Here is a 72,089-nt window from a genome sequence, read left to right as displayed (position 1 = left end):
CTACCCTAACGATAAGTCGCGACCTGCAACCCAAACGCCCCCTAACATGTTTCCGTACCCCAATCTCGACCATAGGCCTCACCGGGAGCCTAACACTAACCCTAGATCCAACCCTTACCCTGAACGCTAAGCCTCACGTGCAGCCTGAACCCAGACGCCTAGGCTAAGGATAAGCCACGCCATGCAACTCACACGCCCCCTTACACATATCCGTACCCCAATCTCGACCCTAGGACTCAACAGGAGCCTAACACTAACCCTAGCTCCAACCCTGACCCTGAAACCTAAGCATAACTGGAATACTGGACCCTGAGGACTACCGAACTAGAAGCCGCGCCCTGCAATGCACACCCCCCTTAACACGTATCCGTACCAGAATCTCGACCCGAAGCCTCACCGGTAGCCTAAATCTAACGGTAGCTCCATCCCTGACCCTGAACACTAAGCCCCACCCGCTGCCTGAACCCTGAGGCCTACCATAACGATAACCCGAGCCCCGCAACACACAAGCACCCTAACACGTATCCGTACCCCAATCTTGACCCTAGGCCTCACCGGGAGCCTAACCATAACCCTATTTCCAATCGTTTTCCAGAACCCTAAGCCTCACCCGCAGCCTGTACCCTGAGGCCTACCCTAACGATAAGACGCGCACTGCAACGCACACTCCCCCAACACGTATCCGTACCCCAATCTCGAACCTATGCCTCAGAGGGAGCCTAACCCTAACCCGAGCTCCAACACTGACCCAAAAACCTAAGCCTCATCCGCAGCCTAAACCCTGAGGCCTACTCTAACGATAAGCCACGCCGTGCAACTCACACGCCCCCTTACACGTATCCGTACCCCAATCTCGACACTAGGCCTCACCGGGAGCCTAACACTAACTCTAGCTCCAACACTGACCCTGAACCCTAAGCCAAACTGGAAGACTGAACCCTGAGGCCTACCCTAACTATAAGCCGCGCCCTGCAATGCACACGCCCCCTAACACGTATCCGTACCCCAATCAGGACCCTAAGCCTCACCGGGTGCCTAACCATAACCCTAGCTCCAACCCTGACCCTGAAACCTAAGCCTCAACCGCAGCCTGAACCCTGATGCCTACCATAACGATAAGCCACGCCCTGCAACGCACACGCCCCCTAACAGGTGTCCGTACCCCAATCTCGACTGTAAGCCTCACCGGAAGCCTAACCCTAACCCTAGGTCCAACCCTGACCCTGAACACTAAGTCTCACCCGCAGCCTGAACCCTGTGGCCTACCCTAACGATAAGCCGCGACCTGCAACCAAAACACCCACGAACGCATATCCGTACCCCAATCGCGACCGTAGGCCTCACTGGGAGCCTAACACTAACCCTACGTCCAAACCTTACCCTGAACCCTAAGCCTCACCCGCAGCCTGAACGTGATGCCTAACCTATTGATAAGCCACGCCCTGCAACGCACACGCACCGTAACACGTATCCGTACCCCAATCTCCCCCATAGGCCTCACCGGGAGCCTAACCCTAACCCTAGCTCAAACCCTGACCCTGAACCCTAATCATCACCCGCACCTGCAGCCTGAACGTGAGGCCTACCCTAACGATAAGCTGTGCCCTGCAAACCCACACGGCCCCTAACACGTATTCGTACCCCAATATCCACCGAAGGCCTCACCGGGAACCTAAACCTAACCCTAGCTCCAACCTGACACTGAATCCTAAGCCTCGCCCGCAGCCTGAACGTGAGGCATACCCTAACGATAAGCTGCGACCTGCAACGCACACGCATCCAAACACGTATCCGAACCACAATCTCCACCATAGGCCTCACTGGGAGCCTAAAGCTAACCCTACCTCCAACCCTGACCCTGAACACTAAACCTCACCCACAGCCTGATCCCTGAGGCCTACCCTAACGATAAGCCGCGCCCTGCAAAGCACACGCCCCCTAACATGTATCCGTACCCCAATCTTGACCCTAGGCCTAACCGGAAGTCTAACCCTAACCCTAGCTCCATCCCTGACCCTGAACCCTAAGCCTCACCCGCAGCCTGAACCCTGAGCCCTACCCTAACGATAAGCCGCGCCCTAAAACGCACACTCTGCCTAACAAGTATCTGTACTCCAATCTCGAACCTAGGCCTCACCGGGAGCCTACACCTAACCTTATCTCCAAACCTGACCCTGAACCCTAAGCCTGAACCACAGTCTGTACCCGGAGGCCTACCCTAACGATTATCCGCGCCCTGCAACGCACACGCCCCCTAACATGTATCTGTACCCCAATCTCGACTGTAAGGCTCTGCGGGAGCCTAACCCTAACCCTAGCTCCAACCCTGACCCTGAAACCTAAGACTCACCCACAGCCTGAACCCTGAGGCCTACCCTTATGATCAGCCGCGCTCTGCAATGCACACTCGCCCTAAAAAGTATCCGTACCCCAATCTCGACCCGAAGCCTCAACGGGAGCCTAAACCTATCCCTAGCTCCAACCCTGACCTTGAATCCTAAGCCTCACACGCAGCCTGAACTCTGAGGCCTACCCTAAGGATAAGTCACGACCAACAACGCAAACGCCCCCGAACTCGTATCTGTATCCCATTCTCGAACCTAGGCCTCACCGGGAGCCTAAACCTAACCCTAGCTCCAAGCCTGACCCTGAACGCTAAGCCTCACCCGCAGCCTGAACCCTGAGGCCTACCCTAACGATAAGCCGCGCCCTGCAAAGAAAACGCCCGGTAACACATGTATGTACCACAATCTCGACCCTAGGCCTCATCGGGTGCCTAACCCTAAGTCCAACCGTTACCCTGAAGCCTAAGCCTCACCCACAGCCTGAACCCTGAGGCCTACCCGAACGGTAAGCCGCGCCCTGCAACAACAACCCTCCCTAACACATATCCGATCCCCAATCTCGACCCTAGGCCTCACCAGGAGCCTAACCCTAACCGTAACTCCAACCCTTATCCTAAACCTTAAGCCTCAGCCGCAGCCACAACCCTGAGCCCTACCCTAACGATAAGCCACGCCCCAAAACGCACACTCCCCCTAACACGTATCCGTACCAGACTCTCGAACATAGGCCTCACCGGGAGAATATACCTAACCTTACCTCCAAACCTGACCCTGAAAGCTAAGCCTCAACCGCAGCCTGAACCCAGAGGCCTACCCTAACGATAAGACGCGCACTGCAACGCACACTCCCCGTAACACTTATCCGTACCCCAATCTCGAACCTATGCCTCAGAGGGAGCCTAACCCTAACCCGAGCTCCAACACTGACCCAAAAACCTAAGCCTCATCCGCAGCCTAAACCCTGAGGCCTACTCTAACGATAAGCCACGCCGTGCAACTCACACGCCCCCTTACACGTATCCGTACCCCAATCTCGACACTAGGCCTCACCGGGAGCCTAACACTAACTCTAGCTCCAACACTGACCCTGAACCCTAAGCCAAACTGGAAGACTGAACCCTGAGGCCTACCCTAACTATAAGCCGCGCCCTGCAATGCACACGCCCCCTAACACGTATCCGTACCCCAATCAGGACCCTAAGCCTCACCGGGTGCCTAACCATAACCCTAGCTCCAACCCTGACCCTGAAACCTAAGCCTCAACCGCAGCCTGAACCCTGATGCCTACCATAACGATAAGCCACGCCCTGCAACGCACACGCCCCCTAACAGGTGTCCGTACCCCAATCTCGACTGTAAGCCTCACCGGAAGCCTAACCCTAACCCTAGGTCCAACCCTGACCCTGAACACTAAGTCTCACCCGCAGCCTGAACCCTGTGGCCTACCCTAACGATAAGCCGCGACCTGCAACCAAAACACCCACGAACGCATATCCGTACCCCAATCGCGACCGTAGGCCTCACTGGGAGCCTAACACTAACCCTACGTCCAAACCTTACCCTGAACCCTAAGCCTCACCCGCAGCCTGAACGTGATGCCTAACCTATTGATAAGCCACGCCCTGCAACGCACACGCACCGTAACACGTATCCGTACCCCAATCTCCCCCATAGGCCTCACCGGGAGCCTAACCCTAACCCTAGCTCAAACCCTGACCCTGAACCCTAATCATCACCCGCACCTGCAGCCTGAACGTGAGGCCTACCCTAACGATAAGCTGTGCCCTGCAAACCCACACGGCCCCTAACACGTATTCGTACCCCAATATCCACCGAAGGCCTCACCGGGAACCTAAACCTAACCCTAGCTCCAACCTGACACTGAATCCTAAGCCTCGCCCGCAGCCTGAACGTGAGGCATACCCTAACGATAAGCTGCGACCTGCAACGCACACGCATCCAAACACGTATCCGAACCACAATCTCCACCATAGGCCTCACTGGGAGCCTAAAGCTAACCCTACCTCCAACCCTGACCCTGAACACTAAACCTCACCCACAGCCTGATCCCTGAGGCCTACCCTAACGATAAGCCGCGCCCTGCAAAGCACACGCCCCCTAACATGTATCCGTACCCCAATCTTGACCCTAGGCCTAACCGGAAGTCTAACCCTAACCCTAGCTCCATCCCTGACCCTGAACCCTAAGCCTCACCCGCAGCCTGAACCCTGAGCCCTACCCTAACGATAAGCCGCGCCCTAAAACGCACACTCTGCCTAACAAGTATCTGTACTCCAATCTCGAACCTAGGCCTCACCGGGAGCCTACACCTAACCTTATCTCCAAACCTGACCCTGAACCCTAAGCCTGAACCACAGTCTGTACCCGGAGGCCTACCCTAACGATTATCCGCGCCCTGCAACGCACACGCCCCCTAACATGTATCTGTACCCCAATCTCGACTGTAAGGCTCTGCGGGAGCCTAACCCTAACCCTAGCTCCAACCCTGACCCTGAAACCTAAGACTCACCCACAGCCTGAACCCTGAGGCCTACCCTTATGATCAGCCGCGCTCTGCAATGCACACTCGCCCTAAAAAGTATCCGTACCCCAATCTCGACCCGAAGCCTCAACGGGAGCCTAAACCTATCCCTAGCTCCAACCCTGACCTTGAATCCTAAGCCTCACACGCAGCCTGAACTCTGAGGCCTACCCTAAGGATAAGTCACGACCAACAACGCAAACGCCCCCGAACTCGTATCTGTATCCCATTCTCGAACCTAGGCCTCACCGGGAGCCTAAACCTAACCCTAGCTCCAAGCCTGACCCTGAACGCTAAGCCTCACCCGCAGCCTGAACCCTGAGGCCTACCCTAACGATAAGCCGCGCCCTGCAAAGAAAACGCCCGGTAACACATGTATGTACCACAATCTCGACCCTAGGCCTCATCGGGTGCCTAACCCTAAGTCCAACCGTTACCCTGAAGCCTAAGCCTCACCCACAGCCTGAACCCTGAGGCCTACCCGAACGGTAAGCCGCGCCCTGCAACAACAACCCTCCCTAACACATATCCGATCCCCAATCTCGACCCTAGGCCTCACCAGGAGCCTAACCCTAACCGTAACTCCAACCCTTATCCTAAACCTTAAGCCTCAGCCGCAGCCACAACCCTGAGCCCTACCCTAACGATAAGCCACGCCCCAAAACGCACACTCCCCCTAACACGTATCCGTACCAGACTCTCGAACATAGGCCTCACCGGGAGAATATACCTAACCTTACCTCCAAACCTGACCCTGAAAGCTAAGCCTCAACCGCAGCCTGAACCCAGAGGCCTACACTAACGATCAGCCGCGCCCTGCAACGCACACGCACCGTAACACTTATCCGTACCCCAATCTCCACTATAGGCCCCCTCGGGAGCCTAACCCTAACCCTAGCTCAAACCCTGACCCTGAACCCTAATCATCACCCGCACCCGCAGCCTGAACGTGAGGCCTACCCTAACGATAAGCTGTGCCCTGCGACCCACACGGCCCCTAACACGTATTCGTACCCCAATATCCACCGAAGGCCTCACCGGGAACCTAAACCTAACCCTAGCTCCAACCCTGACACTGAATCCTAAGCCTCGCCCGCAGCCTGAACGTGAGGCCTACCCTAACGATAAGCTGCGACCTGCAACGCACACGCATCCAAACACGTATCCAAACCACAATCTCCACCATAGGCCTCACCGGGAGCCTAAAGCTAACCCTACCTCCAACCCTGACCCTGAACACTAAACATCACCCGCAGCCTGATCCCTGAGGCCTACCCTAACGATAAGCCGCGCCCTGCAAAGCACTCGCCCCCTAACATGTATCCGTACCCCAATCTTGACCCTAGGCCTAACCGGAAGTCTAACCCTAACCCTAGCTCCATCCCTGACCCTGAACCCTAAGACTCACCCGCAGCCTGAACCCTGAGGACTACCCTACCGATAAACCGCGCCCTGCAACAACAATGCCCCCTAACACATATCCGTACCCCAATCTGGACCCTAGGCCTCACCTGGAGCCAAACCCTAACCATAACTCCAACCTTTATGCTGAACACTAAGCCTCACCCGCAGCAAAAACCCTGAGCCCTACCCTAACGATAAGCAGCGCGCTGCAACGCACACTCCCTCTAACATATATACGTACCCCAATCTCGACCCTAGGCCTCACCGTGAGCCGAACGCTAACACTAGTTCCAACCCTGACCCTGAGCGCTAAGCCTCACAGGAAGACTGAACCCTGAGGCCTACACTAACGATAAGCCGCGCCCTGCAACGCACACGCCCCCTAACATGTATCCGTACCCCAATCTCTACCCGAAGCCTCACCGGGAACCTAAACCTAACCCTAGCTCCAACTCTGACCCTGAATCCTAAGCCTCACCCACAGCCTGAACCCTGAGGCCTACCCTAACGATAACAAACGCCCTGCAACGAACACGCCCCCTAACAAGTATCCATACACAAATTTCGGCTCTAAGCCTCAACAGAAGTCTTATCCTAACCCTAGCTCCATCTCTCACCCTGAACATTAATCCTCACCCGCAGCCTGATCCCTGAGGACTAACCTAATGATAAGCGGCGCCCAGCAATGCACACGCCCCCGAACAAGTATCCGTACCCCAATCTCGACCCTAAGCCTAACCGGGAGCCTAACCCTAACCCTATCTCCATCCCTGACCCAGAACCCTAAGCCTCACCCGCAGCCTGAACACTGAGGCCTACCCGAACGGTTATCCGTGCCCTGCAACGCACACGCCCCATAACACGTATCCGTACCCTAATCTCGACCCAAAGCCTCACCCGGAGGCTAACCCTAACCCTAGCTCCAACCCTGACCCTGAACAATAAACCTCACCTGCAGCCTGAACCCTGAGGCCTACCCTAATGATAAAACGCGCCCTGCAACAACAACGCCCCCTAACACATATCTGTACCCCAATCTCGACCCTAGGCCTGACAGGGAGCCTAACACTAACCCTAGTTCCAACCCTGGCCCTGAACCCTAAGCCTAACCGAAAGCCTGAACCCTGAGGCCTACCCTAACTATAAGCCGCGCCCTGCAATGCACACGCCCCCTAACACGTATCCGAACCCTATTCTCGAACCTAGGCCTCACCGGGAGCCTAACCCTAACCCGAGCTCCAACCCTGACCCTGAACCCTAAGCCTCATCCGCAGCCTGAAACCTGAGGCCTACCCTAACGATTATCCGCGCCCTGCAACGCACATGCCCCCTAACACGTATCTCTACCCCAATCTCGACCGTAAGCCTCAGTGGGAGCCGAGCCCTAACCGAAACTCCAACTCTTATCCTGAACACTAAGCCTCACCCACAGCAACAACCCTGAGCCCTACCCTAACGATAAGCCGCGCCCTGCAACGCTCAAACCCCTAATACGTATCCGTACACCAATCGCGAACCTAGGTCTCAGAGGGAGCCTAAACCTAACCCTAGCTCCAACCATGACCCTGAACCCTAAGCCTCACCCGCAGCCTGCACGCTGAGCCCAACCATAACAATAAGCCGCGCCCTGCAACGCACACGCCGCCAAACACGTATCTGTACCCCAATCTCAACCCTAGGCCTAACCGGGAGCCGAACGCTAACGCTGGTTCCAACCGTGTCACTGAACCCTAAGCCTCACCCACAGGCTGAACCCTGAGGCCTACCCTAACTATAAGCCGCGCCCTGCAACGCACATGAACACTAACACGTATCCGTACCCCAATATCGACCGAAAGCCTCACCCGGAGCCTAACCATAATCCTAGCTCCAATCCTGACACGAACCCTAAGCCTCACCCACAGCCTGAACCCTGAGGCCTACCCTAAGGATAAGTCGCGCCCTGCAATGCAAACGCCCCCTAACACGTATCCGTACGCCATTCTCGAACCTAGGCCTCACCGGGAGCCTAACCCTAACCCTAACTCCAACACTTGTCCTGAACCCTAAGCCTCACCCGCAGCCACAACCCTGAGCTCTACCCTAACCATACTCCGCGACTTGCAACACACACTCCCGTTAACACGTATCCGTACACCAATCTCGAACCAGGCCTCAGAGGGAGCCGAACCCTAACCCTAGCTCCAAACTTGACACTGAACCCTAAGCCTCACCCGCAGCCTGAACCCTGAGGCCTACCCTAACGATAAGCCGCGCCCTGCAACGCACACGCCCCCTAACACGTATCAGTACCCCAGTCTCGACCCGAAGCCTCACCGGGAGCCTAAACCTAACCATAGCTCGAACATTGACCCTGAACAGTAAGCCTAACCTGCAGCCTGAACCCTAAGGCCTACCCTAACGATAACCCACGCCCTGCAACGAACACGCCCCCTAACACGTATCCGTACCCCAATCTCGGCCCTAAGCCTCACCGGGAGTCTAACCCTAACACGAGCTCCAACCCTGACCCTGAAATCTAAGCCTCATCCGCAGCCTGAACCCTGAGGTCTACTCTAACGATAAGCCGCGCCGTGCAACTCACACGCCCCCTTACACGTAGCCGTACCTCAATCTCGACCCTAGGCCTCACCGAGAGCCTAACGCTAACCCTAGCTCCAACCCTGACACTGAATCCTAAGCCTCACACGCTGCCTGAACCCTGAGGCCTACCCTATGGATAAGTCGCGCCCTGCAACGCAAACTCCCGCTAACACGTATCCGTACCCCATTCTCGAACCTAGGCCTAACCGGGAGCCTAACCCTAACCCTAGCTCCAACCCTGACCCTGAACCCTAAGCCTCACCCACAGCCTGAACACTGAGGCCTACCCTAAGGAGAAGTCCCGCCCTGCAATGCAAAGCTCCATAACACGTATCCGTACCCCAATCTCGACCCGAAGCCTCACCGGGAGCCTAACCCTAACCCTAGCTCCAACCATGACGCTGAAACTTAAGCCTCACCCGCAGCCTGAACCCTGAGTCCTACGCTAATGATTAGCCACGCCCTGCAAAGAAAATGCCCAGTAACACATATCCGTACCCCAATCTTGACCCTAGGCCTCACTGGGAGCCTAACCCTAACCCTATGTCCAATCGTTTCCCTGAACCCTAAGCCTCACCCACAGCCTGAACCCTGAGGCCTACACTAACGATCAGCCATGCCCTGCAATGCACACTCCCCCTAACACGTATCCATACCCCAATCTCGGCCATAGGCCTCAGTGAGAGCCTAACCCTAACCGTAGCTCCATCCCTGACCCTGAACCCTAAGCCTCACCGGCAGCCTGAACCCTGGGGCCTACCCTAACGATAAGTCGCGACCTGCAACCCAAACGCCCCCTAACATGTTTCCGTACCCCAATCTCGACCATAGGCCTCACCGGGAGCCTAACACTAACCCTAGATCCAACCCTTACCCTGAACGCTAAGCCTCACGTGCAGCCTGAACCCAGACGCCTAGGCTAAGGATAAGCCACGCCATGCAACTCACACGCCCCCTTACACATATCCGTACCCCAATCTCGACCCTAGGACTCAACAGGAGCCTAACACTAACCCTAGCTCCAACCCTGACCCTGAAACCTAAGCATAACTGGAATACTGGACCCTGAGGACTACCGAACTAGAAGCCGCGCGCTGCAATGCACACCCCCCTTAACACGTATCCGTACCAGAATCTCGACCCGAAGCCTCACCGGTAGCCTAAATCTAACGGTAGCTCCATCCCTGACCCTGAACACTAAGCCCCACCCGCTGCCTGAACCCTGAGGCCTACCATAACGATAACCCGAGCCCCGCAACACACAAGCACCCTAACACGTATCCGTACCCCAATCTTGACCCTAGGCCTCACCGGGAGCCTAACCATAACCCTATTTCCAATCGTTTTCCAGAACCCTAAGCCTCACCCGCAGCCTGTACCCTGAGGCCTACCCTAACGATAAGACGCGCACTGCAACGCACACTCCCCCAACACGTATCCGTACCCCAATCTCGAACCTATGCCTCAGACGGAGCCTAAACCTAACCCGAGCTCCAAAACTGACCCTGAAACCTAAGCCTCATCCGCAGCCTAAACCCTGAGGCCTACTCTAACGATAAGCCACGCCGTGCAACTCACACGCCCCCTTACACGTATCCGTACCCCAATCTCGACACTAGGCCTCACCGGGAGCCTAACACTAACTCTAGCTCCAACCCTGACCCTGAACACTAAGCCAAACCGGAAGACTGAACCCTGAGGCCTACCCTAACTATAAGCCGCGCCCTGCAACGCACACGCCCCCTAACACGTATCCGTACCCCAATCTCGACCCTAAGCCTCACCGGGTGCCTAACCATAACCCTAGCTCCAACCCTGACCCTGAAACCTAAGCCTCAACCGCAGCCTGAACCCTGATGCCTACCATAACGATCAGCCACGCCCTGCAACGCACACGCCCCCTAACAGGTGTCCGTACCCCAATCTCGACTGTAAGCCTCACCGGAAGCCTAACCCTAACCCTAGGTCCAACCCTGACCCTGAACACTAAGTCTCACCCGCAGCCTGAACCCTGTGGCCTACCCTAACGATAAGCCGCGACCTGCAACCAAAACACCCACGAACGCATATCCGTACCCCAATCGCGACCGTAGGCCTCACTGGGAGCCTAACACTAATCCTACGTCCAAACCTTACCCTGAACCCTAAGCCTCACCCGCAGCCTGAACGTGATGCCTAACCTATTGATAAGCCACGCCCTGCAACGCACACGCACCGTAACACGTATCCATACCCCAATCTCCACCATAGGCCTCACCGGAAGCCTAACCCTAACCCTAGCTCAAACCCTGACCCTGAACCCTAATCATCACCCGCACCTGCAGCCTGAACGTGAGGCCTACCCTAACGATAAGCTGTGCCCTGCAAACCCACACGGCCCCTAACACGTATTCGTACCCCAATATCCACCGAAGGCCTCACCGGGAACCTAAACCTAACCCTAGCTCCAACCTGACACTCAATCCTAAGCCTTGCCCGCAGCCTGAACGTGAGGCATACCCTAACGATAAGCTGCGACCTGCAACGCACACGCATCCAAACACGTATCCGTACCACAATCTCCACCATAGGCCTCACTGGGAGCCTAAAGCTAACCCTACCTCCAACCCTGACCCTGAACACTAAACCTCACCCACAGCCTGATCCCTGAGGCCTACCCTAACGATAAGCCGCGCCCTGCAAAGCACACGCCCCCTAACATGTATCCGTACCCCAATCTTGACCCTAGGCCTAACCGGAAGTCTAACCCTAACCCTAGCTCCATCCCTGACCCTGAACCCTAAGCCTCACCCGCAGCCTGAACCCTGAGCCCTACCCTAACGATAAGCCGCGCCCTAAAACGCACACTCTGCCTAACAAGTATCTGTACTCCAATCTCGAACCTAGGCCTCACCGGGAGCCTACACCTAACCTTATCTCCAAACCTGTCCCTGAACACTAAGCCTGAACCACAGTCTGTACCCGGAGGCCTACCCTAACGATTATCCGCGCCCTGCAACGCACACGCCCCCTAACATGTATCTGTACTCCAATCTCGACTGTAAGGCTCTGCGGGAGCCTAACCCTAACCCTAGCTCCAACCCTGACCCTGAAACCTAAGACTCACCCACAGCCTGAACCCTGAGGCCTACCCTTATGATCAGCCGCGCTCTGCAATGCACACTCGCCCTAAAAAGTATCCGTACCCCAATCTCGACCCGAAGCCTCAACGGGAGCCTAAACCTATCCCTAGCTCCAACCCTGACCTTGAATCCTAAGCCTCACACGCAGCCTGAACTCTGAGGCCTACCCTAAGGATAAGTCACGACCAACAACGCAAACGCCCCCGAACTCGTATCTGTATCCCATTCTCGAACCTAGGCCTCACCGGGAGCCTAAACCTAACCCTAGCTCCAAGCCTGACCCTGAAACCTAAGCCTCAACCGCAGCCTGAACCCTGAGGCCTACCCTAACGATAAGCCGCGCCCTGCAAAGAAAACGCCCGGTAACACATGTATGTACCACAATCTCGACCCTAGGCCTCATCGGGTGCCTAACCCTAAGTCCAACCGTTACCCTGAAGCCTAAGCCTCACCCACAGCCTGAACCCTGAGGCCTACCCGAACGGTAAGCCGCGCCCTGCAACAACAACCCTCCCTAACACATATCCGATCCCCAATCTCGACCCTAGGCCTCACCAGGAGCCTAACCCTAACCGTAACTCCAACCCTTATCCTAAACCTTAAGCCTCAGCCGCAGCCACAACCCTGAGCCCTACCCTAACGATAAGCCACGCCCCAAAACGCACACTCCCCCTAACACGTATCTGTACCAGACTCTCGAACATAGGCCTCACCGGGAGAATATACCTAACCTTACCTCCAAACCTGACCCTGAAAGCTAAGCCTCAACCACAGCCTGAACCCAGAGGCCTACACTAACAATCAGCCGCGCCCTGCAACGCACACGCATCCAAACACGTATCCAAACCACAATCTCCACCATAGGCCTCACCGGGAGCCTAAAGCTAACCCTACCTCCAACCCTGACCCTGAACACTAAACATCACCCGCAGCCTGATCCCTGAGGCCTACCCTAACGATAAGCCGCGCCCTGCAAAGCACTCGCCCCCTAACATGTATCCGTACCCCAATCTTGACCCTAGGCCTAACCGGAAGTCTAACCCTAACCCTAGCTCCATCCCTGACCCTGAACCCTAAGACTCACCCGCAGCCTGAACCCTGAGGACTACCCTACCAATAAACCGCGCCCTGCAACAACAATGCCCCCTAACACATATCCGTACCCCAATCTGGACCCTAGGCCTCACCGGGAGCCAAACCCTAACCATAACTCCAACCTTTATGCTGAACACTAAGCCTCACCCGCAGCAAAAACCCTGAGCCCTACCCTAACGATAAGCAGCGCGCTGCAACGCACACTCCCTCTAACATATATACGTACCCCAATCTCGACCCTAGGCCTCACCGTGAGCCGAACGCTAACACTAGTTCCAACCCTGACCCTGAGCGCTAAGCCTCACAGGAAGACTGAACCCTGAGGCCTACACTAACGATAAGCCGCGCCCTGCAACGCACACGCCCCCTAACATGTATCCGTACCCCAATCTCTACCCGAAGCCTCACCGGGAACCTAAACCTAACCCTAGCTCCAACTCTGACCCTGAATCCTAAGCCTCACCCACAGCCTGAACCCTGAGGCCTACCCTAACGATAACAAACGCCCTGCAACGAACACGCCCCCTAACAAGTATCCATACACAAATTTCGGCTCTAAGCCTCAACAGAAGTCTAATCCTAACCCTAGCTCCATCTCTCACCCTGAACATTAATCCTCACCCGCAGCCTGATCCCTGAGGACTAACCTAATGATAAGCGGCGCCCAGCAATGCACACGCCCCCGAACAAGTATCCGTACCCCAATCTCGACCCTAAGCCTAACCGGGAGCCTAACCCTAACCCTATCTCCATCCCTGACCCAGAACCCTAAGCCTCACCCGCAGCCTGAACACTGAGGCCTACCCGAACGGTTATCCATGCCCTGCAACGCACACGCCCCATAACACGTATCCGTACCCTAATCTCGACCCAAAGCCTCACCCGGAGGCTAACCCTAACCCTAGCTCCAACCCTGACCCTGAACAATAAACCTCACCTGCAGCCTGAACCCTGAGGCCTACCCTAATGATAAAACGCGCCCTGCAACAACAACGCCCCCTAACACATATCTGTACCCCAATCTCGACCCTAGGCCTGACAGGGAGCCTAACACTAACCCTAGTTCCAACCCTGGCCCTGAACCCTAAGCCTAACCGGAAGCCTGAACCCTGAGGCCTACCCTAACGATAAGCCGCGCCCTGCAACGCTCAAACCCCTAATACGTATCCGTACACCAATCGCGAACCTAGGTCTCAGAGGGAGCCTAAACCTAACCCTAGCTCCAACCCTGACCCTGAACCCTAAGCCTCACCCGCAGCCTGCACCCTGAGCCCTACCCTAACGATTATCCGCGCCCTGCAACGCACACGCCGCCAAACACGTATCTGTACCCCAATCTCAACCCTAGGCCTAACCGGGAGCCGAACGCTAACGCTGGTTCCAACCGTGTCACTGAACCCTAAGCCTCACCCACAGGCTGAACCCTGAGGCCTACCCTAACTATAAGCCGCGCCCTGCAACGCACATGAACACTAACACGTATCCGTACCCCAATATCGACCGAAAGCCTCACCCGGAGCCTAATCATAATCCTAGCTCCAATCCTGACACGAACCCTAAGCCTCACCCACAGCCTGAACCCTGAGGCCTACCCTAAGGATAAGTCGCGCCCTGCAATGCAAACGCCCCCTAACACGTATCCGTACGCCATTCTCGAACCTAGGCCTCACCGGGAGCCTAACCCTAACCCTAACTCCAACACTTGTCCTGAACCCTAAGCCTCACCCGCAGCCACAACCCTGAGCTCTACCCTAACCATACTCCGCGACTTGCAACACACACTCCCGTTAACATGTATCCGTACACCAATCTCGAACCAGGCCTCAGAGGGAGCCGAACCCTAACCCTAGCTCCAAACCTGACACTGAACCCTAAGCCTCACCCGCAGCCTGAACCCTGAGGCCTACCCTAACGATAAGCCGCGCCCTGCATCGCACACGCCCCCTAACACGTATGAGTACCCCAGTCTCGACCCGAAGCCTCACCGGGAGCCTAAACCTAACCATAGCTCGAACATTGACCCTGAACAGTAAGCCTAACCTGCAGCCTGAACCCTAAGGCCTACCCTAACGATAACCCACGCCCTGCAACGAACACGCCCCCTAACACGTATCCGTACCCCAATCTCGGCCCTAAGCCTCACCGGGAGTCTAACCCTAACACGAGCTCCAACCCTGACCCTGAAATCTAAGCCTCATCCGCAGCCTGAACCCTGAGGTCTACTCTAACGATAAGCCACGCCGTGCAACTCACACGCCCCCTTACACGTAGCCGTACCTCAATCTCGACCCTAGGCCTCACCGAGAGCCTAACGCTAACCCTAGCTCCAACCCTGACACTGAACCCTAAGCCTCACACGCTGCCTGAACCCTGAGGCCTACCCTATGGATAAGTCGCGCCCTGCAACGCAAACTCCCGCTAACACGTATCCGTACCCCATTCTCGAACCTAGGCCTAACCGGGAGCCTAACCCTAACCCTAGCTCCAACCCTGACCCTGAACCCTAAGCCTCACCCACAGCCTGAACACTGAGGCCTACCCTAAGGAGAAGTCCCGCCCTGCAACGCAAAGCTCCATAACACGTATCCGTACCCCAATCTCGACCCGAAGCCTCACCGGGAGCCTAACCCTAACCCTAGCTCCAACCATGACGCTGAAACTTAAGCCTCACCCGCAGCCTGAACCCTGAGTCCTACGCTAATGATTAGCCACGCCCTGCAAAGAAAATGCCCAGTAACACATATCCGTACCCCAATCTTGACCCTAGGCCTCACTGGGAGCCTAACCCTAACACTATGTCCAATTGTTTCCCTGAACCCTAAGCCTCACCCACAGCCTGAACCCTGAGGCCTACACTAACGATCAGCCATGCCCTGCAATGCACACTCCCCCTAACATGTATCCATACCCCAATCTCGGCCATAGGCCTCAGTGAGAGCCTAACCCTAACCGTAGCTCCAACCCTGACCCTGAACCCTAAGCCTCACCGGCAGCCTGAACCCTGGGGCCTACCCTAACGATAAGTCGCGACCTGCAACCCAAACGCCCCCTAACATGTTTCCGTACCCCAATCTCGACCATAGGCCTCACCGGGAGCCTAACACTAACCCTAGATCCAACCCTGACCGTGAACGCTAAGCCTCACGTGCAGCCTGAACCCAGACGCCTAGGCTAAGGATAAGCCACACCATGCAACTCACACGCCCCCTTACACATATCCGTACCCCAATCTCGACCCTAGGACTCAACAGGAGCCTAACACTAACCCTAGCTCCAACCCTGACCCTGAAACCTAAGCATAACTGGAATACTGGACCCTGAGGACTACCGAACTAGAAGCCGCGCTCTGCAATGCACACGCCCCTTAACACGTATCCGTACCAGAATCTCGACCCGAAGCCTCACCGGTAGCCTAAATCTAACGGTAGCTCCATCCCTGACCCTGAACACTAAGCCCCACCCGCTGCCTGAACCCTGAGGCCTACCATAACGATAACCCGAGCCCCGCAACACACAAGCACCCTAACACGTATCCGTACCCCAATCTTGACCCTAGGCCTCACCGGGAGCCTAACCATAACCCTATTTCCAATCGTTTTCCAGAACCCTAAGCCTCACCCGCAGCCTGTACCCTGAGGCCTACCCTAACGATAAGACGCGCACTGCAACGCACACTCCCCCAACACGTATCCGTACCCCAATCTCGAACCTATGCCTCAGAGGGAGCCTAAACCTAACCCGAGCTCCAAAACTGACCCTGAAACCTAAGCCTCATCCGCAGCCTAAACCCTGAGGCCTACTCTAACGATAAGCCACGCCGTGCAACTCACACGCCCCCTTACACGTATCCGTACCCCAATCTCGACACTAGGCCTCACCGGGAGCCTAACACTAACTCTAGCTCCAACCCTGACCCTGAACACTAAGCCAAACCGGAAGACTGAACCCTGAGGCCTACCCTAACTATAAGCCGCGCCCTGCAACGCACACGCCCCCTAACACGTATCCGTACCCCAATCTCGACCCTAAGCCTCACCGGGTGCCTAACAATAACCCTAGCTCCAACCCTGACCCTGAAACCTAAGCCTCAACCGCAGCCTGAACCCTGATGCCTACCATAACGATAAGCCACGCCCTGCAACGCACACGCCCCCTAACAGGTGTCCGTACCCCAATCTCGACTGTAAGCCTCACCGGAAGCCTAACCCTAACCCTAGGTCCAACCCTGACCCTGAACACTAAGTCTCACCCGCAGCCTGAACCCTGTGGCCTACCCTAACGATAAGCCGCGACCTGCAACCAAAACACCCACGAACGCATATCCGTACCCCAATCGCGACCGTAGGCCTCACTGGGAGCCTAACACTAAACCTACATCCAAACCTTACCCTGAACCCTAAGCCTCACCCGCAGCCTGAACGTGATGCCTAACCTATTGATAAGCCACGCCCTGCAACGCACACGCACCGTAACACGTATCCATACCCCAATCTCCACCATAGGCCTCACCGGAAGCCTAACCCTAACCCTAGCTCAAACCCTGACCCTGAACCCTAATCATCACCCGCACCTGCAGCCTGAACGTGAGGCCTACCCTAACGATAAGCTGTGCCCTGCAAACCCACACGGCCCCTAACACGTATTCGTACCCCAATATCCACCGAAGGCCTCACCGGGAACCTAAACCTAACCCTAGCTCCAACCTGACACTGAATCCTAAGCCTTAGCCGCAGCCTGAACGTGAGGCATACCCTAACGATAAGCTGCGACCTGCAACGCACACGCATCCAAACACGTATCCGAACCACAATCTCCACCATAGGCCTCACTGGGAGCCTAAAGCTAACCCTACCTCTAACCCTGACCCTGAACACTAAACCTCACCCACAGCCTGATCCCTGAGGCCTACCCTAACGATAAGCCGCGCCCTGCAAAGCACACGCCCCCTAACATGTATCCGTACCCCAATCTTGACCCTAGGCCTAACCGGAAGTCTAACCCTAACCCTAGCTCCATCCCTGACCCTGAACCCTAAGCCTCACCCGCAGCCTGAACCCTGAGCCCTACCCTAACGATAAGCCGCGCCCTAAAACGCACACTCTGCCTAACAAGTATCTGTACTCCAATCTCGAACCTAGGCCTCACCGGGAGCCTACACCTAACCTTATCTCCAAACCTGACCCTGAACCCTAAGCCTGAACCACAGTCTGTACCCGGAGGCCTACCCTAACGATTATCCGCGCCCTGCAACGCACACGCCCCCTAACATGTATCTGTACCCCAATCTGGACTGTAAGGCTCTGCGGGAGCCTAACCCTAACCCTAGCTCCAACCCTGACCCTGAAACCTAAGACTCACCCACAGCCTGAACCCTGAGGCCTACCCTTATGATCAGCCGCTCTCTGCAATGCACACTCGCCCTAAAAAGTATCCGTACCCCAATCTCGACCCGAAGCCTCAACGGGAGCCTAAACCTATCCCTAGCTCCAACCCTGACCTTGAATCCTAAGCCTCACACGCAGCCTGAACTCTGAGGCCTACCCTAAGGATAAGTCACGACCAACAACGCAAACGCCCCCGAACTCGTATCTGTATCCCATTCTCGAACCTAGGCCTCACCGGGAGCCTAAACCTAACCCTAGCTCCAAGCCTGACCCTGAACGCTAAGCCTCACCCGCAGCCTGAACCCTGAGGCCTACCCTAACGATAAGCCGCGCCCTGCAAAGAAAACGCCCGGTAACACATGTATGTACCACAATCTCGACCCTAGGCCTCGTCGGGTGCCTAACCCTAAGTCCAACCGTTACCCTGAAGCCTAAGCCTCACCCACAGCCTGAACCCTGAGGCCTACCCGAACGGTAAGCCGCGCCCTGCAACAACAACCCTCCCTAACACATATCCGATCCCCAATCTCGACCCTAGGCCTCACCAGGAGCCTAACCCTAACCGTAACTCCAACCCTTATCCTAAACCTTAAGCCTCAGCCGCAGCCACAACCCTGAGCCCTACCCTAACGATAAGCCACGCCCCAAAACGCACACTCCCCCTAACACGTATCCGTACCAGACTCTCGAACATAGGCCTCACCGGGAGAATATACCTAACCTTACCTCCAAACCTGACCCTGAAAGCTAAGCCTCAACCGCAGCCTGAACCCAGAGGCCTACACTAACGATCAGCCGCGCCCTGCAACGCACACGCACCGTAACACTTATCCGTACCCCAATCTCCACTATAGGCCCCCTCGGGAGCCTAACCCTAACCCTAGCTCAAACCCTGACCCTGAACCCTAATCATCACCCGCACCCGCAGCCTGAACGTGAGGCCTACCCTAACGATAAGCTGCGCCCTGCGACCCACACGGCCCCTAACACGTATTCGTACCCCAATATCCACCGAAGGCCTCACCGGGAACCTAAACCTAACCCTAGCTCCAACCCTGACACTGAATCCTAAGCCTCGCCCGCAGCCTGAACGTGAGGCCTACCCTAACGATAAGCTGCGACCTGCAACGCACACGCATCCAAACACGTATCCAAACCACAATCTCCACCATAGGCCTCACCGGGAGCCTAAAGCTAACCCTACCTCCAACCCTGACCCTGAACACTAAACATCACCCGCAGCCTGATCCCTGAGGCCTACCCTAACGATAAGCCGCGCCCTGCAAAGCACACGCCCCCTAACATGTATCCGTACCCCAATCTTGACCCTAGGCCTAACCGGAAGTCTAACCCTAACCCTAGCTCCATCCCTGACCCTGAACCCTAAGACTCACCCGCAGCCTGAACCCTGAGGACTACCCTACCGATAAACCGCGCCCTGCAACAACAATGCCCCCTAACACATATCCGTACCCCAATCTGGACCCTAGGCCTCACCGGGAGCCAAACCCTAACCATAACTCCAACCTTTATGCTGAACACTAAGCCTCACCCGCAGCAAAAACCCTGAGTCCTACCCTAACGATAAGCAGCGCGCTGCAACGCACACTCCCTCTAACATATATACGTACCCCAATCTCGACCCTAGGCCTCACCGTGAGCCGAACGCTAACACTAGTTCCAACCCTGACCCTGAGCGCTAAGCCTCACAGGAAGACTGAACCCTGAGGCCTACACTAACGATAAGCCGCGCCCTGCAACGCACACGCCCCCTAACATGTATCCGTACCCCAATCTCTACCCGAAGCCTCACCGGGAACCTAAACCTAACCCTAGCTCCAACTCTGACCCTGAATCCTAAGCCTCACCCACAGCCTGAACCCTGAGGCCTACCCTAACGATAACAAACGCCCTGCAACGAACACGCCCCCTAACAAGTATCCATACACAAATTTCGGCTCTAAGCCTCAACAGAAGTCTAATCCTAACCCTAGCTCCATCTCTCACCCTGAACATTAATCCTCACCCGCAGCCTGATCCCTGAGGACTAACCTAATGATAAGCGGCGCCCAGCAATGCACACGCCCCCGAACAAGTATCCGTACCCCAATCTCGACCCTAAGCCTAACCGGGAGCCTAACCCTAACCCTATCTCCATCCCTGACCCAGAACCCTAAGCCTCACCCGCAGCCTGAACACTGAGGCCTACCCGAACGGTTATCCGTGCCCTGCAACGCACACGCCCCCTAACACGTATCCGTACCCTAATCTCGACCCAAAGCCTCACCCGGAGGCTAACCCTAACCCTAGCTCCAACCCTGACCCTGAACAATAAACCTCACCTGCAGCCTGAACCCTGAGGCCTACCCTAATGATAAAACGCGCCCTGCAACAACAACGCCCCCTAACACATATCTGTACCCCAATCTCGACCCTAGGCCTGACAGGGAGCCTAACCCTAACCCTATCTCCATCCCTGGCCCTGAACCCTAAGCCTAACCGGAAGCCTGAACCCTGAGGCCTACCCTAACTATAAGCCGCGCCCTGCAATGCACATGCACCCTAACACGTATCTGAACCCTATTCTCAAACCTAGGCCTCACCGGGAGCCTAACCCTAACCCGAGCTCCAACCCTGACCCTGAACCTTAAGCCTCATCCGCAGCCTGAAACCTGAGGCCTACCCTAACGATTATCCGCGCCCTGCAATGCACATGCCCCCTAAAACGTATCTCTACCCCAATCTCGACCGTAAGCCTCAGTGGGAGCCGAGCGCTAACCATAACTCCAACTCTTATCCTGAACACTAAGCCTCACCCACAGCAACAACCCTGAGCCCTACCCTAACGATAAGCCGCGCCCTGCAACGCTCAAACCCCTAATACGTATCCGTACACCAATCGCGAACCTAGGTCTCAGAGGGAGCCTAAACCTAACCCTAGCTCCAACCATGACCCTGAACCCTAAGCCTCACCCGCAGCCTGCACCCTGAGCCCGACCATAACAATAAGCCGCGCCCTGCAACGCACACGCCGCCAAACACGTTTCTGTACCCCAATCTCAACCCTAGGCCTAACCGGGAGACGAACGCTAACGCTGGTTCCAACCGTGTCACTGAACCCTAAGCCTCACCCACAGGCTGAACCCTGAGGCCTACCCTAACTATAAGCCGCGCCCTGCAACGCACATGAACACTAACACGTATCCGTACCCCAATATCGACCGAAAGCCTCACCCGGAGCCTAACCATAATCCTAGCTCCAATCCTGACACGAACCCTAAGCCTCACCCACAGCCTGAACCCTGAGGCCTACCCTAAGGATAAGTCGCGCCCTGCAATGTAAGCGCCCCCTAACACGTATCCGTACGCCATTCTCGAACCTAGGCCTCACCGGGAGCCTAACCCTAACCCTAACTCCAACACTTGTCCTGAACCCTAAGCCTCACCCGCAGCCACAACCCTGAGCTCTACCCTAACCATACTCCGCGACTTGCAACACACACTCCCGTTAACACGTATCCGTACACCAATCTCGAACCAGGCCTCAGAGGGAGCCGAACCCTAACCCTAGCTCCAAACCTGACACTGAACACTAAGCCTCACCCGCAGCCTGAACCCTGAGGCCTACCCTAACGATAAGCCGTGCCCTGCAACGCACACGCCCCCTAACACGTATCAGTACCCCAGTCTCGACCCGAAGCCTCACCGGGAGCCTAAACCTAACCATAGCTCGAACATTGACCCTGAACAGTAAGCCTAACCTGCAGCCTGAACCCTAAGGCCTACCCTAACGATAACCCACGCCCTGCAACGAACACGCCCCCTAACACGTATCCGTACCCCAATCTCGGCCCTAAGCCTCACCGGGAGTCTAACCCTAACACGAGCTCCAACCCTGACCCTGAAATCTAAGCCTCATACGCAGCCTGAACCCTGAGGTCTACTCTAACGATAAGCCGCGCCGTGCAACTCACACGCCCCCTTACACGTAGCCGTACCTCAATCTCGACCCTAGGCCTCACCGAGAGCCTAACGCTAACCCTAGCTCCAACCCTGACACTGAACTCTAAGCCTCACACGCTGCCTGAACCCTGAGGCCTACCCTATGGATAAGTCGCGCCCTGCAACACAAACTCCTGCTAACACGTATCCGTACCCCATTCTCGAACCTAGGCCTAACCGGGAGCCTAACCCTAACCCTAGCTCCAACCCTGACCCTGAACCCTAAGCCTCACCCACAGCCTGAACACTGAGGCCTACCCAAAGGAGAAGTCCCGCCCTGCAACGCAAAGCTCCATAACACGTATCCGTACCCCAATCTCGACCCGAAGCCTCACCGGGAGCCTAACCCTAACCCTAGCTCCAACCATGACGCTGAAACTTAAGCCTCACCCGCAGCCTGAACCCTGAGTCCTACGCTAATGATTAGCCACGCCCTGCAAAGAAAATGCCCAGTAACACATATCCGTAACCCAATCTTGACCCTAGGCCTCACTGGGAGCCTAACCCTAACCCTATGTCCAATCGTTTCCCTGAACCCTAAGCCTCACCCACAGCCTGAACCCTGAGGCCTACACTAACGATCAGCCATGCCCTGCAATGCACACTCCCCCTAACACGTATCCATACCCCAATCTCGGCCATAGGCCTCAGTGAGAGCCTAACCCTAACCGTAGCTCCAACCCTGACCCTGAACCCTAAGCCTCACCGGCAGCCTGAACCCTGGGGCCTACCCTAACGATAAGTCGCGACCTGCAACCCAAACGCCCCCTAACATGTTTCCGTACCCCAATCTCGACCATAGGCCTCACCGGGAGCCTAACACTAACCCTAGATCCAACCCTGACCGTGAACGCTAAGCCTCACGTGCAGCCTGAACCCAGACGCCTAGGCTAAGGATAAGCCACGCCATGCAACTCACATGCCCCCTTACACATATCCGTACCCCAATCTCGACCCTAGGACTCAACAGGAGCCTAACACTAACCCTAGCTCCAACCCTGACCCTGAAACCTAAGCATAACTGGAATACTGGACCCTGAGGCCTACCCGAACTAGAAGCCGCGCCCTGCAATGCACACCCCCCCTAACACGTATACGTACCAGAATCTCGACCCGAAGCCTCACCGGTAACCTAAATCTAACCGTAGCTCCAACCCTGACCCTGAACACTAAGCCTCACCCGCTGCCTGAACCCTGAGGCCTACCATAACGATAACCCGAGCCCCGCAACACACAAGCACCCTAACACGTATCCGTACCCCAATCTTGACCCTAGGCCTCACCGGGAGCCTAACCATAACCCAATTTCCAATCGTTTTCCAGAACACTAAGCCTCACCCGCAGCCTGTACCCTGAGGCCTACCCTAACGATAAGACGCGCACTGCAACGCACACTCCCCCTAACACGTATCCGTACCCCAATCTCGAACCTATGCCACAGAGGGAGCCTAACCCTAGCCCGAGCTCCAACACTGACCCTGAAACCTAAGCCTCATCCGCAGCCTAAACCCTGAGGCCTACTCTAACGATAAGCCACGCCGTGCAACTCACACGCCCACTTACACATATCCGTACCCCAATCTCGACACTAGGCCTCACCGGGAGCCTAACACTAACTCTAGCTCCAACCCTGACCCTGAACCCTAAGCCAAACCGGAAGACTGAACCCTGAGGCCTACCCTAACTATAAGCCGCGCCCTGCAATGCACACGCCCCCTAACACGTATCCGTACCCCAATCTCGACCCTAAGCCTCACCGGGTGCCTAACCATAACCCTAGCTCCAACCCTGACCCTGAAACCTAAGCCTCAACCGCAGCCTGAACCCTGATGCCTACCATAACGATAAGCCACGCCCTGCAACGCACACGCCCCCTAACAGGTGTCCGTACCCCAATCTCGACTGTAAGCCTCACCGGAAGCCTAACCCTAACCCTAGGTCCAACCCTGACCCTGAACACTAAGTCTCACCCGCAGCCTGAACCCTGTGGCCTACCCTAACGATAAGCCGCGACCTGCAACCAAAACACCCACGAACGCATATCCGTACCCCAATCGCGACCGTAGGCCTCACTGGGAGCCTAACACTAACCCTACGTCCAAACGTTACCCTGAACCCTAAGCCTCACCCGCAGCCTGAACGTGATGCCTTACCTATTGATAAGCCACGACCTGCAACGCACACGCACCGTAACACGTATCCGTACCCCAATCTCCACCATAGGCCTCACCGGGAGCCTAACCCTAACCCTAGCTCAAACCCTGACCCTGAACCCTAATCATCACCCGCACCTGCAGCCTGAACGTGAGGCCTACCCTAACGATAAGCTGTGCCCTGCAAACCCACACGGCCCCTAACACGTATTCGTACCCCAATATCCACCGAAGGCCTCACCGGGAACCTAAACCTAACCCTAGCTCCAACCTGACACTGAATCCTAAGCCTCGCCCGCAGCCTGAACGTGAGGCATACCCTAACGATAAGCTGCGACCTGCAACGCACACGCATCCAAACACGTATCCGAACCACAATCTCCACCATAGGCCTCACTGGGAGCCTAAAGCTAACCCTACCTCCAACCCTGACCCTGAACACTAAACCTCACCCACAGCCTGATCCCTGAGGCCTACCCTAACGATAAGCCGCGCCCTGCAAAGCACACGCCCCCTAACATGTATCCGTACCCCAATCTTGACCCTAGGCCTAACCGGAAGTCTAACCCTAACCCTAGCTCCATCCCCGACCCTGAACCCTAAGCCTCACCCGCAGCCTGAACCCTGAGCCCTACCCTAACGATAAGCCGCGCCCTAAAACGCACACTCTGCCTAACAAGTATCTGTACTCCAATCTCGAACCTAGGCCTCACCGGGAGCCTACACCTAACCTTATCTCCAAACCTGACCCTGAACCCTAAGCCTGAACCACAGTCTGTACCCGGAGGCCTACCCTAACGATTATCCGCGCCCTGCAACGCACACGCCCCCTAACATGTATCTGTACCCCAATCTCGACTGTAAGGCTCTGCGGGAGCCTAACCCTAACCCTAGCTCCAACCCTGACCCTGAAACCTAAGACTCACCCACAGCCTGAACCCTGAGGCCTACCCTTATGATCAGCCGCGCTCTGCAATGCACACTCGCCCTAAAAAGTATCCGTACCCCAATCTCGACCCGAAGCCTCAACGGGAGCCTAAACCTATCCCTAGCTCCAACCCTGACCTTGAATCCTAAGCCTCACACGCAGCCCGATACCTGAGGCCTACCGTAACTTTAGCCGTGCCCTGCAACTCACATGCCCCCGAACATGTATCCGTACCCCAATCTCGACCCAAAGCCTCACCAGGAGACTAATCCTAACCCTAGTTCCAACTGTGACCCTGAAACCTAAGCCTCACCCGCAGCCTGAACTCTGAGGCCGACCCTAACGAAAACCCAGGACCTGCAACAAACAAGCTCCCTAACACGTATCCGTACCCCAATCTCTTCCCTAAACTTCACCAGAAGCCTAACCCTAACCCTTCCTCCAACTCTCACCCTGAACAGTAATCCTCACCTGCAGCCTGAACCCTGAGGCCTAACCTAACGATAAGCGGCGCCCTGCAACGCACACGCCCTCTAACAAGTATCCGTAGCCCAATCTCGACCCTAGGCCTCACCGGAAGCCTAATGCTAACCCGAGCTCCAAACCTGACCCTGAACCCTAAGCCTCACCCGCAGCCTGAACTCTGAGGCCTACCCTAAGTATAAGTCACGACCAAAACGCAAACGCCCCCGAACTCGTATCCGTACCCCATTCTCGAACCTAGGCCTCACCGGGTGCCTAAACCTAACCCTACCTCCAACCCTGACCCTGAACCCTAAGCCTCACCCGCAGCCTGAACCCTGAGGCCTACCCTTATGATCAGCCGCGCTCTGCAATGCACACTCGCACTAAAATTTATCCGTACCCCAATCTCGACCCGAAGCCTCAACGGGAGCCTAAACCTATCCCTAGCTCCAACCCTGACCTTGAATCCTAAGCTTCACACGCAGCCCGATACCTGAGGCCTCCCGTAACGTTAGCCGTGCCCTGCAACTCACATGCCCCCTAACATGTATCCATAACCCAATCTCCACCCAAAGCCTCACGGAGAGCCTAAACGTACCCCTAGCTCGAAAACTGAACTTCAACCCTAAGTCTCACCCGCAGCATGAACCCTGAGGCCTACCCTAACGTTAAGCCGCGCCCTGCAATTCACGTGCCTTAACACGTACCTGTACCCCAATCTCAACCATAGGCCTCACCGGGAGCCGAACGCTAACGCTAGCTGCAACCCTGACCCTGAACCCTAAGCCTCACAGCAAGACTGAACCCTGAGGACTACACTAATGATAAGCCGCGCCCTGCAACGAACAAGCTCCCACACACGTATCCATACCCCAATCTCTTCCCTAAACTTCACCAGCAGACTAACCCTAACCCTTCCTCCAACTGTCACCCTGAACATTATTCCTCACCTGCAGCCTGAACCCTGAGGCCTAACTTAACAATAAGCCGCGCCCTGCAACAACAACACTCCCTAACACATATCCGAACCCCAATCTCGACCCTAGGCCTCACCTGGAGCCTAACCCTAACTGTAACTCCAACCCTTATCCTAAACCTTAAGCCTCACCTGCAGCAACAACCCTGAGCCCTACCCTAACGATAAGCTACGCCCCAAAACGCACACTCCCCCTAACACCTATCCGTACCCGACTCTCGAACATAGGCCTCACCGGGAGAATAAACCTAAACTTATCACCAAACCTGACCCTGAAACCTAAGCCTCAACCGCAGCCTGAACCCTGAGGCCTACACTAATGATCAGCCGTGCCCTGCAATGCACACGCCCCCTAACACGTATCCGTACCCCAATCTCGAACCTAAGCCTCAATGGGAGCCTAACCATAACCCTAGCTCCAACCGTGACCCTGAACCCTAAGCCTCACCCACAGCCTGAACCCTGAGGCCTACCCTAAGGAGAAGTCGCGCCCTGCAACGCAAAGCCCCATCACACGTATCCGTACCCCTATCTCGACCCGAAGCCTGACCGGGAACCTAACCCTAACCCTAGCTCCAACCCTGACGCTGAGACCTAAGCCTCACCCGCAGCCTGAACCCTGAGTCCTACGCTAATGATTAGCTGCGCCCTGCAAAGAAAACGCCTGGTAACACATATCCGTACCCCAATCTTGCCCCTAGGCCTCACCGGGAGCCTAACCGTAAACTTATGTCGAATCGTTTACCTGAACCCTAAGCCTCACCCCCAGCCTGAACCCTGAGGCCTACCCAAACGATAAGACGCGCACTGCAACGCACACTCCCCTTAACACGTATCCGTACCCCAATCTCGAACCTTTGCCTCAGAGGGAGCCTAACCCTAACCCAAGCTCCAACACTGACCCTGAAACCTAAGCCTCATCCGCAGCCTAAACCCTAAGGCCTACTCTAACGATAAGCCAGGCCGTGCAACTCAAACGCCCCCTTACACGTATCCGTACCCCAATCTCGACCCTAGGCCTCACCGGGAGTCTCACACTAACTCTAGCGACAACCCTGACCCTGAACCCTAAGCCTAACCGGAAGACTGAACCCTGAGGCCTACCCTAACTATAAGCCGCGCCCTGCAACCCAGAAGCCCCCTAACAGGTGTCCGTACCTCAGTCTCGACTGTAAGCCTCACTGGAAGCCTAAACCTAACCCTTGCTCCAACCGTGACCCTGAACACTAAGCCTCACCCGCAGCCTGAACCCTGAGGCCTACCCTAACGATAAGCCGCGCCCTGCAATGAAAACGCCCACGAACGCATATCCGTACCCCAATCGCGACCGTAGGCCTCACTGGGAGCCTAACACTAACCCTACGTCCAAACCTTACCCTGAACCCTAAGCCTCACCCGCAGCCTGAACGTGACGCCTAACCTAGTGATAAGCCGCGCCCTGCAACGCACACGTCCCCTAACAAGTATCCGTACCCCAATCTCGACCCTAAGCCTCACCGGGAGCCTAACCCTAACCCAAGCTCCAACCCTGACCCTGAAACCTAGGCATCATCCGCAGCCTGAACCCTGAGGCCTACTCTAACGATAAGCTGCGCCGTGCAACTCAGATGGCCCCTACACGTATCCGTACCCCACTCTCGACCCTAGGCCTCACCGGAAGCCTAACGCTAACCCTAGCTCCAACTCTGACCCTGAACTCTAAGACTAACCTGAACACTGAACCTTGAGGCCTACCCTAACTACCAGCCACGCCCTGCAATGCACACGCCACGTAACACGTATCCGTACCCCAATCTCGACACGAAGCATCACCGGGAGCCTAAATCTAACCCTAGCTCCAACCCTGACCCTGAACCCTAATCCTCAACCGCAGACTGAACCCTGAGGCCTACACTAAGGATAAGTCTCGACCTTCAACGCAAACGCCCCCTAATACGTATCCGTACCCCATTCTCGAACCTAGGCCTCACCGGGAGCCTAACCCTAACCCTAGCTCCAACCCTGACCCTGAATCCTAAGCCTCACCCGCAGCCTGAACGTGACGCCTAACCTAGTGATAAACCGTGCCCTGCAACGCACACGCACCGGAACACGTATCCGTATCCCAATCTCAACCCGAAGCTTCAGGGGGAGCCTAAACCTAACCCTAGCTCCAACTCTGACCCTGAAATCTAAGCCTCACCCGCAGCCTGAAACCTGAGGCCTACCTTAACGATAACCCACGCCCTGCAACGAACACGCCCCCTAACAGGTATGTGTACCCCAATCTCGTCACTAAAGCTCACCGTAAACCGAAACCTAACCCTAGCTCCAACTCTCACCCTGAACACTAATCCTCACCCGCAGCCTGAACCCTGAGGCCGAACCTAACGATTAGACGCGCCATGCAATGCACACGCCCCCTAACAAGTATCCGTACCCCAATCTTGACCCTAAGCCTCAACGGGAGCCTAACCCTAACCCGAGCTCCAACCCTGACCCTGAAACCGAAGCATCATCCGCAGCCTGAACCCTGAGGCCTACTCTAACGATAAGCTGCGCCGTGCAACTCAGATGGCCCCTACACGTATCCGTACCCCACTCTCGACCCTAGGCTTCACCGGAAGCCTAACGCTAACCCTAGCTCCAACTCTGACCCTGAAATCTAAGACTAACCTGAACACTGGACCTTGATGCCTACCCTAACTTCAAGCCGCGCCCTGCAATGCACACGCCACCTAACACGTATCCGTACCCCAATCTCGACCCGAAGCATCACCAGGAGCCTAAATCTAACCCTAGCTCCAACCCTGACCCTGAACCCTAATCCTCAACCGCAGACTGAACCCTGAGGCCTACACTAAGGATAAGTCTCGCCCTTAAACGCAAACGACCCCTAATACGAATCCGTACCCCATTCTCGAACCTAGACCTCACCGGGAGCCTAACCCCAACCCTAGCTCCAACCCTGACCCTGAACCCTAAGCCTCACCCGCAGCCTGAACCCTGAGGCCTACCGTAACGATTATGTCCGCCCTGCAACGCACACGCCCCCTAACACGTATCGGTACCCCAATCTCGAACCTAAGCCTCAACGGGAGCCTAAACCTAACCCTATCTCCAACCCTGACCCTGAATACTAAGCCTCACCCACAGCCTGATCCCTGATGCCTACCCTAACGTCAGCCGTGCCCTGCAACTCACACGCAACCTAACACGTATCCGAACACCAATCACGACCCAAAGCCTCAAGGGGAGCCCAAACCTACCCCTAGCTCCAAACCTGACCCTGAACCCTAAGTCTCACCCGACGCCTGAACTCTGAGGCCTACCCTAACGTTAAGTCCCGCCCTGCAAGGCACACGCCCCTTAACACGTATCCGTACCCCAATTTCGACCCAAAGCCTCACAGGGAGCTTAACCCTAACCCTAGCTCCAACCCTGACCCTGAACAATAAACCTCACCTGCAGCCTGAACCGTGAGGCATACCCTAACGATAAACCGCGCCCTGGAAGAACAACGCCCCCTAACACATATCCGTACACCAATCTCGACACTAGGCCTCACCGGGGGCCTAACCCTAACCCTAACTACAACCATTATCCTGAACACTAAGCCTCACCCGCAGCCACAACCCTGAGCGCTACCCTAACGAAAGCCGTTCCCTGCAACGCACACTCCTGCTAACACGTATCCGTACCCCAAATTCGAACCTAGAACTCAGAGGGAGCCGAACCCTAACCGTTGCTCCAACCCTGACCCTGAACACTAAGCCTCACCAGCAGCCTGAAACCTGAGCCCTACCGTAACGATAGAGGCGCCCTGCAACGCACACACCCCCGAACAAGTATCCGTAACCCAATCTCGACCCTAGGCCTCACCGGGAGTCGAACGCTAACACTAACTCTAAACCTGATCCTGAAACCTAAGCCTCAACCACAGTGTGAACCCTGAGGCCTACCCTAACGATCAGCCGTGCCCTGCCATGCACACGCCCCCTAACACGTATTCGTACCACAATCTCGAACCTAGGCCTCACCGGGTGCCTAAACCTAACCTTAGCTCCAAACCTGACCCTGAACCCTAAGCCTCAACCGCAGCCTGAACCCTGAGTCCTACAGTAACGATCAGCCGTGCCCTGCAATGCACACGCCCCCTAACACGTATCCATAACCCAATGTCGGCAATAGGCCTCAGCGAGAACCTAAGCCAAACCAGAGCTCCAACCCTGACCCTGAACACTAAGCCTCACCCGCAGCCTGAACCCTGGGGCCTACCCTAACGATAAGTCGCGCCCTTCAACGCAAACGCCCCCTAACACGTTTCCGTAACCCAATCTCGACCATAGGCCTCACCGCCTGCCTAACCATAACCCTAGCTCCAACCCTGACCCTGATCGCTAAGCCTCACTTGCAGCCTGAACGCTGAGGCCTAGGCTAAGATTAAGCCGCGCCGTGCAACTCACACGCCCCCTTACACGTATCCGTACCCCAATCTCGACCCTAGGCCTCACCGGGTGCCTAACGCTAACCATAGCTCCAACACTGACCCTGAACCCTAAGCCTTACCGCAAGAATGAACCCTGAGTCGCACCCTAACTATAGGCCGCGTGCTGCAAACCACAGGCCCCCTAACACGTATCCGTACCCCAATCTCGACCGTAGGCATCACCGGGAGCCTAAATCTAACCTTAGCTCCAAACCTGACCATGAACCCTAAGCCTCAGCTGCAGCCTGAACCCTGAGGCCTACCCTAATGATCAGCCTTGCTCTGCAATTCACAAGCCCCCTAACACGTATCCGTAATGCAATCACGGCCGTAGGCCTCAGCGAGAGCCTAAACCTAACCCTAGCTCCAACCCTGACCCTGAACCCTAAGCCTCACCCGGAGCCTGAAACCTGAGGCCTACCGTAACGATATGTCGCACCGTGCAACGCACACGCCCCCTAACAGGTATCTGTACCCCAATATCGACCCTAAGCCTCACAGGAAGCCTAACTCTAACGCTAGTTCCAACCCTGACTCTGAAAACTAAGCCTCACCCGCAGCCTGAAGCCTGCGGCCTACCGTAACGATAAGTTGCGCCCTGAAACGAAAACGCGCCCTAACTGGTTTCCGTACACAAATCTGGAACCTAGGCCTCACCGGGAGCCGAACACTAACACTAAGCCCAACCGTTACCCTGAACCCTAAGCCTCACGTGCAGCCTGAAGCCTGAGGCCTACTCTAACGATAAGCCACGCCCTGCAACGCACACGCCCCCTACCACGTATCAATACCACAATCTCGACCCTAAGCCTCACCAGGTGCCTAACCATAACCCTAGCTCCAACCCTGACCCTGAACCCTAAGCCTCACCCGTAGCCTGAACCCTGAGGCCTACCATAACAATAAGCTGCGTCCTGAAACGCACACGCCCCCAAACACGTATCTGTACCCCAATCTCGAACCTAGGTCTCACAGGGATCCGAACGCTAACGCTGGCTCCAACCATGACCATGAACCCTAAGCCTCACAGGAATACTGAACCCTGAGGCCTACACTAACGATAAGCCACGCCCTGCAACGCACATGCCCCCTAACAATTATCCATACACCAATCTCGACCCGAAGCCTCACCAGGAACCTAAACTTTACCCTGGCGCCAACTCTGACCATGAACCCTAAGCCTCACCCGCAACCTGAACCCTGAGGCCTACCCTAACGATAACCTACGCCCTGCAACGAACACGCCCCCTAACAGGTATCCGTACCCCAATCTCGGCCCTAAGCCTCACCGGAAGCCTAACCCTAACCCTAGCTCCAACTCTCACCCTAAACACTAATCCTCACCCGCAGTCTGAACCCTGAGACCTAACCTAACGATAAGGGGAGCGCTGCAACGCACACGCCCCTAACAAGTATTTGTACCCCAATGTCATCCGTAAGACTCAGTGGGAGCCTAACCCTAACCCTAGCTCCAACCCTGACCCTGAAACCTAAGCCTCATTGGCAGCCTGAACCCTGAGGCCTACCCTAACGATAATCCGCGCCCTGAAATGCACACTCCCCCTAACACGTATCCGTACCCCAATCTCGAACCTAGGCCTCAGAGAGAGCCGAACACTAACCCTAGCTCCCACCCTGACGCTGAACACTAAGCCTCACCCGCAGCCTGAACCCTGAGGCCTACCCTGTTGATAAGCCTCGCCCTGCAACGCTCACACCCCCTAACACGAACCCATACACCAATCTCGACCATATGCCTCACAGGGAGCCGAACGCTAACTTTAGCTCCAAATATGACCCTGAAACCTAAGCCTCACAGGAAGATTGAATCGTGAGGCCTACACTAACGATAAGCCACGCCCTGCAATGCACACGCCCCCTAACACGTATCTGTACCCCAATCTCGACCCTAGGCCTCACCGGGAGCCGAACACTAACGCTAGTTCCAACCCTGACCCTGAGCCCTAAGCCTCACAGGAAGGCTGAATCGTGAGACCTACACTAACGATAAGCCGCGCCCTGCAACGCACACGCCCCCTAACATGTATCCGTACCCGAATCTCTACCCAAAGCCTCACCGGGAACCTAAACCTAACCCTAGCTCCAACTCTGACCCTGAACACTAAGCCTCACCCACAGCCTGATCCCTGAGGCCTACCCTAACGATTATCTGCGCCCTGCAACGCACACGCCCCCTAACACGTATCTGTACCCCAATCTCGACCCTAAGCCTCAACGGGAGCCTAAACCTAACCCTATATCCAACCCTGACCCTGAATCCTAAGCCTCACCCACAGACTGATCCCTGAGGCCTACCCTAACGTCAGCCGTGCCCTGCAACTCACACACAACCTAACACGTATCCGAACACCAACCTTGACCCAAAGCCTCAAGGGGAGCCTAAACCTACCCCTAGCTCCAAACTTGACCCCGAACCCTAAGTCTCACCCGCCGCCTGAACCCTGAGGCCTAGCCTAACGTTAAGTCCCACCCTGCAAGGCACATGCCCCTTAACACGTATCCGTACCCCAATCTCGACCCAAAGCCTCACAGGGAGCCTAACCCTAACCCTAGCTCTAACCCTGACCCTGAACAATAAACCTCACCTGCAGGCTGAATCGTGAGGCCTACCCTAACGATAAACCGCGCCCTGCAAGAACAACGCTCCCTAACACATATCCGTACCCCAATCTCGAAACTAGGCCTCACCGGAGCCTAACCCTAACCCTAACTACAACCATTATCCTGAACACTAAGCCTCATCCGCAGCCACAACCCTGAGCGCTACCCTAACGAAAAGCCGTGCCCTGCAACGCACACTCCCGCAAACACGTATCCGTAGCCCAATATCGAACCTAGGACTCAGAGGAAGCCGAACCCTAACCGTAGCTCCAACCCTGACCCTGAACCCTAAGCCTCAGCTGCAGCCTGAACCCTGAGGCCTACCCTAACGATCAGCCGTGCTCTGCAATTCACAAGCCCCCTAACACGTATCCGTAATGCAATCTCGGCCATAGGCCTCAGCGAGAGCCTAAACCTAACCCTAGCTCCAACCCTGACTCTGAAACCTAAGCCTCACCCGCAGCCTGAACCCTGAGGCCTACCCTAACGATAAGTTGCGCCCTGAAACGAAAACGCGCCCGAACAGGTTTCCGTACACCAATCTGGACCCTAGGCCTCACCGGGAGCCCAACATTAACCCTAAGTCCAACCGTTACCCTGAACACTAAGCCTCTCCCGCAGGCTGAACCATGAGGCCTACCCTAACGATAAGCCACGCCCTCCAATGCACACGCCCCCTAACACGTATTCGTACCCCAATCTCTACCCTAGGCCTCACCGGGAGCCGAACGCTAACGCTAGCTCCAACCCTGATCCTGAACCCTAAGCCTCACAGGAAGACTGAACCCTGAGGCCTACACTAACGATAAGCCGCGTCCTGCAACGCACACGCCCCCTAACATGTATCCGTACCCCAATCTCGGCCCGAAGCCTCACCGGGATCCTAAACCTAACCCTACCTCCAACTCTGACCCTGAACACTAAGCCTCACCTGCAGCCTGAACCCTGAGGCCTACCCTAACGATAACTCACGCCCTGCAACGAACACGCCCCCTAACACGTATCCGTACCCCAATCTACACCCGAAGCCTCACCGGATGCCTAACCCTAACCCTATCTCCAACCCTGACCCTGAATCCTAAGCCTCACCCACAGCCTGAACCCTGAAAACTACCCTAACGATTATCTGCGCCCTGCAAACCACACGACCCCTAACACGTATCTGTACCCCAATCACTACCGTAAGCCTCAGCCGGAGCCTAACCCTAAGTCTAGCTCCAACCCTGACCATGAAACCTAAGACTCACCCACAGCCTGAACCCTGAGGCCTACGCTAATATTCAGCAGCTCCCTGCAATGCACACGTGCCCTAAAACGTATCCGTAACCCAATCTCAACCCGAAGCCTCAAGGGGAGCCTAAACCTAACCCTAGATCCAACCCTGACCCTGAAACCTATGCCTCACCCGCAGCCCTATACCTGAGGCCTACCCTAACGTCAGCTGTGTCCTGCAACTCACACGCCCCTTAACACGTATCCGTACCCCAATCTCGACCCAAAGACTCAACGGGAGCCTAACCCTAACCCAAGCTCCAACCCTGACCCTGAATAATAAACCTCACCTGCAGCCAGAACCCTGAGGCCTACCCTACCGATAAACCACGCCCTGCGACAACAACGCCCCCTAACACATATCCGTACCCCAATCTCGACCCTAGGCCTCACCGGGAGCCAAACCCTAACCCTAACTCCAACCCTTATGCTGAACACTAAGCCACACCCTCAGCAAAAACCCTGAGCCCTATCCTAACGATAAGCCGCGCCCTGCAACGCACGCTCCCCCTAACATATATCCGTACGCCAATCTCGAACCTAGGCCTCAGAGGGAGCCTAACGCTAACCCTAGATACAACCCTGACCCTGAACACTAAGCCTCACCCACAGCCTGTACCCTGAGGCCTACCCTAACAATAAGCTGCGCCCTGCAACGCACACGCCCCCTAACACGTATCTGTACCCAAATCTCGACCCTAGGCCTCACCGGGAGCCGAACGCTAACGCTAGTTCCAACCCTGACCCTGAACAATAAACCTCACCTGCAGCCTGATCCCTGAGGCCTACCCTAACGATAAACCACGCCCTGCAACAACAACGCCCCATACCACATATCTGTACCCCAATCTCGACCCTAGGCCTCACCGGGAGCCTAACATTAACCCTAGCTCCAACCCTGATCCTGAACTCTAAGCCTAACCGGAAGACTAAACCCTGAGGCCTACCCTAACTATAAGCCTCGCCCTGCAACGCACAAGCCCCCTACCACGTATCCGTACCCCAATCTCGATCCTAAGCCTCACCGGGTGCCTAACCATAACCCTAGCTCCAACCCTGACCCTGAACCCTAAGCCTCACCCGCAGCCTGAACCCTGAGGCCTACCATAACGATAAGCCACGCCCTGCTACGCACATGCCCCCTAACAGGTGTCCGTACCCCAATCTCAACCCTAAGCCTCACAGGAAGCCTAACCCTAACCCTAGCTCAAACCCTGACCCTGAACACTAAGCCTCAACCGCAACCTGAACGCTGAGGCCTACCCTAACGATAAGTCACGCCCTGAAACGAAAACGCGCCCTAACACGTTTCCGTACGCCAATCTTGACCCGAAGCCTCACCGGGAACCTAAAATTTGCCCTAGCTCCAACTCTGGCCATGAACCCTAAGCCTCCCTTGCAGCCTGAACCCGGAGGCCTACCCTAACGATAACCTACGTGCTGCAACGAACACGCCCCCTAACAGGTATCCGTACCCCAATCTCGGCCCTTAGCCTCACTGGAAGCCTAAACCTAACCCTAGCTCTAACTCTCTCCCTGAACACTAATCCTCACCCGCAGTCTGAACCCTGAGGCCTAACCTAACGATAAGTGGAGCGCTGCAACGCACACGCCCCTAACAAGTATCCGTACCACAATCTCGACCCTAGGCCTCACCGGGAGCCTAACCCTAACCCGAGCTCCAACCCTGACCCTGAACCTTAAGCCTCATCCGCAGCCTGAAACCTGAGGCCTACCCTAACGATTATCCACGCCCTGCAATGCACCCGCCCCCTAACACATATCTGTACTGCAATGTTGACCGTAAGACTCAGCGGGAGCCTAACCCTAACCCTAGCTCCAACCCTGACCCTGAAACCTAAGACTCACCCACAGCCTGAACCCTGAGGCCTACCCTAATGATAAGCTGCGCCCTGCAACGCAAACGCCACGTAACACATAACCGATCCCCAATCTCGACCCTAGGCCTCACCGGAAGCCTAACCCTAAACCTAACTCCAACCCTTATCCTGAACCCTAAGCCTCACCCGCAGCCACAACCGTGAGCCCTACCCTAACGATAATCCACGCCCTGAAACGCACACTCCCCCTAACATGTATCCGTACCCCAATCTCGAACCTAGGCCTCAGAGAGAGCCGAACACTAACCCTAGCTCCCACCCAGACGCTGAACCCTAAGCCTCACCCGCAGCCTGAACCCTGAGGCCTACCCTGATGATAAGCCTCGCCCTGCAACGCACACACCCCCTAACACGTACCCGTACCCCAATCTCGACCATATGCCTCACCGGGAGCCGAACGCTAACACAAGCTCCAACCATGACCGTGAACCCTAAGCCTCACAGGAAGATTGAACCGTGAGGCCTACACTAACGATAAGCCATGCCCTGCAACGCACACGCCCCCTAACACGTATCTGTATCCTAATCTCGACCCGAAGCCTCAGGGGGAGCCTAAACCTAACCCTAGCTCCAACTCTGACCCTGAAATCTAAGCCTCACCCGCAGCTTGAAACCAGAGGCCTACCTTAACGATAACCCATGCCCTGCAACGAACACGCCCCCTAACACGTATGCGTACCCCAATCTCATCACTAAACCTCACCGGAAACCTAACCCTAACCCTAGCTCCAACTCTCACACTGAACACTAATCCTCACCCGCAGCCTGAAACCTGAGGCCTAACCTAACGATAAGACGCACGCTGCAACGCACACGCCCCCTAACAAGTATCTGTACCCCAATCTCGACCCGAACCCTCACCGGGACCCTAACCCTATCCCGAGCTCCAACCCTGACCCTGAAACCTAAGCATCATCCGCAGGCTGAACCCTGAGGCCTACTCTAATGATAAGCTGCGCCGTGCAACTCACATGCCCCTTACACGTATCCGTACCCCACTCTCGACCCTAGGCTTCACCGGAAGCCTAACGCTAACCCTAGCTCCAACTCTGACCCTGAACACTAGGACTAACCGGAACACTGAACCTTGAGGCCTACCCTAACTACCAGCCGCGATCTGCAAAGCACACGCCCCCTAACACGTATCTGTACCCCAATCTCGACCCGAAGCATCACCGGGAGCCTAAATCTAAGCCTAGCTCCAACCCTGACCCTGAACCCTAAGCCTCAACAGCAGCCTGAACCCTGAGGCCTACACTAAGGATAAGTCACGCCCTTCAACGCAAACGCCCCCTAATACGTATCCGTACCCCATTCTCGAACCTAGGCCTCACCGGGAGTATAACCCTAACCCTAGCTCCAACTCCGACCCAGAACCCTAAGCCTCACCCGCAGCCTGAAGCCTGAGGCCTACCCTAACGATTATCTGCGCCCTGCAACGCACACGCCCCCTAACACGTATCTGTACCCCAATCTCGACCCTAAGCCTCAACGGGAGCCTAAACCTAACCCTATCTCCAACCCTGTCCCTGAATCCTAAGCCTCACCCACAGCCTGATCCCTGAGGCCTACCCTAATGATTATCTGCGCCCTGCAACTCAAACGCCACCTAACACGTATCCGAACACCAATCTGGACCCAAAGCCTCAAGGGGAGCCTAAACTTACCGCTAGCTCCAAACTTGACCCTGAACCCTAAGTCTCACCCGCCGCCTGAACCCTGAGGCCTGCCCTAACGTTAAGTCCTGCCCTGCAAGGCACACGCCCCTTAACACGTATCCGTACCCCAATCTCGAACCAAAGCCTCACAGGGAGCCTAACCCTAACCCTAGCTCCAACCCTGACCCTGAACAATAAACCTCACCTGCAGCCTGGACCGTGAGACCTACCCTAATGATAAACCGCGCCCTGCAAGAACAACGCTCCCTAACATATATCCGTACCCCAATCTCGACCCTAGGCCTCACCGGGAGCCTAACCCTCACCCAAACTACAACCCATATCCTGAACACTAAGCCTCATCTGCAGCCACAACCCTGAGCCCTACCCTAACGAAAAGCTGTGCCCTGCAACGCACACACCCCCGAACAGGTATCCGTACCGCAATCTCGACTCTAGGCCTCACGGGGAGTCGAACGCTAACATTACCTCCAAACCTGACCCTGAAACCTAAGCCTCAACCACAGTGTGAACCCTGAGGCCTACCCTAACGATCAGCCGTGCCCTGCAATGCACACGGCCCCTAACACGTATCTGTACCACAATCTCGAACCTAGGCCTCACCGGGAGCCTAAACCTAACCTTAGCTCCAAACCTGACCCTGAACCCTAAGCCTCAACCGCAGCCTGAACCCTGAGACCTACACTAACGATCAGCCGTGCCCTGCAATGCACACGCCCCCTAACACGTATCCATACTCCAATCTCGGTCATAGGCCTCAGCGAGAGCCTAAGCCAAACCAGAGCTCCAACCCTGACCCTGAACACTAAGCCTCACCCACAGTCTGAACCTTGAGGCCTACCCTAATGTTCAGCCGCGCCCTGCAATGCACACATGCCCTAAAACGTATCCGTAACCCAATCTCGACCCGAAGCCTCAACGGGAGCCTAAACCTAACCCTAGCTCCAACCCTGACCCTGAAAACTAAGCCTCACCCGAAGCTCGATACCTGAGGCCTACCCCAAAGTCAGCCATGTCCTGCAACTCACACGCCCCCTAACACGTATCCGTACCCCAATCTCGACCAAAAGCCTCACCGGGAGCCTAACCCTAACCCTAGCTCCAACCCTGACCCTGAAGAATAAACCTCACCTGCATCCAGAACCCTGAGGCCTATTCTACCGATAAACCGCGCCTTGCAACAACAACGCCCCCTAACACATATCCGTACCCCAATCTCAACCCTAGGCCTCACCGGGAGCCGAACCCTAGCCCAAACTACAACCCTTATCATGAACACTAAGCCTCACCCGCAGCCACAACCCTGTGCGCTACCCTAACGAAAAGCTGTGCCCTGCAACGCACACACCCCCGAACAGGTATCCATACCCCAATCTTGACCCTAGGCCTCACCGGGAGTCGAACGCTAACACTACCTCCAAACCTGACCCTGAAACCTAAGCCTCAACCACAGTGTGAACCCTGAGACCTACCCTAACGATCAGCCGTGCCCTGCAATGCACACGCCCCCTAAAACGTATCCATAATCCAATGTCGGCCATAGGCCTCAGCGAGAGCCTAAGCCAAACCAGAGCTCCAACCCTGACCCTGAACACTAAGCCTCACCCGCAGCCTGAACCCTGGGGCCTACCCTTACGATAAGTCACGCCCTGCAACGCAAACGCCCCCTAACACGTTTCCGTAACCGAATCTCGACCATAGGCCTCACCGCCTGCCTAACCCTAACCATAGCTCCAACCCTGACCCTGAACGCTAAGCCTCACCTGCAGCCTGAACGCTGAGGCCTAGGCTAAGGATAAGCCACGCCGTGCAACTCACACGCCCCCTTACATGTATCCGTACCCCAATGTCGACCCTAGGCCGCAACGGGTGCCTAACGCTAACCATAGCTCCAACACTGACCCTGAACCCTAAGCCTTATCGGAAGACTGAACCCTGAGGCCCACCCTAACTATAGGCCGCGCCCTGCAAACCACACACCCCCTAACACGTATCCGTACCCCAATCTCGACCCTAGGCATCACCGGGAGCCTAAACCTAAACTTAGCTCCAAACCTGACCCTGAACCCTAAGCCTCAGCTGCAGCCTGAAACCTGAGGCCAACCCTAACGATAAGCCGTGCTGCAATTCACAAGCCCCCTAACACGTATCCGTAAAGCAATCTTGGCCGTAGTCCTCAGCGAGAGCCTAACCCTAACCCTATCTCCGACACTCACCCTGAACACTAATCCTCTCCCGCAGCCTGAACCCTGAGGCCTAACCTAACAATAAGCCACGCCCTTCAACAAAAACGCCCCGTAACACGTATCCGTACCCCAATCTCGAACCTAGGCCTCAGAGGGAGCCTAACCTTAACCCTAGCTCCAACCCAGACCGTGAATCCTAAGCCTCACCCGCAGCCTGAACCCTGAAGCCTACCCTAACTATTATCTGCGCCATGCAAAGCACACGACCCCTAACACGTATCTGTACCTCAATCACGACCGTAAGCCTCAGCCGGAGCCTAACCCTACCCCTAGCTCCAACCCTGACCGTGAAACCTAAGACTCACCCACAGTCTGAACCCTGAGGCCTACCCTAATGTTCAGCCGCGCCCTGCAATGCACACGCGCCCTAAAACGTATCCGTAACCCAATCTCGACCCAAAGCCTCAACGGGAGCCTAAACCTAACCCTAGCTCCAACCCTGACCCTGAAAACTAAGCCTCACCGAAGCTCGATACCTGAGACCTAACCTAACGTCAGCCGTGTCCTGCAACTCACACGCCCCCTAACACATATCCGTACCCCAATCTCGACCAAAAGCCTCACCGGGAGCCTAACCCTAACCCTAGCTCCAACCCTGACCCTAAACAATAAACCTCACCTGCATCCAGAACCCTGAGGCCTACCCTACCGATAAACCGCCCCTTGCAACAACAACGCCCCCTAACACATATCCGTACCCCAATCTGGACCCTAGGCCTCACCGGGAGCCAAACCCTATCCCTAACTCCAACCCTTATCCTGAACACTAAGCCTCACTCGCAGCAAAAACCCTGAGCCCTACTATAACGATAAGCCACGCCCTGCAACGCACACTCCCCCTAAAATGTATCCGTACCCCAATCTCGAACCTAGGCCTCAGTGGGAGCCTAACCCTAACCCTAGCTACAACCCTGACTCTGAACACTAAGCTTCACCCGCAGCCTGAACCCTGAGGCCTACCCTAACAATAAGCTGCGCCCTGCAACGCACACGCCCCCTAACACGTATCTGTACCCCAATATCGACCCTAGGCCTCACCGGGATTCGAACGCTAATGCTACTTCCAACCCTGACCCTGAACCCTAAGCGTCAAAGGAAGACTGAACCCTGAGGCCTACACTAACGATAAGCCGCGCCCTGGAACGCACACGCCCCCAAACATGTATCAGTACCCAAATCTCTACCCGAAGCCTCACCGGGAACCTAAACCTAACCCTAGCTCCAACCCTGACCCTGAACAATAAACCTCACCTGCAGCCTGAACCCTGAGGCCTACCCTAATGATAAACCACACCCTGAAAAAACAACTCCCCCTAACACATATCCGTACCCCAATCTAGAGCCTAAGCGTCACCGTTAGCCTAACACTAACCCTAGCTCCAATCCTGACTCTGAACCCTAAGCCTCACAGGAAGACTGAACCCTGAGGCCTACAATAACTATAAGCATCGCCCTGCAACCCACACGCCCCCGAACACGTATCCGTACCCCAATCTCGACCCGAAGCCTCACCGGGTGCCTAACCATAACCCGTACTCCAACCCTGACCCTGAACACTAAGCCTCACTCGCAGCCTGAACCGTGAGGCCGACCCTAAGGATAAGTCGCGCCCTGCAACGCAAACGCCCCCTAACACGTATCCGAACCCCATTCTCGAACCTAGGCCTCACCGGGAGCCTAAAGCTAAACATACCTCCAAACCTGACCCTGCACCCTAAGCCTCACCCGCAGCCTGAACCCTGAGGCCTACCCTAACGATAAGACGCGCACTGCAACGCACACTCCCCCTAACAGTTATCCGTACCCCAATCTCGAACCTATGCCTCAGAGGGAGCCTAACCCTAACCCGAGCTCCATCACTGACCCTGAAACCTAAGCCTCATCCGCAGCCTAAACCCTGAAGCCTGCTCTAACGATAAGCCAGGCCGTGCAACTCACACGCCCCCTTACACGTATCCGTACCCCAATCTCGACCCTAAGCCTCACCGCGTGCCTAACCATAACCCTAGCTCCAACCCTGACCCTGAAACCTAAGCCTCAACCGCAGCCTGAACCCTGATGCCTACCATAACGATAAGCCACGCCCTGCAACGCAAACGCCCCCTAACAAGTGTCCATACACCAATCTCGACTGTAATCCTCACCAAAAGCCTAACCCTAACCCTAGCTCCAACCCTGACCCTGAACACTAAGCCTCACCCACAGCCTGAACCCTGACGCCTACCCTAACGATAAGCTGCGCCCTGCAACCCACACGGCCCCTAACATGTATTCGTACCCCAATATCCACCGAAGGCCTCACAGGGAACCTAAACCTAACCCTAGCTACAACCCTGACACTGAAACCTAAGCCTCGCCCGCAGCCTGAACCCGAGGCCTACCCTAACGATAAGCCGCGACCTGCAACACACACGCATCCAAACACGTATCCGAACCACAATCTCCACCATAGGCCTCACCGGGAGCCTAAAGCTAACCCTACCTCCAACCCTGACCCTGAACACTAAAGCTCACCCGCAGCCTGATACCTGAGGCCTACCCTAACGATAAGCCGCGCCCTGCAAAGCACACGCCCCCTAACACGTATCCGTACCCCAATCTTGACCCTAGGCCTATCCAGAAGTCTACCCCTAACACTAGCTCCATCCCTGTCCCTGAACCCTAAGCCTCACCCACAGCCTGAACCCTGAGCCCTACCCTAACGATAAGCCACGCCCTAAAACGCACACTCCGCCTAACATGTATCCGTACCCCAATCTCGAACCTAGGCCTCACCGGGAGCCTACACCTAACCTTATATCCAAACCTGACCCTGAACACTAAACCTCAACCACAGTCTGTACCTGGAGGCCTACGCTAACGATTATCCGCGCCCTGCAACACACACGCCCGCCAACATGTATCTGTACCCCAATCTCGACTCTAAGGCTCTGCGGGAGCCTAACCCTAACCCTAGCTCCAACCCTGACCCTGAAACCTAAGACTCACCCACAGCCTGAACCCTGAAGCCTACCCTTATGATCACCCGCGCTCTGCAATGCACACTCGCCCTAAAACGTATCCGTACCCCAATCTCGACCCGAAGCCTCAACGGGAGCCTAAACCTATCCCTAGCTCCAACCCTGACCTTGAATACTAAGCCTCACACGCAGCCCGATACCTGAGGCCTCCCATAACGTTAGCCGTGCCCTGCAACTCACATGCCCCCGAACATGTATCCATACCCCAATCTCGACCCAGAGCCTCACGGAGAGCCTAAACGTACCCCTAGCTCGAAAACTGACCTTGAACCCTAAGTCTCACCCGCAGCATGAACCCTGAGGCCTACCCTAACATTAAGCCGCGCCCTGCAATGCACGTGCCTTAACACGTACCTGTACCCCAATCTCGACCATAGGCCTCACCGGGAGCCGAACGCTAATGCTAGCTCCAACCCTGACCCTGAACCCTAAGCCTCACAGCAAGACTGAACCCTGAGGCCTAAACTAATGATAAGCCGCGCCCTGCAACGCACACGCCCCCCCCCTACGTATCCGTACCCCAATCTCGATCCAAAGCCTCACCGGGAGACTAATCCTAACCCTAGTTCCAACTCTGACCCTGAAACCTAAGCCTCACCCGCAGCCTGAACCCTGAGGCCGACCCTAACGATAACCCAACGCCCTGCAACGAATAAGCTCCCTAACACGTACCCGTACCCCAATTTCTTCCCTAAACTTCACCAGCAGCCTAACCCTAACCCTTCCTCCAACTCTCACCCTGAACAGTAATCCTCACCTGCAGCCTGAACCCTGAGGACTAACCTAACGATAAGCGGCGCCCTGCAACGCACAAGCCCTCTAACAAGTATCAGTAGCCCAATGTCGACCCTAGGCCTCACCGGAAGCCTAACGGTTACCCGAGCTCCAATCCTGACCCTGAACCCTAAGCCTCACCCGCAGCCTGAACTCTGAGGCCTACCCTAAGGATACATCACGACCAACAACGCAAACGCCCCCGAACTCGTATCCGTACCCCACTCTCGAACCTAGGCCTCACCGGGAGCCTAAACCTAACCCTACCTCCAACACTGACCCTGAACCCTAAGCCTCACCCGCAGGCTGAACCCTGAGGCCTACACTAACGATAAGCCGCACCCTGCAACGCACACGCCCCATAACACGTATCCGTACCCCAATCTCGGCCCGAAGCCTCACCGGGATCCTAAACCTAACCCTACCTCCAACTCTGACCCTGAACACTAAGCCTCACCTGCAGCCTGAACCCTGAGGCCTACCCTAACGATAACTCACGCCCTGCAACGAACACGCCCCCTAACACGTATCCGTACCCCAATCTACACCCGAAGCCTCACCGGATGCCAAACCCTAACCCTATCTCCAACCCTGACCCTGAATCCTAAGCCTCACCCACAGCCTGAACCCTGAAGCCTACCCTAACGATTATCTGCGCCATGCAAACCACAAGACCCCTAACACGTATCTGTACCCCAATCACGACCGTAAGTCTCAGCCGGAGCCTAACCCTAAGTCTAGCTCCAACACTGACCATGAAACCTAAGACTCACCCACAGCCTGAACCCAGAGGCCTACCCTAATGTTCAGCCGCTCCCTGCAATGCACACGCGCCCTAAAACGTATCCGTAACCCAATCTCGACCCGAAGCCTCAAGGGGAGCCTAAACCTAACCCTAGATCCAACCCTGACCCTGAAACCTATGCCTCACCCGCAGCCCGATACCTGAGGCCTACCCTAACGTCAGCTGTGTCCTGCAACTCACACGCCCCATTACACGTATCCGTACCCCAATCTCGACCCAAAGACTCACCGGGAGCCTAACCCTAACCCAAGCTCCAACCTTGACCCTGAACAATAAACCTCACCTGCAGCCAGACCCCTGAGGCCTACCCTACCGATAAACCACGCCCTGCGACAACAACGCCCCCTAACACATGTCCGTACCCCAATCTCGACCCTAGGCCTCACCGGGAGCCAAACCCTAACCCTAACTCCAACCCTTATCCTGAACACTAAGCCACACCCTCAGCAAAAACCCTGAGCCCTATCCTAACGATAAGCCGCGCCCTTCAAAGCACACTCCCCCTAACATATATCCGTACGCCAATCTCGAACCTAGGCCTCAGAGGGAGCCTAACGCTAACCCTAGATACAACCCTGACCCTGAACACTAAGCCTCACCCACAGCCTGAACCCTGAGGCCTACCCTAACAATAAGCTGCGCCCTGAAACGCACACGCCCCCTAACACGTATCTGTACCCCAATTTCGACCCTAGGCCTCACCGGGAGCCGAACGCTAACGCTAGTTCCAACCCTGACACTGAGCCCTAAGCCTCACAGGAAGACTGAATCGTGAGGCCTACACTAACGATAAGCCGCGCCCTGCAACGCACACGCTCCCTAACATGTATCCGTACCCAAATCTCTACCCGAAGTCTCACCGGGAACCTAAACCTAACCCTAGCTCCAACTCTGACCCTGAACCCTAAGCCTCACCCACAGCCTGAACCCTGAGGCCTACCCTAATGATAAAAAAAGCCCTGCAACGAACACGCCCCCTAACACGTACCCGTACCCCAATCTCGGCCCTAAGCCTCACCAGAAGGCTAATCCTAATCCTAGCTCCAACTCTCATCCTGAACACTAATCCTCACATGCAGTCTGAGCCGTGAGGCCTAACCTAATGATAAGCGGCGCCCAGCAATGCACACGGCCCCTAACAAGCATCCGTACGCCAATCGCGACCCTAGGCCTAACCGGGAGCCTAATCCTAACCCTAGCTCCAACCCTGACCCTGAACCCTAAGACTCACCCGCAGCCTGAACCCTGAGGCCTACCCTAATGATTATCCGCGCCCTGCAATGCATACGCCCCCTAACAGGTATCCATACCCTAATCTCGACCCAAAGCCTCACCCAGAGCCTAATACTAACCCTAGCTCCAACCCTGACCCTGAACAATAAACCTCACCTGCAGCCTGATCCCTGAGGCCTACCCTAACGATAAACCACGCCCTGCAACAACAACGCCCCATACCACATATCTGTACCCCAATCTCGACCCTAAGCCTCACCGGGAGCCTAAATCTAACCGTAGCTCCAACCCTGACCCTGAACCCTAAGCCTCACCCGCAGCCTGAACCCTGATGCCTACCATAACGATAAGCCACGCCCTGCTACGCACATGCCCCCTAACAGGTGTCCGTACCCCAATCTCAACCCTAAGCCTCACAGCAAGCCTAACCCTAACCCTAGCTCAAACCCTGACCCTGAACACTAAGCCTCAACCGCAACCTGAACGCTGAGGCCTACCCTAACGATAAGTCGCGCCCTGAAACGAAAACGCGCCCTAACACGTTTCCGTACGCCAATCTTGACCCTAGGCCTCAGCGGGAGCCTCACACTAACCCTAAATCCAACCCTGATGCTGAACGCTAAGCCTCATCCACAGCCTGAACCCTGAGGCCTACCCTAACGATTATCGGCGCCCTGCAACGAAAAACTCCCGCTAACACGTATCTCTACCCCCATCTTGACCGTAAGCCTCAGTGGGAGCCGAACCCTAACCCTAGCTCCAACCCTGACCCTGAACCCTAAGCCTCACCCGCAGCCTGAACCCTGAGGCCTACCATAACGATAAGCTGCACCCTGCAACGCACACGCCCGCAAACACGTATCTGTACCCCAATCTCGAACCTAGGTCTCACAGGGAGCCTAACGCTAACGCTGGCTACAACCCTGACCCTGAACACTAAGCCTCACAGGAAGACTGAACCCTGAGGCCTACACTAACGAAAAGCCGCGCCCTGCAAAGCACACGACCCCTAACACTTATCCGTACCCCAATTTCGACCCGAAGCCTCACCGGGAACCTAAAATTTACCCTAGCTCCAACTCTGACCATGAACCCTAAGCCTCACTTGCAGCCTGAACCCGGAGGCCTACCCTAACGATAACCTACGTGCTGCAGCGAACACGCCCCCTAACAGGTATCCGTACCCCAATCTCGGCCCTAAGCCTCACTGGAAGCCTAAACCTAACCCTAGCTCCAACTCTCTCCCTGAACACTAATCCTCACCCGCAGTCAGAACCCTGAGGCCTAACCTAACGATAAGTGGAGCGCTGCAACGCACACGCCCCTAACAAGTATCCGTACCACAATCTCGACCCTAGGCCTCACCGGGAGCCTAACCCTAACCTGAGCTCCAACCCTGACCCTGAAATCTAAGCCTCATCGGCAGCCTGAACCCTGAGGCCTACCCTAACGATTATCCACGCCCTGCAATGCTCCCGCCCCCTAACACGTATCTGTACCCCAATGTTGACCGTAAGACTCAGCGGGAGCCTAACCCTAACCCTAGCTCCAACCCTGACCCTGAAACCTAAGGCTCACCCGCAGCCTGAACCCTGAGGCCTACCCTAATGATAAGCTGCGTCCTGCAACGAAAACGCCACCTAACACATAACCGATCCCCAATCTCGACCCTAGGCCTCACCGGAAGCCTAACCCTAACCCTAACTCCAACCCTTATCCTGAACACTAAGCCTCACCCGCAGCCACAACCCTGAGCCCTACCCTAATGATAATCCACGCCCTGAAACGCACACTCCCCCTAACACGTATCCGTACCCCAATCTCGAACCTAGGCCTCAGAGAGAGCCGAACACTAACCCTAGCTCCCACCCAGACGCTGAACCCTAAGCCTCACCCGCAGCCTGAACCCTGAGGCCTACCCTGATGATAAGCCTCGCCCTGCAACGCACACACCCCCTAACACGTACCCGTACCCCAATCTCGACCATATGCCTCACCGGGAGCGGAACGCTAACACAAGCTCCAACCATGACCCTGAACCCTAAGCCTCACAGGAAGATTGAACCGTGAGGCCTACACTAACGATAAGCCACGCCCTGCAACGCACACGCCCCCTAACACGTATCTGTACCCCAATCTCGACCCGAAGCCTCAGGGGGAGCCTAAACCTAACCCTAGCTCCAACTCTGACCCTGAAATCTAAGCCTCACCCGCAGCCTGAAACCAGAGGCCTACCTTAACGATAACCCATGCCCTGAAACGAACACGCCCCCTAACACGTATGCGTACCCCAATTTCGTCACTAAACCTCACCGGAAACCTAACCCTAACCCTAGCTCCAACTCTCACCCTGAACAGTAATCCTCACCCGCAGCCTGAAACCTGAGGCCTAACCTAACGATAAGACGCACCCTGCAACGCACACGCCCCCTAACAAGTATCTGTACCCCAATCTCGACCCGAAGCCTCACCCCGAACCTAACCCTATCCCGAGCTCCAACCCTGACCCTGAAACCTAAGCATCATCCGCAGGCTGAACCCTGAGGCCTACTCTAATGATAAGCTGCGCCGTGCAACTCACATGCCCCCTACACGTATCCGTACCCCACTCTCGACCCTAGGCTTCACCGGAAGCCTAACGCTAACCCTAGCTCCAACTCTGACCCTGAACACTAGGACTAACCGGAACACTGAACCTTGAGGCCTACCCTAACTACCAGCCGCGATCTGCAAAGCACACGCCCCCTAACACGTATCCGTACCCCAATCTCGACCCAAAGCATCACCGGGAGCCTAAATCTAAGCCTAGCTCCAACCCTGACCCTGAACCCTAAGCCTCAACCGCAGCCTGAACCCTGAGGCCTACACTAAGGATAACTCACGCCCTTCAACGCAAACGCCCCCTAATACGTATCCGTACCCCATTCTCGAACCTAGGCCTCACCGGGAGTATAACCCTAACCCTAGCTCCAACTCCGACCCAGAAACCTAAGCCTCACCCGCAGCCTGAAGCCTGAGGCCTACCCTAACGATTATCTGTGCCCTGCAACGCACACGCCCCCTAACACGTATCTGTACCCCAATCTCGACCCTAAGCCTCAACGGGAGCCTAAACCTAACCCTATCTCCAACCCTGTCCCTGAATCCTAAGCCTCACCCACAGCCTGATCCCTGAGGCCTACCCTAATGATTATCTGCGCCCTGCAACTCAAACGCCACCTAACACGTATCCGAACACCAATCTGGACCCAAAGCCTCAAGGGGAGCCTAAACTTACCGCTAGCTCCAAACTTGACCCTGAACCCTAAGTCTCACCCGCCGCCTGAACCCTGAGGACTGCCCTAACGTTAAGTACCGCCCTGCAAGGCACACGCCCCTTAACACGTATCCGTACCCCAATCTCGAACCAAAGCCTCACAGGGAGCCTAACCCTAACCCTAGCTCCAACCCTGACCCTGAACAATAAACCTCACCTGCAGCCTGAACCGTGAGACCTACCCTAATGATAAACCGCGCCCTGCAAGAACAACGCTCCCTAACACATATCCGTACCCCAATCTCGACCCTAGGCCTCACCGGGAGCCTAACCCTAACCCAAACTACAACCCATATCCTGAACACTAAGCCTCAACCGCAGCCACAACCCTGAGCGCTACCCTAACGAAAAGCTGTGCCCTGCAACGCACACACCCCCGAACAGGTATCCGTACCCCAATCTCGACCCTAGGCCTCACCGGGAGTCGAACGCTAACATTACCTCCAAACCTGACCCTGAAACCTAACCCTCAACCACAGTGTGAACCCTGAGGCCTACCCTAACGATCAGCCGTGCCCTGCAATGCACACGCCCCCTAACACGTATCCGTACCACAATCTCGAACCTAGGCCTCACCAGGAGCCTAAACCTAACCTTAGCTCCAAACCTGACCCTGAATCCTAAGCCTCAACCGCAGCCTGAACCCTGAGACCTACACTAACGATCAGACGTGCCCTGCAATGCACACGCCCCCTAACACGTATCCATACTCCAATCTCGGCCATAGGCCTCAGCGAGAGCCTAAGCCAAACCAGAGCTCCAACCGTGACCCTGAACACTAAGCCTCACCCGCAGCCTGAACCCTGGGGCCTACCCTTACGATAAGTCACGCCCTGCAACGCAAACGCCCCCTAACACGTTTCCGTAACCCAATCTCAACGATAGGCCTCACCGCCTGCCTAACCCTAACCATAGCTCCAACCCTGACCCTGAATGCTAAGCCTCACCTGCAGCCTGAACGCTGAGGCCTAGGCTAAGGATAATCCACGCCGTGCAACTCACACGCCCCCTTACATGTATCCGTACCCCAATGTCGACCCTAGGCCTCAACGGGTGCCTAACGCTAACCATAGCTCCAACACTGACCCTGAACACTAAGCCTTACCGGAAGTCTGAACCCTGAGGCCCACCCTAACTATAGGCCGCGCCCTCTAAACCACACCCCCGCTAACACGTATCCGTACCTCAATCTCGACCCTAGGCATCACCGGGAGCCTAAACCTAAACTTAGCTCCAGACCTGACCCTGAACCCTAAGCCTCAGCTGCAGCCTGAAACCTGAGGCCAACCCTAACGATAAGCCATGCTCTGCAATTCACAAGCCCCCTAACACGTATCTGTAAAGCAATCTCGGCCGTAGGCCTCAGCGAGAGCCTAACCCTAACCCTATCTCCGACACTCACCCTGAACACTAATCCTCACCCGCAGCCTGAACCCTGAGGCCTAACCTAACAATAAGCCACGCCCTTCAACAACAACGCCCCATAACACGTATCCGTACCCCAATCTCGAACCTACGACTCAGAGGGAGCCTAACCTTAACCCTAGCTCCAAGCCAGACCCTGAATCCTAAGCCTCACCCGCAGCCTGATCCCTGAAGCCTACCCTAACTATTATCTGCGCCATGCAAAGCACACGACCCCTAACACGTATCTGTACCTCAATCATGACCGTAAGCCTCAGCCGGAGCCTAACCCTAACCCTAGCTCCAACCCTGACCGTGAAACCTAAGACTCACCCACAGTCTGAACCCTGAGGCCTACCCTAATGTTCAGCAGCGCCCTGCAATGCACACGCGCCCTAAAACGTATCCGTAACCCAATCTCAACCCGAAGCCTCAACGGGAGCCTAAACCTAACCCTAGCTCCAACTCTGACCCTGAAAACTAAGCCTCACCCGAAGCTCGATACCTGAGGCCTACCCCAACGTCAGCCGTGTCCTGCAACTCACACGCCCCCTAACACGTATCCGTACCCCAATCTCGACCAAAAGCCTCACCGGGAGCCTAACCCTAACCCTAGCTCCAACCCTGACCCTGAACAATAAACCTCAACTGCATCCAGAACCCTGAGGCCTACCCTACCGATAAACCGAACCTTGCAAAAACAACGCCCCCTAACACATATCCGTACCCCAATCTCAACCCTAGGCCTCACCGGGAGCCGAAACCTAACCCAAACTACAACCCTTATCCTGAACACTAAGCCTCACCCGCAGCCACAACCCTGAGCGCTACCCTAACGAAAAGCTGTGCCCTGCAACGCACACACCGCCGAACAGGTATCCATACCCCAATCTCGACCCTAGGCCTCACCGGGAGTCGAACGCAAACACTACCTCCAAACCTGACCCTGAAACCTAAGCCTCAACCACAGTGTGAACCCTGAGGCCTACCCTAACGATCAGCCGTGCCCTGCAATGCACACGACTCCTAACACGTATCCATAATCCAATGTCGGCCATAGGCCTCAGCGAGAGCCTAAGCCAAACCAGAGCTCCAACCCTGACCCTGAACACTAAGCCTCACCCGCAGCCTGATCCCTGGGGCCTACCCTTACGATAAGTCACGCCCTGCAACGCAAACGCCCCCTAACACGTTTCCGTAACCGAATCTCGACCATAGGCCTCACCGCCTGCCTAACCCTAACCATAGCTCCAACCCTGACCCTGAACGCTAAGCCTCACCTGCAGCCTGAACGCTGAGGCCTAGGCTAAGGATAAGCCACGCCGTGCAACTCACACGCCCCCTTACATGTATCCGTACCCCAATGTCGACCCTAGGCCGCAACGGGTGCCTAACACTAACCATAGCTCCAACACTGACCCTGAACCCTAAGCCTTACCGGAAGTCTGAACCCTGAGGCCCACCCTAACTATAGGCCGCGCCCTGCAAACCACACACCCCCTAACACGTATCCGTACCCCAATTTCGACCCTAGGCATCACCGAGAGCCTAAACCTAAACTTAGCTCCAAATCTGACCCTGAACCCTAAGCCTCAGCTGCAGCCTGAAACCTGAGGCCAACCATAACGATAAGCCGTGCTGCAATTCACAAGCCCCCTAACACGTATCCGTAAAGCAATCTCGGCCGTAGTCTTCAACGAGAGCCTAACCCTAACCCTATCTCCGACACTCACCCTGAACACTAATCCTCACCCGCAGCCTGAACCCTGAGGCCTAACCTAACAATAAGCCACGCCCTTCAACAACAACGCCCCATAACACGTATCCGTACCCAAATCTCGAACCTAGGCCTCAGAGGGAGCCTAACCTTAACCCTAGCTCCAACCCAGACCCTGAATCCTAAGACTAACCAGCAGCCTGAACCCTGAACCCTACCCTAACTATTATCTGCGCCATGCAAAGCACACGACCCCTAACACGTATCTGTACCTCAGTCACGACCGTAAGCCTCAGCCGGAGCCTAACCCTACCCCTAGCTCCAACACTGACCGTGAAAGCTAAGACTCACCCACAGTCTGAACCCTGAGGCCTACCCTAATGTTCAGACGCGCCCTGCAATGCACACGCGCCCTAAAACGTATCCGTAACCCAATCTCGACCCGAAGCCTCAACGGGAGCCTAAACCTAACCCTAGCTCCAACCCTGACCCTGAAAACTAAGCCTCACCGAAGCTCGATACCTGAGGCCTACCCCAACGTCAGCCGTGTCCTGCAACTCACACGCCCCCTAACACGTATCCGTACCCCAATCTCGACCAAAAGCCTCACCGGGAGCCTAACCCTAATCCTAGCTCCAACCCTGACCCTAAACAATAAACCTCACCTGCATCCAGAACCCTGAGGCCTACCCTACCGATAAACCGCGCCTTGCAACAACAACGCCCCCTAACACATATCCGTACCCCAATCTCGACCCTAGGCCTCACCGGGAGCCAAACCCTATCCCTAACTCCAACCCTTACCCTGAACACTAAGCCTCACTCGCAGCAAAAACCCTGAGCCCTACTATAACGATAAGCCACGCCCTGCAACGCACACTCCCCCTAAAATGTATCCGTACCCCAATCTCGAACCTAGGCCTCAGAGGGAGCCTAACCCTAACCCTAGCTACAACCCTGACCCTGAACACTAAGCCTCACCCGTAGCCTGAACCCTGAGGCCTACCCTAACAATAAGCTGCGCCCTGCAACGCACACGCCCCCTAACACGTATCTGTACCCCAATCTCAACCCTAGGCCTCACCGGGATTCGAACGCTAATGCTACTTCCAACCCTGACCCTGAACCCTAAGCGTCAAAGGAAGACTGAACCCTGAGGCCTACACTAACGATAAGCCGCGCCCTGGAACGCACACGCCCCCTAACATGTATCAGTACCCAAATCTCTACCCGAAGCCTCACCGGGAACCTAAACCTAACCCTAGCTCCAACCCTGACCCTGAACAATAAACCTCACCTGCAGCCTGAACCCTGAGGCCTACCCTAATGATAAACCACGCCCTGAAAAAACAACTCCCCCTAACACATATCCGTACCCCAATCTAGAGCCTAAGCCTCACCGGGAGCCTAACACTAACCCTAGCTCCAATCCTGACTCTGAACCCTAAGCCTCACAGGAAGACTGAACCCTGAGGCCTACAATAACTATAAGCATCTCCCTGGAACCCACACGCCCCCGAACACGTATCCGTACCCCAATCTCGACCCGAAGCCTCACCGGGTGCCTAACCATAACCCGTACTCCAACCCTGACCCTGAACACTAAGCCTCACCCGCAGCCTGAACCGTGAGGCCGACCCTAAGGATAAGTCGCGCCCTGCAACGCAAACGCCCCCTAACACGTATCCGAACCCCATTCTCGAACCTAGGCCTCACCGGGAGCCTAAACCTAAACATAGCTCCAAACCTGACCCTGCACCCTAAGCCTCATCCGCAGCCTTAACCCTGAAGCCTACCCTAACGATTATATGCGCCCTGCAATGCCCATGCCCCTTAACATGTATCTGTACACCAATCTCGACCGTAAGCCTCAGTGGGAGCCTAATCCTAACCGTAGCTCCAACTCTGACCATGAACACTAAGCCTCACCTGCAGCCTGAACCCTGAGGCCTACCCTAACAAAAAGCCACGCCCTGCAACGCACACGCCCCCTAACACGTATCCGTACCCCAATCTTGACCCCAGGCCTAACCGGAAGTCTAACCCTAACCCTAGCTCCATCCCTGACCCTGAACCCTAAGCCTCACCCGCAGCCTGAACCCTGAGGCCTACCCTAACGATTATCCGCGCCCTGCAACGCACACGCCCCCTAACATGTATCTGTACCCCAATCTCGACTGTAAGGCTCTGCGGGAGCCTAACCCTAACCCTAGCTCCAACCCTGACCCTGAAACCTAAGACTCACCCACAGCCTGAACCCTGAGGCCTACCCTTATGATCAGCCGCGCTCTGCAATGCACACTCGCCCTAAAACGTATCCGTACCCCAATCTCGACCCGAAGCCTCAACGGGAGCCTAAACCTATCCCTAGCTCCAACCCTGACCTTGAATCCTAAGCCTCACACGCAGCCCGATACCTGCGGCCTCCCGTAACGTTAGCCGTGCCCTGCAACTCACATGCCCCCGAACATGTATCCGTACCCCAATCTGGACCCAAAGCCTCACGGAGAGCCTAAACGTACCCCTAGTTCAAAAACTGACCATGAACCCTAAGTCTCACCTGCAGCATGAACGCTGAGGCCTACCCTAAAGTTAAGCCGCGCCCTGCAATGCACGTGCCTTAACACGTACACGTACCCCAATCTCGACCATAGGCCTCATCGGGAGCCGAACGCTAACGCTAGCTCCAACCCTGACCCTGAACACTAAGCCTCACAGCAAGACTGAACCCTGAGGCCTACACTAATGATAAGCCACGCCCTGCAACGCACACGCCCCCAAACACGTATCCGTACCCCAATCTCGACCCAAAGCCTCACCGGGAGACTAATCCTAACCCTAGTTCCAACTCTGACCCTGAAACCTAAGCCTCACCCGCAGCCTGAACCCTGAGGCCGACCCTAACGATAACCCAACGCCCTGCAACGAACAAGCCCCCTAACACGTGTCCGTACCTCAATCTCTTCCCTAAACTTCACCAGCAGCCTAACCCTAACCCTTCCTCCAACTCTCACCCTGAACAGTAATCCTCACCTGCAGCCCGAACCCTGAGGCTTACCCTAACGATAAGCGGCGCCCTGCAACGCACATGCCCTCTAACAAGTATCTGTAGCCCAGTCTCGACCCTAGGCCTCACCAGAAGCCTGACACTAACCCGAGCTCCAAACCTGACCCTGAACACTAAACCTCACCCGCAGCCTGAACTCTGAGGCCTACCCTAAGGATAAGTCACGACCAACAACGCAAACGCCCCCGAACTCATATCCGTACCCCATTCTCGAACCTAGGCCTCACCGGGAGCCTAAACCTAACCCTACCTCCAACCCTGACCCTGAACCCTAAGCCTCACCCGCAGCCTGAACCCTGAGGCCTACCCTAACGATAAGACGCGCCCTGCAAAGAAAACGCCCGGTAACATATGTATGTACCGCAATCTCGACACTAGGCCTCATCGGGAGCCTAACCCTAAGTCCAACCGTTACCCTGAAGCCTAAGCCTCACCCACAGCCTGAACCCTGAGGCCTACCATAACGATAAGCCGCGCCCTGCAACAACAACCCTCCCTAACATGTCTGAACCCCAATCTCGACCCTAGGCCTCACCGGGAGCCTAACCCTAACCGTAACTCCAACCCTTATCCTAAACCTTAAGCCTCACCCGCAGCCACAACCCTGAGCCCTACCCTAACGATAAGCCACGCCCCAAAACACGCACTCCCCCTAACACGTATCCATACCCGAATCTCGAACATAGGCCTCACCGGGAGAATAAACCTAACCTTATCTCCAAACCTGACCCTGAAAGCTAAGCCTCAACTGCAGCCTGAACCCTGAGGCCTACACTAACGATCAGCCGTGCCCTGCAATGCACACGCCCCCTAACACGTATCCATACCCCAATCTCGGCCATAGGCCTCAGCGAGAGCCTAATCCTAACCCTAGCTCCAACCCGGACCCTGAACCCTAAGCCTCACCGGCAGCCTGAACCCTGGGGCCTACCCTAACGATAAGTCGCGAACTGCAACCCAAACGCCCCCTAACACGTTTCCGTACCCCAATCTCGACCATAGGCCTCACCGGGAGCCTAACCCTAGCCCTAGATCCAACCCTGACAGTGAACGCTAAGCCTCACGTGCAGCCTGAACCCAGAGGCCTAGGCTTAGGATAAGCCACGCTATGCAACTCACACGACCCTTACACATATACGTACCCCAATCTCGACCGTAGGACTCAACAGGAGCCTAACACTAACCCTAGCTCCAACCCTGACCCTGAAACCTAAGCCTAACCAGAAGACTGGACCCTGAGGCCTACCCGAACTAGAAGCTGCGCCCTGCAATGCACACGCCCCCTAACACGTATCCGTACCCCAATCTCGACCCGAAGCCTCACCGGTAGCCTAAATCTAACCGTAGCTCCAACCCTGACCCTGAACACTAAGCCTCACCCGCAGCCTGAACCCTGAGGCCTACCATAACGATAACCCGAGCCCCGCAACACACAAGCACCCTAACACGTATCCGTACCCAATCTCGAACCTAAGCCTCAATGGGAGCCTAACCATAACCCTAGCTCCAACCGTGACCCTGAACCCTAAGCCTCACCCACAGCCTGAACCCTGAGGCCTACCCTAAGGAGAAGTCACGCCCTGCAACGCAAAGCCCCATAACACGTATCCATAGCACTATCTCGACCCGAAGCCTCACCGGGAGCCTAAGCCTAACCCTAGCTCCAACCCTGACGCTGAAACCTAAGCCTCACCTGCAGCCTGAACCCTGAGTCCTACGATAATGATTAGCCGCACCCTGCAAAGAAAACGCCCCGTAACACATATCCGTACCCCAATCTTGACCCTAGACCTCACCGGGAGCCTAACCCTAACCCTATGTCCAATCGTTTCCCTGAACCGTAAGCCTCACCCGCAGCCTGAACCCTGAGGCCTACCCTAACGATAAGACGCGCACTGCAACGCACACTCCCCCTAACAGGTATCCGTACCCCAATCTCGAAGCTATGCCTCAGAGGGACCCTAACCCTAACCCGAGCTCCATCACTGACCCTGAAACCTAAGCCTCATCCGCAGCCTAAACCCTGAGGCCTACTCTAACGATAAGCCAGGCCGTGCAACTCACACGCCCCCTTACACGTATCCGTACCCCAATCTCGACCCTAAGCCTCACCGGGTGCCTAACCATAACCCTAGCTCCAACCCTGACCCTGAAACCTAAGCCTCAACCGCAGCCTGAACCCTGATGCCTACCATAACGATAAGCCACGCCCTGCAACGCACACGCCCCCTAACAAGTGTCCGTACCCCAATCTCGACGGTAATCCTTACCGGAAGCCTAACCCTAACCCTAGCTCCAACCCTGACCCTGAACACTAAGCCTCACCCACAGCCTGAACCCTGACGCCTACCCTAACGATAAGCCGTGCCCTGCAACCAAAACGCCCACGAACGCATATCCGTACCCCAATCCCGACCTTAGGCCTCACTGGGAGCCTAAAACTAACCCTACGTCCAAACCTTACCCTGAACCCTAAGCCTCACCCGCAGCCTGAACGTGACGCCTAACCTAGTGATAAGCCGCACCCTGCAACGCACACGCACCGTAACACGTATCCGTACCCCAATCTCCACCATAGGCCTCACCGGGAGCCTAACCCTAACCCTAGCTCAAACCCTGTCCCTGAACCCTAATCATCACCCGGACCCGCAGCCTGAACGTGAGGCCTACCCTAACGATAAGCTGCGCCCTGCAACCCACACGGCCCCTAACACGTATTCGTACCCCAATATCCACCGAAGGCCTCACAGGGAACCTAAACCTAACCCTAGCTCCAACCCTAACACTGAAACCTAAGCCTCGCCCGCAGCCTGAACGTGAGGCCTACCCTAACGATAAGCCGCGACCTGCAACACACACGCATCCAAACACGTATCCGAACCACAATCTCCACCATAGGCCTCACCGGGATCCTAAAGCTAACCCTACCTCCAACCCTGACCCTGAACACTAAAGCTCACCCACAGCCTGATACCTGAGGCCTACCCTAACGATAAGCCGCGCCCTGCAAAGCACACGCCCCCTAACACGTATCCGTACCCCAATCTTGACCCTAGGCCTAACCAAAAGTCTACCCCTAACACTAGCTCCATACCTGATCCTGAACCCTAAGACTCACCCACAGCCTGAACCCTGAGCCGTACACTAACGATAAGCCACGCCCTAAAACGCACACTCCGCCTAACATGTATCCGTACCCCAATCTCGAACCTAGGCCTCACCGGGAGCCTACACCTAACCTTATCTCCAAACCTGACCCTGAACACTAAACCTCAACCACAGTCTGTACCTGGAGGACTACGCTAACGTTTATCCGCGCCCGGCAACGCACACGCCCCCCAACATGTATCTGTACCCCAATCTCGACTGTAAGGCTCTGCGGGAGCCTAACCCTAACCCTAGCTCCAACCCTGACCCTGAAACCTAAGACTCACCCACAGCCTGAACCCTGAAGCCTACCCTTATGATCACCCGCGCTCTGCAATGCACACTCGCCCTAAAACGTATCCATACCCCAATCTCGACCCGAAGCCTCAACGGGAGCCTAAACCTATCCCTAGCTCCAACCCTGACCTTGAATCCTAAGCCTCACACGCAGTCCGATACCTGAGGCCTCCCGTAACGTTAGCCATGCCCTGCAACTCACATGCCCCCGAACATGTATCCATACCCCAATCTCGAACCAAAGCCTCACGGAGAGCCTAAACGTACCCCTAGCTCGAAAACTGACCTTGAACCCTAAGTCTCACCCGCAGCATGAACCCTGAGGCCTACCCTAAAATTAAGCCACGCCCTGCAATGCACGTGCCTTAACACGTACACGTACCCCAATCTCGACCATAGGCCTCACCGGGAGCCGAAAGCTAACGCTAGCTCCAACCCTGACCCTGAACCCTAAGCCTCACAGCAAGACTGAACCCTGAGGCCTAAACTAATGATAAGCCACGCCCTGCAACGCACACGCCCCCACACACGTATCCGTACCCCAATCTCGATCCAAAGCCTCACCGGGAGACTAATCCTAACCCTAGTTCCAACTCTGACCCTGAAACCTAAGCCTCAACCGCAGCCTGAACCCTGAGGCCGACCCTAACGATAACCCAACGCCCTGCAACGAACAAGCTCCCTAACACGTATCCGTACCCCAATCTCTTCCCTAAACTTCACCAGCAGCCTAACCCTAACCCTTCCTCCAAATCTCACCCTGAACAGTAATCCTCACCTGCAGCCTGAACCCTGAGGCCTAACCGAACGATAAGCGGTGCCCTGCAACGCACACGCCCTCTAACAAGTATCAGTAGCCCAATGTCGACCCTAGGCCTCACCGGAAGCCTAACGGTTACCCGAGCTCCAAACCTGACCCTGAACCCTAAGCCTCACCCGCAGCCTGAACTCTGAGGCCTACCCTAAGGATACGTCACGACCAACAACGCAAACGCCCCCGAACTCGTATCCGTACCCCATTCTCTAAACTAGGCCTCACCGGGAGCCTAAACCTAACCCAACCTCCAACACTGACCCTGAACCCTAAGCCTCACCCGCAGCCTGAACCCTGAGGCCTACCCTAACGATAAGCCGCGCCCTGCAAAGAAAACGCTCTGTAACACATGTATGTACCACAATCTCGACACTAGGCCTCATCGGGAGGCTAACCCTAAGTCCAACCATTACCCTGAAACCTAAGCCTCACCCACAGCCTGAACCCTGAGGCCTACCGTAACGATAAGCCGCGCCCTGCAACAACAACCCTCCCTAACACATATCCGAACCCCAATCTCGACCCTAGGCCTCACCGGGAGCCTAACCCTAACCGTAACTCCAACCCTTATCCTAAACTTTTAGCCTCACCTGCAGCCACAACCCTGATCCCTACGCTAACGATAAGCTACGCCCCAAAACGCACACACCCCCTAACACGTATCCGTACCCGACTCTCGAACATAGGCCTCACCGGGAGAATAAACCTAACCTTATCACCAAACCTGACCCTGAAAGCTAAGCCTCAACCGCAGCCTGAACCTTGAGGCCTACACTAATGATCAGCCGTGCCCTGCAATGCACACGCCCCCTAACACGTATCCGTACCCCAATCTCGACCATAAGCCTCACCGGGGGCCTAACCCTAACCCTAGCTCCATCCCTGACCCTGAACCCTAAGCCTCACCGGCAGCCTGAACCCTGGGGCCTACTCTAACGATGAGTCGCGCCCTGCAACCCAAACGCCCCCTAACACGTTTCCATACACCAATCTCGACCATAGGCCTCACCGGGAGCCTAACCCTAACCCTATATCCAACCCTGACCGTGAACGCTAAGCCTCACGTGCAGCCTGAACCCAGAGGCCCAGGCTAAGGATAAGCCACGCCATGCAACTCACAGGCCCCCTTACACATATCCGTACCCCAATCTCGACCGTAGGACTCAACAGGAGCCTAACACTAACCCTAGCTACAACCCTGACCCTGAAACCTAAGCCTAACCGGAAGACTGGACCCTGAGGCCTACCCGAACTAGAAGCCGCGCCCTGCAATGCACACGCCCCCTAACACGTATCCGTACCCCAATCTCGTCCCGAAGCCTCACAGGTAGCCTAAATCTAACCGTAGCTCCAACCCTGACCCTGAACACTAAGCCTCACCCGCAGCCTGAAACCTGAGGCCTACCATAACGATAACCCGAGCCCCGCAACACACAAGCACCCTAACACGTATCCGTACCCCAACCTCAAACCTAAGTCTCACCGGGAGCCTAACCATAACCCTAGCTCCAACCGTGAACCTGAACCCTAAGCCTCACCCACAGCCTGAACCCTGAGGCCTACCCTAAGGAGAAGTCGCGCCCTGCAACGCGAAGCCCCATAACACGTATCCGTACCCCTATCTCGAACCGAAGCCTCACCGGGAGCCTATCCCTAACCCTAGATCCAACCTTGACGCTGAAACCTAAGCCTCACCCGCAGCCTGAACCCTGAGTCCTACGCTAATGATTAGCCGCGCCCTGCAAAGAAAACGCCCCGTAACACATATCCGTACCCCAATCTTGCCCCTAGGCCTCACCGGGAGCCTAACCGTAACCCTATGTCCAATCATTTCCCTGAACCGTAAGCCTCACCCACAGCCTGAACCCTGAGGCCTACCCTAACGATAAGACGCACACTGCAACGCACACTCCCCTTAACATGTATCCGTACCCCAATCTCGAACCTATGCCTCAGAGGGAGCTTAACCGTAACCAGAGCTCCAACACTGACCCTGAAACCTAAGCCTCATCCGCAGCCTAAACCCTAAGGCCTACTCTAACGATAAGCCACGCCGTGCAACTCACACGCCCCCTTACACGTATCCGTACCCCAATCTCGACCCTAGGCCTCACCGGGAGCCTAACACTAACTATAGCTACAACCCTGACCTTGAAGCCTAAGCCTAACCGGAAGACTGAACCCTGAGGCCTACCCTAACTATAAGCCGCGCCCTGCAACGCACACGCCCCCTAACAGGTGTCTGTACCTCAATCTCGACTGTAAGCCTCACCGGAAGCCTAACCCTAACCCTAGCTCCAACCCTGACCCTGAACACTAAGCCTCACCCGCAGCCTGAAACCTGAGGCCTACCATAACGATAACCCGAGCCCCGCAACACACAAGCACCCTAACACGTATCCGTACCCCAACCTCAAACCTAAGTCTCACCGGGAGCCTAACCATAACCCTAGCTCCAACCGTGACCCTGAACACTAAGCCTCACCCACAGCCTGAACCCTGAGGCCTACCCTAAGGAGAAGTCGCGCCCTGCAACGCAAAGCCCCATAACACGTATCCGTACCACTATCTCGACCCGAAGCCTCACCAGGAGCCTAACCCTAACCCTAGCTCCAACCCTGACGCTGAAACCTAAGCCTCACCCGCAGCCTGAACCCTGAGGCCTACCCTAACGATAAGCCACGCCCTGCAACGAAAACGCCCACGAACGCATATCCGTACCCCAATCGCGACCGTAGGCCTCACTGGGAGCCTAACACTAACACTACGGCCAAACCTTACCCTGAACCCTAAGCCTCATCCGCAGCCTGAACGTGACGCCTAACCTAGTGATAAACCGCGCCCTGCAACGCACACGCACCGTAACACGTATCTGTACCCCAATCTCGACCCGAAGCTTCATGGGGAGCCTAAACCTAACCCTAGCTCCAACTCTGACCCTGAAATCTAAGCCTCACCCGCAGCCTGAAACCTGAGGCCTACCTTAACGATAACCCACGCCCTGCAACGAACACGCCCCCTAACACGTATGCGTACCCCAATCTCGTCACTAAACCTCACCGTAAACCGAAACCTAAAGCTAGCTCCAACTCTCCACCTGAACACTAATCCTCACCAGCAGACTGAACCCTGAGGCCTAACCTAACGATAAGAGGCGCCATGCAATGCACACGCCCCCTAACAAGTATCCGTACCCCAATCTCGACCCTAAGCCTCACCGGGAGCCTAACCCTAACCCGAGCTCCAACCCTGACCATGAAACCTAAGCATCATCCGCAGCCTGAACCCTGAGGCCTACTCTAACTATAAGCTGCGCCGTGCAACTCAGATGGCCCCTACACGTATCCGTACCCCACTCTCGACCCTAGGCTTCACCGGAAGCCTAACGCTAACCCTAGCTCCAACTCTGACCCCGAACTCTAAGACTAACATGAACACTGAACCTTGAGGCCTAACCTAACTACCAGCGGCGCCCTGCAATGCACACGCCACCTAACACGTATCCGTACCCCAATCTCGACCCGAAGCATCACCGGGAGCCTAAATCTAACCCTAGCTCCAACCCTGACCCTGAACCCCAATCCTCAACCACAGACTGAACCCTGAGGCCTACACTAAGGATACGTCTCGCCCTTCAACGCAAACGCCCCCTAACACGTATCCGTACCACAATCTCGAACCTAGGCCTCACCGGGTGCCTAAAACTAACCTTAGCTCCAAACCTGACCCTGAACCCTAAGCCTCAACTGCAGCCTGAACCCTGAGTCCGACACTAACGATCAGCCGTGCCCTGCAATGCACACGCCCCCTAACACGTATCCATAACCCAATGTCGGCCATAGGTCTCAGCGAGAGCCTAAGCCAAACCAGAGCTCCAACCCTGACCGTGAACACTAAGCCTCACCCGCAGCCTGAACCCTGGGGCCTAACCTAACGATAAGTCGCGCCCTTCAACGCAAACGCCCTCTAACACGTTTCCGTAACCCAATCTCGACCATAGGCCTCACCGCCTGCCTAACCATAACCCTAGCTCCAACCCTGACCCTGATCGCTAAGCCTCACCTGCAGCCTGAACGCTGAGGCCTAGGCTAAGATTAAGCCATGCCGTGCAACTCACACGCCCCCTTACACGTATCCGTACCCCAATCTCGACCCTAGGCCTCACTGGGTGCCTAACGCTAACCATAGCTCCAACACTGACCCTAAACCCTAAGCCTTACCGCAAGACTGAACCCTGAGTCCCACCCTAACTATAGGCCGCGTGCTGCAAACCACAGGCCCCCTAACACGTATCCGTACCCCAATCTCGACCCTAGGCATCACCAGGAGCCTAAACCTAACCTTAGCTCCAAACCTGACCCTGAACCCTAAGCCTCAGCTGCAGCCTGAACCCTGAGGCCAACCCTAATGATCAGCCTTGCTCTGCAATTCACAAGCCCCCTACCACGTATCCGTAATGCAATCTCGGCCGTAGGCCTCAGCGAGAGCCCAAACCTAACCCTAGCTCCAACCCTGACCCTGAACACTAAGCCTCACCCGCAGCCTGAACCCTGAGGCCTACCGTAACGATAAGCCATGCCCTGCAATGCACACGCCCCCTAACAGGTATCTGTACCCCAATCTCGACCCTAAGCCTCACAGGAACCCTAACTCTAACCCTAGATCGAATCCTGACTCTGAAAACTAAGCCTCACCCGCAGCCTGAACCCTGAGGCCTACGATAACGATAAGTTGCGCCCTGCAACGCACACGCCCCCAAACACGTATCTGTACCCCAATCTCGAACCTAGGTCTCACAGGGATCCGAACGCTAACGCTGGCTCCAACCATGACCATGAACCCTAGGCCTCACAGGAAGACTGAACCCTGAGGCCTACACTAACGATAAGCCACGCCCTGCAACGCACACGCCCCCTAATACGTATCCATACACCAATCTCAACCCGAAGCCTCACCGGGAACCTAAACCTTACCCTAGCTCCAACTCTGACCATGAACCCTAAGCCTCACCCGCAGCCTGAACCCTGAGGCCTACCCTAACGATAACCTACGCGCTTCAACGACCACGCCCCCTAACAGGTATCCGTACCCCAATCTCGGCGCTAAGCCTCACCGGAAGCCTAACCCTAACCCTAGCTCCAACTCTCACCCTGAACACTAATCCTCACCCGCAGTCTGAACCCTGATGCCTAAACTAACGATAAGCGGAGCGCTGCAACGCACACGCCCCTAACAAGTATTTGTACCCCAATGTCGACCGTAAGACTCAGCGGGAGCCTAACCCTAACCCTAGCTCCAACCCTGACCCTGAAAACTAAGCCTCATCGGCAGCCTGAACCATGAGGCCTACCCTAACGATTATCCACGCTCTGCAACGCAAACGCCCCCTAACACATATCCGATCCCCAATCTCGACCCTAGGCCTCACCGGGAGCCTAACCCTAACCCTAACTCCAACCCTTATCCTGAATACTAAGCCTCACCCGCAGCCACAACCCTGAGCCCTACCCTAACGATAATCTGCGCCCTGAAATGGACACTCCCCCTAACACGTATCCGTACCCCAATCTCGAACCTAGGCCTCAGAGAGAGCCGAACACTAACCCTAGCTCCCACCCTGATGCTGAACACTAAGCCTCACCCGCAGCCTGAACCCTGAGGCCTACCCTGATGATAAGCCTCGCCCTGCAACGCTCACACCCCCTAACACGTACCCGTTCCCCAAACTCGACCATATGCCTCACAGGGAGCCGAACACTAAGACTAGCTCCAAATATGACCCTGAACCCTAAGCCTCACAGGAAGATTGAACTGTGAGGCCTTCACTAACGATAAGCCACGCCCTGCAACGCACACGCCCCCTAACACGTATCTGTACCCCAATCTCGACCCGAGGCCTCACCGGGAGCCAAACGCTAACGCTAGTTCCAACCCTGACCCTGAGCCCTAAGCCTCACAGGAAGACTGAACCCTGAGGCCTACACTAACGATAAGCCGCGCCCTGCAACGCACACGCCCCCTAACATGTATCCGTACCCAAATCTCTACCCAAAGCCTCACCGGGATCCTAAACCTAAGCCTAGCTCCAACTCTGACCCTGAACAATAAACCTCACCTGCAGCCTGAACCGTGAGGCCTACCCTAACGATAAACCGCGCCCTGCAAGAACAACGCCCCCTAACACATATCCGTACCCCAATCTCGAAACTAGGCCTCACCGGAAGCCTAACCCTAACCCTAACTACAACCATTATCCTGAACACTAAGCCTCATCCGCAGCCACAACCCTGAGCGCTACCCTAACGAAAAGCCGCGCCCTGCAACGCACACTCCCGCAAACACGTATCCGTACCCCAATATCGAACCTAGGACTCAGAGTAAGCCGAACCCTAACCGTAGCTCCAACCCTGACCCTGAACCCTAAGCCTCAGCTGCAGCCTGAACCCTGAGGCCTACCCTAACGATCAGCCGTGCTCTGCAATTCACAAGCCCGCTAACACGTATCCGTAATGCAATCTCGGCCTTAGGCCTCAGCGAGAGCCTAAACCTAACCCTAGCTCCAACCCTGACCCTGAACTCTAAGCCTCACCCGCAGCCTGAACCCTGAGGTCTACCGTAACGATAAGCCACGACCTGCAACGCACACGCCTCCTAACAGGTATCTGTACCTCAATCTCGACCCAAAGCCTCACAGGAAGCCTAACTCTAACCCTAGATCCAACCCTGACTCTGAAACCTAAGCCTCACCTGCAGCCAGAACCCTGAGGCCTACCCTAACGATAAGTTGTGCCCTGAAACGAAAACGCGCCCTAACAGGTTTCCGTACACCAATCTGGACCCTAGGCCTCACCGGGCGCCGAACACTAACCCTAAGTCCAACCGTTACCCTGAATACTAAGCCTCACCCGCAGCCTGAACCCTGAGGCCTACCCTAACGATAAACTGCGCCCTCCAATGCACACGCCCCCTAACACGTATCCGTACTCCAATCTCTTCCCTAGGCCTCACCGGGAGCCGAACGCTAACGCTAGCTCCAACCCTGACCCTGAAACCTAAGCCTCATAGGAAGACTGAACCCTGAGGCCTACACTAGTGATAAGCCGCGCCCTGCAACGCACACGCCCCCTAACAGGTATCCGTACCCCAATCTCGGCCCGAAGCCTCACCGGGATCCTAAACCTAACCCTAGTTCCAACTCTGACCCTGAATACTAAGCCTCACCTGCAGCCTGAACCCTGAGGCCTACCCTAACGATAACTCACGCCCTGCAACGAACACGCCCCCTAACACGTATCCGTACCCCAATCTAGACCCGAAGCCTCACCGGATGCCTAACCCTAACCCTATCTCCAACCCTGACCCTGAATCCTAAGCCTCACCCACAGCCTGAACCCTGAAGCCTACCCTAGCGATTATCTGCGCCCTGCAAACCACACGACCCCTAACACGTATCTGTACCCCAATCACGACCGTAAGCCTCAGCTGGAGCCTAACCCTAAGTCTAGCTCCAACCCTGACCATGAAACCTAAGACTCACCCACAGTCTGAACCCTGAGGCCTACGCTAATATTCAGCCGCTCCCTGCAATGCACACGCGCCCTAAAACGTATCCGTAACCCAATCTCGACCCGAAGCCTCAAGGGGAGCCTAAACCTAACCCAAGATCCAACCCTGACGCTGAAACCTATGCCTCACCCGCAGCCCGATACCTGAGGCCTACCCTAACGTCAGCTGTGTACTGCAACTCACACGCCCCCTAACACGTATCCGTACCCCAATTTCGGCCCTAAGCCTCACCAGAAGCCTAAACCTAACCCTAGCTCCAACTCTCACCCTGAACACTAATCCTCACACGCAGTCTGAGCCGTGAGGCCTAACCTAACGATAAGAGGCGACCAGCAATGCACGCGGCCCCTAACAAGCATCCGTACGCCAATCGCGACCCTAGACCTAACCGGGAGCCTAATCCTAACCCTAGCTCCAACCCTGACCCTGAACCCTAAGACTCACCCGCAGCCTGAACCCTGAGGCCTACCCTAACGATTATCCGCGCCCTGCAATGCATACGCCCCCTAACAGGTATCCGTACCCTAATCTCGACCCAAAGCCTCACCCGGAGCCTAACACTAACCCTAGCTCCAACCCTGACCCTGAACAATAAACCTCACCTGCAGCCTGATCCCTGAGGCCTACCCTAACGATAAACCACGCCCTGCAACAACAACGCCCCATACCACATATCTGTACCCCAATCTCAACCCTAGGCCTCACCGGGAGCCTAACACTAACCCTAGCTCCAACCCTGATCCTGAACTCTAAGCCTAACCGGAAGACTAAACCCTGAGGCCTACCCTAACTATAAGCCTCGCCTTGTAACGCACAAGCCCCCTACCACGTATCCGTACCCCAATCTCGACCCTAAGCCTCACCGGGTGCCTAACCATAACCCTAGCTCCAACCCTGACCCTGAATACTAAGCCTCACCCGCAGCCTGAACCCTGATTCCTACCATAACGATAAGCCACGCCCTGCAACGCACATGCCCCCTAACAGGTGTCCGTACCCCAATGTCAACCCTAAGCCTCACAGGAAGCCTAACCCTAACCCTAGCTCAAACCCTTACCCTGAACACTAAGCCTCACCCGCAGCCTGAACGCTGAGGCCTACCCTAACGATAAGTCGCGCCCTGAAACGAAAACGCGCCCTAACACGTTTCCGTACGCCAATCTCGACCCTAGGCCTCACCGGGAGCCTCACACTAACCCTAAATCCAACCCTGATCCTGTACGCTAAGCCTCATCCACAGCCTGAACCCTGAGGCCTACCCCAACGATAAGCTGCGCCCTGCAATGCTAACACCCCCTAACACGTATCCGTACACCAATCGCGAACCTAGGCCTCAGAGGGAGCCTAATCCTAACCCTAGCTCCAACCCTGACCCTGAACCCTAAGCCTCACCCGCAGCCTGAACCCTGAGGCCTACCATAACAATAAGCTGCACCCTGCAACGCACACGCCCGCAAAGACGTATCTGTACCCCAATCTCGAACCTAGGTCTCACAGGGAGCCTAACGCTAACGCTGGCTCCAACCCTGACCCTGAACCCTAAGCCTCACAGGAAGACTGAACCCTGAGGCCTACACTAACGAAAAGCCGCGCCCTGCAACGCACACGACCCCTAACACATATCCGTACCCCAATCTCGACCCGAAGCCTCACCGGGAACCTAAACCTTACCCTAGCTCCAACTCTGACCATGAACCGTAAGCCTCACCCGCAGCCTGAACCCGGAGGCCTACCCTAACGATAACCTACGCCCTGCAACGAACACGCCACCTAACAGCTATCCGTACCCGAATCTCGGCCCTAAGCCTCACCGGAAGCCTAAACCTAACCGTAGCTCCAACTCTCACCCTGAACACTAATCCTAACCCGCAGCCTGAACACTGAGGCCTAACCTAACGATAAGCGGAGCGCTGCAACGCACACGCCCCCTAACAAGTATCTGTACCCCAATCTCGACCCGAAGCCTCACCGGGAGCCTAACCCTATCCCGAGCTCCAACCCTGACCCTGAAACCTAAGCATCATCCGCAGCCTGAACCCTGAGGCCTACTCTAACGATAAGCTGCGCCGTGCAACTCACATGCCCCCTACACGTATCCGTACCCCACTCTCGACCCTAGGCTTCACTGGAAGCCTAATACTAACCCTAGCTCCAACTCTGACCCTGAACACTAGGACTAACCGGAACACTGAACCTTGAGGCCTACCCTAACTACCAGCCCCGACCTGAAATGCACACGCCCCCTAACACGTATCCGTACCCCAATCTCGACCCGAAGCATAACCGGGAGCCTAAATCTAAGCCTAGCTCCAACCCTGACCCTGAACCCTAAGCCTCAACCGCAGCCTGAACCCTGAGGCCTAAACTAAGGATAAGTCACGCCCTTCAACGCAAACGCCCTCTAATACGTATCCCTACCCCATTCTCGAACCTAGGCCTCACCGGGAGTATAACCCTAACCGTAGCTCCAACTCCGACCCAGAACCCTAAGCCTCACCCGCAGCCTGAAGCCTGAGGCCTACCCTAACGATTATCTGCCCCCTGCAACGCACACGCCCCCTAACACGTATCTGTACCCCAATCTCGACCCTAAGCCTCAACGGGAGCCTAAACCTAACCCTATCTCCAACCCTGTCCCTGAAACCTAAGCCTCACCCACAGCCTGATCCCTGAGGCCTACCCTAATGATTATCTGCGCCCTGCAACTCAAATGCCACCTAACACGTATCCGAACACCAATCTCGACCCAAAGCCTCAAGGGGAGCCTAAAATTACCGCTAGCTCCAAACTTGTCCCTGAACCCTAAGTCTCACCCACCGCCTGAACCCTGAGGCCTGCCCTACCGTTAAGTCCCGCCCTGCAAGGCACACGCCCCTTAACACGTATCCGTACCCCAATCAAGAACCAAAGCCTCACAGGGAGCCTAACCCTAACCCTAGCTCCAACCCTGACCCTGAACAATAAACCTCACCTGCAACCTGAACCGTGAGACCTACCCTAATGATAAACCGCGCCCTGCAAGAACAACGCTCCCTAACACATATCCGTACCCCAATCTCGACCCTAGGCCTCACCGGGAGCCTAACCCTAACCCAAACTACAACCCTTATCCTGAACACTAAGCCTCACCCGCAGCCACAACCCTAAGCGCTACCCTAACGAAAAGCTGTGCCCTGCAACGCACACACCCCCGAACAGGTATCCGTACCCCAATCTCGACCCTAGGGCTCACCAGGAGTCGAACGCTAACACTACCTCCAAACCTGACCCTGAAACCTAAGCCTCAACCACAGTGTGAACCCTGAGGCCTACCCTAACGATCAGCCGTGCCCTGCAATGCACACGCCCCCTAACACGTATCCGTACCACAATCTCGAACCTAGGCCTCACCGGGAGCCTAAACCTAACCTTTGCTCCAAACCTGACCCGGAAACCTAAGCCTCAACCGCAGCCTGAACCCTGAGACCTACACTAATGATCAGCCATGCCCTGCAATGCACACGCCCCCTAACACGTATCCATACTCCAATCTCGGCCATAGGCCTCAGCGAGAGCCTAAGCCAAACCAGAGCTCCAACCCTGACCCTGAACACTAAACCTCACCCGCAGCCTGAACCCTGGGGCCTACCCTTACGATAAGTCACGCCCTGCAACGCAAACGCCCCATAACACGTTTCCGTAACCGAATCTGGACCATAGGCCTCACCGCCTGCCTAACCATAACCCTAGCTCCAACCCTGAC

This window comes from Kogia breviceps, chromosome 7 (assembly GCF_026419965.1).
Source record: "Kogia breviceps isolate mKogBre1 chromosome 7, mKogBre1 haplotype 1, whole genome shotgun sequence".
Classification (NCBI taxonomy): Eukaryota; Metazoa; Chordata; class Mammalia; order Artiodactyla; family Physeteridae; genus Kogia; species Kogia breviceps.
Note: the sequence above shows the minus strand (reverse complement) of the source record.